The sequence below is a fragment of the Rhopilema esculentum genome, chromosome 16 (assembly GCF_057945365.1).
Source record: "Rhopilema esculentum isolate cy_ngs chromosome 16, ASM5794536v1, whole genome shotgun sequence".
NCBI classification, from domain to species: domain Eukaryota; kingdom Metazoa; phylum Cnidaria; class Scyphozoa; order Rhizostomeae; family Rhizostomatidae; genus Rhopilema; species Rhopilema esculentum.
Genome location: NC_142830.1, coordinates 648,681 through 704,592, shown reverse-complemented (window position 1 = coordinate 704,592; position 55,912 = coordinate 648,681). Strand labels below are relative to the sequence as shown.

General features: G+C 36.1%; 2 protein-coding genes across 3 annotated transcripts; both read right to left on the bottom strand.

The window, feature by feature from the left end:
- Positions 1 to 6,299: 6,299 nt before the first annotated feature.
- LOC135682228 (neuropeptide Y receptor type 6) lies at positions 6,300 to 12,461 on the bottom strand. The gene is made up of 2 exons (XM_065197020.2): positions 10,333 to 12,461; positions 6,300 to 8,943 (listed from the first exon to the last, which is right to left on the bottom strand). Exon 2 carries the CDS (start codon positions 8,791 to 8,793, stop codon positions 7,807 to 7,809), a length of 987 nt encoding a protein of 328 aa, XP_065053092.2. The 5' UTR covers positions 8,794 to 8,943; positions 10,333 to 12,461; the 3' UTR covers positions 6,300 to 7,806.
- A 691-nt stretch (positions 12,462 to 13,152) lies between these two features.
- On the bottom strand, positions 13,153 to 51,252 carry LOC135682135 (D-ribitol-5-phosphate cytidylyltransferase). Of its 2 annotated transcripts, none has more exons than XM_065196876.2 (16): positions 51,058 to 51,251; positions 48,692 to 48,747; positions 47,844 to 47,907; positions 46,535 to 46,590; positions 43,313 to 43,373; positions 41,530 to 41,610; positions 41,277 to 41,356; positions 40,073 to 40,142; positions 38,871 to 38,975; positions 35,180 to 35,225; positions 34,839 to 34,936; positions 34,226 to 34,291; positions 32,550 to 32,606; positions 29,759 to 29,854; positions 14,064 to 14,102; positions 13,153 to 13,662 (listed from the first exon to the last, which is right to left on the bottom strand). In XM_065196876.2, the coding sequence occupies exons 1-16, from the start codon at positions 51,145 to 51,147 to the stop codon at positions 13,558 to 13,560; spliced, it is 1,170 nt and encodes a 389-aa protein (XP_065052948.2). In that variant the 5' UTR covers positions 51,148 to 51,251; the 3' UTR covers positions 13,153 to 13,557. The 2 variants fall into 2 exon arrangements, 1 of the variants encoding a protein (XP_065052948.2); XR_010515667.2 differs by having other exon boundaries at positions 13,564 to 13,662; positions 29,759 to 29,867; positions 51,058 to 51,252.
- Between the last annotated feature and the right edge of the window lie 4,660 nt (positions 51,253 to 55,912).

Here is a 55,912-nt window from a genome sequence, read left to right as displayed (position 1 = left end):
AGGTGTTCAAAAAGAAAGAAGTTGTTGTGTTGGGTTTTGTTGATGTAGTTTTAAAAATACACTAAATTTGATTAAATTTTATATCTTCAACAGTTTCATTTTGATATGTCATATTCAACAGAGGTGTACCAAGAGGTTATAGGGAGGAGTAGCTTTTATTCACTTTGGGCAAATTTTATCTATCAACCCATCCACTCTATTGAATACCAACCTATGTATCAATAAATTAATAACAGGTTCATATTTTATTTGCACAAAAAAAATGAAATTTTTTAAATTGATATGTTCTGAATTAACAGTTTGTTGTCTGTTGTTTATTGTTATTAATCACTAGCTACACTATGATTTACTATGTGAATGCAAAAAATCACTTTTCACTGTTTTCATAGTCTATGCCACTGAATGTCAAAAGATGTATTTTGGACCAGATAAGTGTCTTATTAAAAGAGGAGGGTGTCTGACATACAGTTCATGTATCAATGAATGGGGGGGGGGGGAGGGCAAACCTTGATCTTATGCAGTATATAAAAAATTACATATTTGGCAACAGGCAATATGCTATTAGTGTCTCACTACTTAAATATTCCACTTATAACTGGTGACTGCAGATTAACAAGGGCTGCACAAACTTGAACAATTTTATTAGCAAGTTGTCTTTGATTGGTCTCCAAAGCCTGCAATATTTTAAAATTTCGAAGACGCTCAATTGCCCTCTCCACATGGATTCTTGATCTTGAAATTTTTCTTGAAAGTATGGCTTCAGCCTTGGTGAATCTTTCTTTGCCACTTAAAAAAGCAGGCAAATTGAGAGATACTCCTTGTGGCAGTATATCATGGAGAAGAAAACCCTTGTCTGCCAGTATAAGATCTCCAGCCTGCAAAATTTAAAAAACACAAAAAGCTCAAAAGTAAATTTCAAGACTGCTTTCAGAACATTACAACTTTATTTATTTTTGAGTGATTAGAAACAAAATATTACATTTGGGGATTAACAATTTGGCATTATTCGCTAAATACATTTGGAAAAATATATTTTGTTGTGCATCATTTACTTAAATTCAAATACAGGAAACTATTCTAACTGGACTTCAGTTGATTTTGTGCAGAAACTGCAATTTGGTTAAAAAATTTAAATTTGATATTATATGCATGTTTAGGTGTTACAAGTAGAGACTTCTTCCCCTTACCTTTAAATGGCTTAAAATATTAGATTCTTGGGTGACAACTTTATCACTGGTGCTTCCGGGATATCCCTCACTCACAAAGGTTATTGCCCCGTTAGGAGCAACACCAATGAGATATTTTGCTGTCAAGTTATGCTTGTAGTTACTGTATACAAGATTTGCTGCTTCCAGGTCCTTCCTTGGGGCTGACAAACGGAACTCTGTACAGTCTAAAATGATGCGGCAGTTTGAAAAGTCACCAAAAGAATCAGGCATACTTGACTGATTCTTGGCAAGGGATGGAACATTTTGCATCAATTTTACAAAGATAATCTCGTGTAGTAAATGAATATATGTATAGAATATATTGGTTATGGTTGTTCTGCTAACTCCAAATCTTTTAGCCAAATCAAAGAGTGGGACATCAAGCTTGAGCTTCATCAGGCAAACCAGAAGTTGATCAGAGTGACTTAAAGATTTGACTTCAAATCCATACCAATAGTTCAAAGGTTTGAAATGAGCCAAAAGTTGACTCAATTCTTCAAAAGCAACCTTAGTTAATGTTGTGTAATTCTGTATATCTTTATTATTCAAATTTTTATAACAAAAAACTTTGCCCTGGAGTTCCTTAATTTCTGCCATGGCTTCTTTTAAATCACCCTTTACTCCGGCAAGGTTCTGATCCAGATTGCAAACGGATTCTTCAGTGGATGATTGCATCGTTACATCAACACTGCTGCTCATGCTACTATATTCAGCCAAGTCTGTGGATGTTTCTCCCTCACCGGCCATATCTCCTGTAACCACGGTGGCTTCATGTTCACCTCTCGCTTTCTGAGCAGCTCTAGATTGGCGCTTTGGTTCTCGTTCATCACCCTCATTTCCCCTTAAATTCAAGCTTGGGATCGCAGTTCTCTTTAATCTAAGCCTTCGGAATTGGGCTGGTGTATCAGACCTTGGCTGAGAATAATCAGTTCTTTCGAAATGTTTGCCCACACGAATGACGACTTTTTCGGAACGAACCCGGCACGACGAATTCTGATCTCCCAAGCTTTCGAAAGCTTCTTGTCACTTGGAAATTCGTGAAACGACAAGTCGGGATTAATTTCTGAGTCTGAGTTGCAACCAAACACACAGCAGTACTTTGGCATCTCTATAATAATGTAAAACGCAACGCAAATCTACTTGAAATCGAAATAATTAATTGCTGTTTGTTTATGAGCACTTAGGCCAAATCCCGTAACCACCACGTAGCTAGGGACGCGGGCTTTCAGCCAATCAGAGATCGCTTCCGCTTACGTAGCGTATTCCTTGCAACACCTCTTGCCGATAGCGCAATAACCTTACTTGATGTATGCGCAGTTTTGCAGCTGAATTGCAAATTTTTATGCTGTTGATTACCTTGTCCCATTACACTTTCTAGGCTATTACGTGCTTTAAGTTGACATTTCTTCACTGAGAAATGTTCCGATTGCACGTGACCTGCTGCTATACGCATGCAGAAACGGACCCTTGTTGGAACCACCTGCTGTAAATATGGCCTGTCAATACACATTGCTGTTTAAAGGGCTAGTGTTCCGGCAGAGGGGGGAATTTAGGAACATCACACCATATTCTTGGCAAATGGTCGGTGGAAACCATTGGTTGGTAAAATAGCAAAAAATACACTAATTTAGCTAACGAAGATATTGAAAGGTTGTTTCCGTCAAATCTTTTGTAACTTCGAACTGCTGGGCTATTGTCTTTGTGTGCAAAGCAATATTGTAGTTTTCAAGAAAACTTAATTAAATTTTGCTATTTCATTCACATTTTGACAACTTATTGCAGCAATTTGATACTTATGAAATCAATTAATAATGATTTGGCTGGGAAAGGTTGGATCTTTTGCGTTGCTTTCTCTCTTCTGTATCCTGCTTAAACGGATTGGGATGGTCTTTTCTTACCGGGAAATCAAACTCAGACTAATAACAAAGACGGCAATAAAACAGATTTTGCAATAGTAGTTTTCCTCTATTGACTTGAATCCATCGACTGTCCAATATTTGACAAAATCAGTAAAATCAGAACGTTGACAATCCATTAATTTACATTACAGTAAAGAAAGCCACGAATTTACATTCAATATGATAGAAGATAAGCTAGAAATGAGACATGTTCTCTGTCACTGTCAAGTCAGAATAGACAACGCAATCTGAATTTACATTCAAAGATGCTTATTAGGACATTCCTGTTCAATAGTGACAAATCTAGTTAAAGAAATAGATTAACGTTTCGACAAGTGCTTTAAAAACGTCATGAATATGATTTTATTTTAAATGTTATAAGAAAAAAGAAATGTTCTATATGCTTATTATTTTATGCCTTTGAGCATTGACATGTGTGAATCGCTCAGTGAGTTCAGTTTTATCAATTGATTTCGCTTCTGAATTTTCTATGGACAGTATTGCCAAGTTATCGAGTCTTTCTTGAGATATCTTTGACCTTAAGTACATTTTAATCAATTTAAGTTTTGAAAATGATCTCTCAGTTGTGGCAACCGTAACTGGGTTTGTTACAAACAGAGTTTGAAATTTGTACACGTCTGAAAAGGATGAACTCACTCTGCTTTCCAGCATCAAATTTACAATTTCAAGAACTGACTCTTTGTCTGCAATATCTTTCTTGGACTCCTTTGCAAGTAACCGCCATTCGGTTTCCAAATTTCCTGTAAAATCACCTGGATATGCTGCAATTACAGCTTTTGTGATGAAAATCTGATCAGACAACTCATACATACAACCTGAGTTTCTTTACCCCAAATCAACCATGACCAAACCTTGCCCATTAAATCGCAATCGAAGCTGCATAAGAGCTGTATCGACTGTTTTGTAGAAAACCTTGACCTTAAACCATTTTTCTGGATCACTTAACGCATTATTTCAAGATAGTTCATCAAAGAAATACTTGACTTTGCTCTCTCTCTTCTGGGTAAATTCAAGAGATGAGCACCAAGAACTGGCAAGAGCAGAAACTGTCATCCTCACTGTCTGAAATTGAGCAGTTTAGAAGCCTAGACGCAACTGAAAGATCAACTTAGGCAACTGAAATTCGTTTGATGTATAATTTATAACACGCAGTATTCTTTCCCACATGACTATAAACAGAACAAATTCGAAACTATCCATCTTTTCTTGAAGGCCTTTTGCAACATCTCCTTCCTTTTTCTTTTCTGACGTGAGAATTAAGCGAGTTAAAACTTTCATTTTGTGGGGGTATTATGTGGGGAAGCCTAATTGACATGCATATGCATTACCTTATATCATTATTGTGTTTGCTCACAAATCATATCCTATCATGCGCCCACTTTAATGTTGCTGCGAATGCTATCAAGAAACATTTGTTTTTCTCCAAAAACCCGCCTTCCGAACAATCTTTCGGGGGCCCCTTCAGGACCTAAATGTTTGGGGGCCCTTAGTTTTGTGTTTAAAGGTGCAAACCGTGCGTTACGCCACTGGTTCTGACAGAAGTAAAGCATCTACCTACAGACTAGATGCAGAAGGCACAGTTTGAATGCTTGAGGCACATTTCATTAATTTTCTGTTGCAACTTTTTATCTTTGGAGAAGACAGTATGGTAAACGCACTAAAGGAAGACCCAGATAAAGGTGGACAGATAACGTCAAGAATTTTGTGATTGTTCCTTTGGTGGACTGCGTGAACCAAGCTCAAGAAGGATGTTAGTGGGATGTCATCATTCGACAAAGTCAACCGAATCCCTGAATTAACGACTACGGCAACTCACTTAAATTTTCGAATCTCAATTTTTTTAAAACTCGTTATTTTTGCATGTACCCAAAATGATCATACTGACATTTGTCATCATTCATTGAGTTTTATCCTGATGTTCTGAGATAAGTCTTAGAAAGACGGAATTTCGTTTGCCTCTCTTTTGATCAACTGTATTGATTCATGGATTGATGAACAGTATAGTCGGCAACAACACTGCATATTAATTTTTCCACAAACTTGAATCAGATAAAATTCTTGAGGTAGACTTCAGTCTTAAATGTACCATGAATCTCTGTTTTCTTTTGTCCACATTGATTTTGACAACAGGTAGAGCTGATCTGCTATTGTCAAAGATTCGACATTTTGGAATAAATAAACCACGAATCAAGCCCTTAATGCTTCACTAGAATTTAAAAAGCATATCCCAAAGTATACAGTGAATTGAGAATGAAGGGAAAACACATTTGCTTCAGTATCAAATTCCCATAGTTTTTAGCATCGATTATATAATTGAGCTGCAGCTGGAATATCTCATTCGGGTAATTATAATATTTTTCAATTAAAGTTTTGTCACCTGCCCTCATCTTGCCTTAACAGTAATTTTTCGAGAAAAGGTTTAAGACATTTGCGCAATAATACTGAACTTTGCTTTATTATCATAGCAGGCATGCCTTCAAACAAGAGCGCTCCCAACAATTAATACACTTTCCGAAACTAATAATCTTTTCATTAGAAACATAACTAGCTTCAAACTTCTGTTTTAGCCTGACGTGGCACATATTAAAAAGATGAGCCTCATCAACAAGATTTTGTATGATAAATTTATTAGTAGGAATAAGACATTATAGACAATGAATACAAAACGAAATAGCATATTGCATTTATGAAGAAACGAAAAATTATTTACATTTCAACTACAATCAACTCTAGTAAATTGTGGTAACTATTAGTAACAGTTAAAACCTCTTTAGGTAAACTACAACAGGTAACAGGTTGAACAGTGTAAAGCGTTGAACAATGTAAAGTGTTGAATAGTAACCGAAGATATGAGAGTTTGTAACGCGTTTGAATAGACACAAACATCAAAGCCTTTATACCTAAAAATCTGACCTGAAGAATTACATTTTCGAGACCAATGCTAAAGCAAGTTATGTTTATCATTTCATGCTAGTAAAGTTACAACGAGATCATTGCCCAGTCTACTTGACTTTATACTAAGACTCAATAAATCTTGAGATCTTATAGTCAAAATTTCTCGTTGTACATATAGTATTATATGTTATATGTATTATATGAACATATTTTTCATTCTTGTTTAAAAAGAATTGATATTTAATTTCTTTTATCCTTTTCACTTATGAAATGAATAATTCCCAGTTATGTAGAAAAAGGAGTTACTCAGGGAAACAATGTTTCATTCCTTTTTTTAGTGTCCAAAGAACACAGAAGAATAAGTTTACCATAACTGTCAAAAGCCTCAATGTAGAGCTCTACAGTGCTGTATTTCAACCCTTTAGACGAGACGCCTTCATAACATGACCTAGCAAAAGATATGCAGGCTTTGAGCATAGATTATATTAAAACATTAAAACAGTTTCTACTGGGCATAGAGGCATCGCTTTTAGGTTTTTTTTTCTCGACTTTCGGCTAATAAGCTTCAAAATGAAGCCAGACGTTGTATTTATCAGTGCCAAACGCCATAGCACTGTTCCATCCGTGTGGAAGGATTCTTTAAACCCTTCCATTATTAAAGGATAAAACGATAGACTACTGAGTAAGCATCGTAGAAATTAGTAATGTTGTTTTGACTTTCTAACGCATAGTTCGATGTTTTCTGTGCGTGATATGAATTGAACGTAATGCAAATTGTTATTAGTGCTGTTCTGCTTCTAAATAATGGGTAGGGAAGGAATTTTGCAATTTTACTGAAGTTTATTGGGGAGTACTACCAATATTTTTGGCGAGGCTCGTAAGTTTCAATGGTTGTGCAAGAAACCCCTCAGTGTGTAGACATATTGGAGGGGCGTCATTGTTAGAAAACTAATGTATCAAAGGGGATTCTTTATAAGAAATGAAAGATATTTTACAATTTAAGAGGAGCTTTGACCATCAAAAGTTTTTTATGAGGATTCTAGACACTATAAATAGTGGCCATATGAAAAAAAGAATTGGAGTGCAAAACATTTGGACATTTTCGAAGCCTTTGGGGTTCTTGGTCTACATTATGCTATGTTTCCGATATTTCGTGCCATCTACAAGGGTATTTGTACTTAGTTTTGCTTGAAAATAGTTAAAATCTTATTGAAAAGTGAAGGAGAATTTGCCCTGAAAGTCCCCCGCTAGAAAACGCTTAGAGCAAACATGCTGTTTCTAACTTGATCCCATCATCCAGCAAGATGTAAAGCGTCACAACAAGCAATTCGCTTGAGCCTTTGTTTCGAGACAGAGACCTCAGGAATACATTGGTGGCGCTGTCCAATACCTCTTATGTCAAATCAAGAAAAACTATTTTGACAAAGGCAACGTTTTTTTATCATAATTATTGTAAAATGAGCGTATTTCCTCATTATGTCCTGTTCATCATTTATTATTTATATAATTTGTTGTTTGCGGTAAATCTGTTTAATTTACAATGTCGAATTGTACCATGTGTTGGTTGATGCAAATTAGAATTTTAATATATTCAGAAATTTTGATTGTTCATTCTGATGAAATTTCTGAGACCCGAAACAAGCAACGCCATCACTATCATTTCCTTGACCTTCGTGATATCTCGACAGCGTTTAGATATTTATGAGATTTTGTAACGATACCATTAGAAGCTGACATGTTTGGAATAAGGGTAGTGATCTTCCTCTGTTTTTTCTGCCAGTATGTCAAACCATACATCGTTGATCCGGGTTTTGTAGTTTCATTCTCTTTTCAAGAAATCTGATGAAAGTTTTGTAGATATAGCATTTGCTTATCTCCTTCTTGTAGTCACGGTCGTTCCAGGTGTAGATAAGTGGATTTATCAATGATGTTGCACATCTCATAGCAAAAATTGCTTCAAGGCTTTCTGCTGTTAGCTTCATCGAAATGGTGTTAAAGAAGTAATCCAATATTCTGATGGTCATCAAAGGAACCCAACAGAACATAAAAGTGATGAAAGCAATCGTGAATTTGATAACAACAGCTAATTGGGTTCGGTTTGTTCTTTGCTGCGGCGTGTTGCATGCTTCATCCGCGAAAAAGTTTCTCACTTCAAAAAGCATCAAAATCAGTGCAATCAATACAAAGCAAGACGGAAGGAAGAAAAAAAATGTCGTTATTGATACGACATAAATTCTTTCCGCTGTCAGTTGATATTCCTTTGTATGTTCCCGTGGATCAAGCAGCAAATCGTAGCTCCACGAAAAGGGCAAAGCGGCAATTAGAAATATGCTTACCCACAACAGAACAATTTGGCAGCCAGTTGGGGATCTTGTGCGCTGACGTTTGCGTTCAAACGGCTTGCAAACCAAAAAGTATCGGTCATAAATAACTAGACATAAACTGGATACGGTATAAATTGTACCAAAATCACTCAGTACATTAGAAATGAAGTAAAGAATGTGAATATTTGGGGACTCATTCAATGTAGCAGAGGCCACTGTCATTGGAATGGTGACAAGGCCAGTTAGTAAGTCACTGACAGCCAGGTTCGCCAGAAGTCTGTTTGTAATGCCAACTTGCAGTGCGTGTGTCTTCAGGAATAAGTATAAGACTGTGATGTTAGCAATGATTATCAAAATAGCTAAAACAAGCAGAAGAAGATGGTAAGATGACCCAAATGTTTTATTCATTCTGAAAATGTCAATGGATGTATTAGTGAAGTTATCCATGTCATCGACAAGACGTTTTGAACGAGAAACCCTGTGTTGCCTCCTATCAGTTAGTCAAAATGTTGATTCTGTCAATCCTTTTCGTGATCTTCTCAAAAACACAGCGCTTTTTGTGCAAAAGACAATTCAGCTAACAGCTTTACTTCCAGCCTGAAAGAAAATACATTCAGATAAGCGTTCAGCTGTGTAAAAAGGAACATATGAAAGTTAAAAGTCGGAGAGGTTCATCTACAATCAACCGACTTCTGGTCGAAGGAAGCAAGCAAGCGATGAATCAACGTCGCAGCTAACTGGTTGCTGTTAATGCTATGCTAAGTCGATGCCAACGCTATTCTGGGTCGCTATCAATGTCATACCAGGCCACTATTAGCACCGTACCGTATTGCTGCCAGCAAAATGTTGAAAACAGACATTTAACCTGCAGTTTTCACTTATCGTTGTTATTAGAGAAGCTTGTGACTTAAAACTGTGAAACAAAACTAGCAGCTGATCGTGACGCACAACAATCAGTCCAATTTCAGCGAGCGTTAGAACTTTCTTAGCAAACAATAGAGCAGCAACGTTCTACTTTCATTATGCTTCCTCGACTGCACTACTAATTACTAAAGTCATTAGCTTACCTACATCATCAGTAATTTGCTCAACTGTTGAGTGCATGTTCCCAACACAAATAGGGTTTATATTTCACCGACGACTTTCAACAATTTTCGGCGCAGCTGGAAACCATGTTTATGCCCTAATCAATGGGTGCTGGGTACGCTTTCATAGAATAAGAAGCCGTTCTAGCATGTTTATACATGGCAATGTTCACGCTTGTTTGTGTACCAACAATCTTTGGAATGATATCTTTATTTTTCGAACGAACATCAAAATTGATACTTTCAAGCAACCTTTCAATTGGGTTATCAACGCAGCAAAAAAATACTCGTTTTGATACCGCTGAAAGTTCTTGGTAGAAATTCTAGATTATATAGCTTTTTAATAAATATCAAACTTGAAAACCATCCCTGAGAGTACTACGACAAATTATCAAACATTTAGAAGAGAATATCTTGCCATTATTTAAATTCATTTTCTTTTTACAATCCTAATTTGTTCAAAAACAGAATGACTGTCTTAAGACTTCTGTTTATCGGTCTGTTGTATAGTGCGCAGTGTCGTATGGATAGATGCATGATGATCGCTTTTAGAGCGAAACTTGAAGACGCATCTTCGAACCATTCTGTCCACACACCAAATCTCAATCATTCTCTTTTGATAACTGATGCACAGACAAACGCTTTCAACACTTTGCATCTGACGGTTTTTGAGGCATTATCATGCTAGGTGTAACTATCATTTCCAATTTTCTAAGCAGCTTGACTCTTGAAATACACGTTTTTCTTGCATTGCACTTTTTAATGTTTAGAAATAGGAATCAACAGTTATGAATGATTGAAAAAGCTTCTTGTGATAAAGCAATTTCGGTAAAGCAAGAGCAAAGATATTCATTCCGTTGACTTCAATGAAAACGTAAATGATCAAAAAACATTCACTCACCTTAATTCACTTCTTCCTAGTTCGTTCCAATTTTCAGCGTTGATCTTGAAAAGACAGCTGAAATGCAAACTTTTCAGGCAAAATGACAAACTGTGAAAATAAGACTCTGCTATATGCGGTGTACTACTTAAATTCAACGTTTTTGAGCTCAAAGTTAGCAATGGCTTGTTTGTAGACAGTCATTAACAGCTATCTATGAAACCGAAGTAAGATTCCCAGTCTTAATAACTGGCTACTCGCGGACCTGCTAGAAGATCCATAGGGGAATCCTCACCTGCTGACGACTGCAACTACAGCCAATCAAAACACATGTCAGCGACCCACTGTTCTCAAAATTTTAATCTAAAAGTACAAATTTCAGTGCAAGGTATGTATTGAACTAGAATTTGAGGAACCTAAACGCAAAATTGCTACAACCTTCGTTTTTAGTAGACATGATATTGATCCTGTGATTCCGTTGGGCATATCACTCCACGAAAATCTCGCACGCCTTTAGCAAAAAGCCTTTTACTTTCGAAAAAAAAACCATTAAAATCCCGAAAAATCCTATTGTTCTTAAAAATCTCGTACGCTGCTTGGAAAGAGTGATACACCCCACGAGTGATTCGCTGAAAGGGAATAACTAGTAACTGCTGTACATAGCAGTGAATTCAATCTTCAGAATTCAGAACTAAAGAATAATTTCTGTTAAGATTAAAAGCAAAGGGAAATCATCCACCCCAGACTAAAACGTCTAAATCAGAATGGGCCTGTCACATAGGGGATAGAGTTAGAGAAGGGGATTAAACTTTATAAGTCTTATGAAATGATGCCAACAATAACATTATATCTTTAAAGACAAAATTGAGAATTTGCTAATGAGAACATCCGAACCAATATTCGTAAACTTTCCAATTATTTCAGCACTTTAACACAAATGGATCTCGCCTTTAGTGGGATAATCTAAACATTTGACGCCCCGTTCTCATAAAAAATGATGAACATGTGATGGAGGCAAATATGCGCTTCCAGGCGTACAAAAATTGGGTAATGGAAAGGTGCTAATAATGACTTTGATGATGGTTTTACAGCGGATACTACATGTATGTTGCAAAACAACTGAAAACTTGTTTATCGCAGAACGAGATTTGTCAAAAATTTCGCAGTGAACGCGCCAACATATAACGAGTTTCCAAGGTGATTCCCGCTATTTTTGAGCAGAGTAAATGCACAGTGCTCGAAACTTTTGCTCGAACCATACTCGAACTCGTAGTGGCACTGGCTCTAAAGTTCTCTATTTCTCCATGCCAAGCAGTCATCCAAGGGGTTTGCTAGGGCCAAATAAAGCTCTGGGCCCGTTTTTTTAATTAATGTGAATCATGTCTCAGCTACATGTTTAAAATTATATCAAAATCTCACTTATAGTGTAGAGACGCCACCCCCGGTTTTGCGGTCACTAGGGTCGAGTCCCTTTATGTCTAGGACGGCGATCTTCAATCAATAATACCAAGTTTCAAACCTACTCGAGGCATTATAATTGGCGACGAGGATTTGCAAAGACCCGAAATAAACGAAAAGAGGTTTTTGGCGATTATGTTTTTCAAGCGATTGATCTACGAGCGAACTGCATTTAAATATTCTGATTTTTGAAGACACAGCTAATTTTGGATGTAATTCAGTAGGATTTTATTGGTGTATTTCAGTGAGCTGTTACCTGTTCATTTGCCCTATCCTTGTAAATAGTTAGCAAACTATGGACTCTCTTTGGAGCAGAGTCGTTATTAATAAAGCCTATCATTTATACGTATCAATTCATTTATGCTGGTTATGTTTTTTGCAAAGTAGTAGTGTTTTTTTGCGTTAACCTCAAAGTGCAGGTTATGACATCACTCTCTAACCAAGCTGCTTAAAATTCCATTTCAATACAATCAAGATTATTTTTTGAAGAAGAAAAGACCAACTACCTTTGCAAAAGACCAACTGCCTTTGCAAAAGACCAACTACCTTTGCAAAAGACCAACTACCTTTGCAAAAGACCAACTACCTTTGCAAAAGACCAGCTATCTTTGCAAAGGACCGGCTACCTTTGCAAAAGACCAACTACCTTTGCAAAAGACCAGCTATCTTTGCAAAGGACCGGCTACCTTTGCAAAAGACCAACTACCTTTGCAAAAGACCAACTACCTTTGCAAAAGACCAGCTACCTTTGTAAAAGACGAGCTACCTTTGCAAAAGACCAACTACCTTTGCAAAAGACCAGCTACCTTTGTAAAAGACGAGCTACCTTTGCAAAAGACCAACTACATTTGCAAAAGACCAACTACCTTTGCAAAAGACCAGCTATCTTTGCAAAAAAGCAGCTACCTTTGCAAAAGACCAACTACCTTTGCAAAAGACCAACTACCTTTGCAAAAGACCAGCTACCTTTATAAAAGACGAGCTACCTTTGCAAAAGACCAACTACCTTTGCAAAAGACCAACTACCTTTGCAAAAGACGAGCTACCTTTGCAAAAGACCAACTACCTTTGCAAAAGACCAACTACCTTTGCAAAAGACCAACTACCTTTGTAAAAGACGAGCTACCTTTGCAAAAGACCAACTATCTTTGCAAAAGACCAACTACCTTTGCAAAAGACCAGCTACTTTTGCAAAAGACCAGCTACCTTTGCAAAAGACCAACTACCTTTGCAAAAGACCAGCTACCTTTGCAAAAGACCAACTACCTTTGCAAAAGACCAACTACCTTTGTAAAAGACGAGCTACCTTTGCAAAAGACCAACTACCTTTGCAAAAGACCAACTACCTTTGCAAAAGACCAACTACCTTTGCAAAAGACCAGCTACTTTTGCAAAAGACCAGCTACCTTTGCAAAAGACCAGCTACCTTTGCAAAAGACCAACTACCTTTGCAAAAGACCAGCTATCTTTGCAAAAGACCAGCTACCTTTGCAAAAGACCAGCTATCTTTGCAAAAGTCTAACTACCTTTGCAAAAGACCAGCTATCTTTGCAAAAAAGCAGCTACAAGCGCTTGTTTTATACTGAGAATAAGGCCTTCTTCCAAGGTTCCTTAAATTTCACAGTCCAGGTTTAGTTAGAAACATAGACTAAACACACACTTTAAAGAATATGAATTTCTACATATCTATGGTAAACGGCGTTACATTTAAGTTCTAGAAATAATATAAGCAAATTCCTATATATCAAAATATTACACTCTAATTAAACATTAAAGAACTTTGGAAACCTAAATTTTAAATAATCGATCATTGAAAAATCTGCAATCTGACTGTATAATAGTATGGATCAGCTCCGAGATTAATGTACCCATCTCTGTGCTGCTTCTTCCCGGCTGCAATTGAAAGCAAGGAACTTTATCCATATGTTAACTGACAAAACATCTATGGAGTCTAGATATTTCACTAAAAATTGCAATATATTCGACTTCAAAAGAACTCAATCAATCACATATACGTACGTCTCTCCAAGAGTACAACATCAAAGTAAAAACACGTACATTGAGAGTTGACAAAAAGCTTGACATATTTTCGCTGTAACCAACCTAATACTCGTAATTTTCTCTCTAAACAATAAAACGTTTTTTTCTAGAAGCAGTGAAGGCTGACAATAGCTATTAGTTTAATTTTTTGTTCTGGTAGTCGGCTCATTTAAAAAATCGCAGCAGCGAATCAATATCACGGAAATATCAAGTTAGGGTCTGAATGCAATTGACAAAATAGATGGGATTCTTACTATAATTGAATTGTACGAGATTCGGCAAAAATTCTCTCCCTAAAAAGAGAATTGAAGATCAATAGAAGATTAGCTGAATAAAAAACATTTTTGACGATTTTTAGATGTTTTAACAAGTTGTATGGAAAGTCTTACATCTAACATTAAAGAAAACAAAGAGCAACAAAAACCAATACTGTATGAAATGTGGAACTTGACACAAGGCACAAACAGGCCAAGGTATATTTAGCCAGGAAACAGATATTCCCGGAACGCGTTTCAATGCAATAAATATTGAAATATGCAACTGATGTGGTACAGCAGACTTTGACTAAGGTACTAAAAATAATTAGATCGCTGCCAGTTATAAAAATGTGATAGGTGAAATGACATCCAGTTTTTATTAGCGGTCAGATTTTAACAAAAAAGCTTTGATATTGAAGTTAAAATATAACAGAAAAGAGATCAAGATAGGAAGGAAACAAAAACATCAATAGAACAGGAATAGATTCTTCTCTATTTCTTGCCAAAAGAAGATAGCACCTCTCCCATGAGCCAAAAACAGACTTAAAACAGTTTTTGAAATTTGGAGCTTAAATGCTTATGAGAAAGGATAGAACTTTTTTGATACACATAACTTTGTGAAAAATAGCAATTGGCCTTGCGCATTCAGGGTCGTATTGAATTCTCGACCATGACATTACCATGACATTCAACAACGGATTTTACTTTTCAGTTTCAAGTAATATTGGCTTTATTGAGATATCCACCAGCCAAGGAAAAACCTGATAAAAATTAGTCTAACAAAGCAAACAAAGAATTTTTGAATCTCTTGCTCTTGCTCTTGGAGAAGAGCTCAGTCCATCAATGGCAAGGACTATATATCATTAAGGGACGGATCCAGCTTTGCGAAAATTTGTCAACTGTTTCTCAAGAAAGAAAAAATTAAATCTCATTATTAACTACTAAATTGTGAAAAACATAGTTTTTTTTCAAACACTACCACAAACTTTCTTTCTGCTTCTGGCAGACGGTTTATCACGTTGGGTTTTTAGTTTTTTCCAACCTACCTAAACAATATCCCTCTGTTTAATCTTTGATTAAGTTTGCAAGGTTTAAATAAGCCTTGGTGGCAAAATTTAAGCAGTTTAGTAGTATGACGTCATAACAATCTTCTGTTAGATGATTGAATTTTGAAAAAACTGTCTAAAAGAACACAATGGATTACCTCTAACTGTGCAAATTTGGATAAATATGCTCAAAATTGGCTGCGATAAAATGATTGAGCTGACAAAAGATCTTCAGGATTCCGGTTGATTTGACTTGATCCATAGAGATAAACGGTACCGCAACCAGTGCTATTCTGTTCAAACTCTTCATTAAAGTAAATTTATACAACCGTAGAAACAGCCATTTTAGAAAGTATAGCCCACGGAATCTTGTCACGGCTTGTTGAAAAAATGTCACTTACTGAAATTAATTGATAGAATCTTTCTTTGATTAATAAGACTAAGATTTATCAGGTTTTTAATCTTGGTTGGCTGATACCCGAATAAAGCTAATGCTACTTGAAGCTGAAAAGTAAAATCCTTAAAGCCTATTGATAACTGAATCTTAATCCGTAGAGATTCTTTACAAATTCTTCACAAGTTGATAAAACCAATTGAATATTGGAAACTGAAATTATCAACGATCAAATCGTAGGTCCTGTCCTGGTGGATTCATCAAAGGCCTTTGATCATATACCGCACGACTTACTGATAGCGAAGTTATCCGCTTACAGATTTGATCCTTAGTTTGATCCTTAGTTTTGAAGAAATCCTTAGTTTCTATATATTTATATTTAGACCCCGTTTACACGGAATCGATCCAGGCCGGGATCGATCCCAATCTGGTAGGGTTCGGCCTTCCGTTTACACGGGAACGCTTGGGATCGATCCACAATCCGTGCTAATTTGGGTTCGCTTCGGAAAGCGTTCCAGTTTGGGATCGATCCAGTTTGGGATCGATCCCGTCTCGTGTAAAGCTCGAAAAGGTGGGATCGATCCCAAATTAGCACGGATAGGAAACGAGGCTAATAAATTATCCAATTGGAGGTGCTTTGAACATGGTGCTTCGAGCTTTTTTCTATCAGATTTTGCGCGCCTATTCGTTTCTCGCCCACCAGAAGAGAAAAACAAAACAATATTGTATTGTATTGTATTGTATTGTATTGTATTGTATTGTATTGTATTGTATTGTATTGTATTGTATTGCAGATTATTTAATGTTATTTTTTACAATAGTGAATATACATTAATTAAGACTAACATGAAGCAATTTCAAGGATTGCATAAGACAGTTCATTTACTGCAAAATGAGCATGCGCACTTGTTTTCAAGGAACCAAGTTTTGATCAAGTTCTTAAATTGTCTAGTACTTTGTGCTGTCTTTATTGATTCCGGGAGAGAATTTAAGATTTTAGGCCCTTGAAAACTTAATGATCTGATACCATTATTGGTAATTCTGGCTTTTTGGATGTCAAAAGGGTTTTTGAATCTCCGGATACTTTTGGATCCGATCCCTGAAATGGCAATGCTTTTACACGGGATCCGATCCAGAACCATTTGCGTTTACATGTGAACGGGTCCAGATGAAAACAGGTTACGCACATGCGCTTTCCGAAAATTGGCGTGCAAATGACATTTTCAGAACTTCGTGCGTGATCAAAACAAAGTTCAACCTGAACATGGAGGGAGGTAACGCTAAAAAGGGTAAATTTTCGTGGACTGAAGAAGAAACTGTGCTACTTTTACAAGTATCGTTGGACTACCAAACTGCAAAGCTTGCAGGTGGACAGGATTGGGAAAATATGAGGACCAAGTATGATGAAATATCGTCAAAGTTTCGTAATAATTCTTCAACACAGCAGTCTATCAACTTGATGTTCAGTTTTCTGGCGCCAAAAAGCCACGGACTACATACTCAAACTACCTTTCGACAAATAGTGTAGACAGTTCCGATCTGGACCAGATCCACTTTTACACGGGATCCGGTCCAGATCGGATCCATATGGGATTAGCTCTGAAAGCGATCCTAAAAGTGTTCGGATAGCGGATCCAAAAGTATACGGATCCACCAGTTCCCGTGTAAACGCATGGCCTATCCGTACTCTTTTAAAAATCAAAGCGCGTGAAGGTGAAAACATTAAGCAATTGAGGTCTGTTTATGATCAAATAAACATTCACATCCGAGGCCTAGAGGCATTAGGCGTTACTGCGGATCAGTATGGTAGTTGTTGGTTCCAAACGTTATGTCCAGGCTACCCAATCAAATATATCTTCCATTAGTTCGACACACGTCACAAGATGTTTGGGTGAATTGCTGGATCTCTTGCGTAAAGAAGTAGAGGCAAGAGAATTAAATGGTGAAGTCTGCATCAAAGAAAAACCAAGGACAGCAAAGTATACGCCAACAAATGCCAACAGCTTCAACATCATCTTTGAAAGAGAAAGAGCGTGTCTCTAGATCAAATTAAAATGCCTCTTTCGGGAAACAACAGTTCAAAGGATACCATAGGATCAAGAATTACAAGGAGAATTTCGAGCGCGGTATTTAGAGCTCGTATCACAACAAAATTCGTTATCATCAGTGTCTTTCCCAAGGTATTATTTTCGACAGTGGCCAACGTTCAATTACATGGTTTTTCTGATGCCAGTGAACTGGCAATTGCATCGGCTATTTTCATTCGAGTTGAATATCAGGATGGTGAAATAGAATCTAGATTTATATCGTCTAAGACTCATGTTGCTCCAATTAAACAACCTAGTATTCCGCGATTAGAACTAATGGGAGCAACGTTGCTCGCCAAACATATGAACTCATTTGTTTCTGTCATTAACATCCCTTTTTATAGGGCAAAGATCGAGATCCATTACTGGGTAGATTCATTAACCACGCTATGTTGAATCAGAAATGTGAAACCCTGGGAACAGTTTGTCCAAAACAGCGTAGATAATATTCTGAAGCTTACGGAAAGAAACCAGTGGAAATTCTGTCCGGGTAATTTGAATCCTGCTGATATCCCTTCTAGGGGTATCCGGGGGAGCAGTTTACCAGGGAATCAGGTCTGGTGGTATGGACCTAATTTTTTACCTGAGCCCTTTTCAGCTTGGCCTAATTCAATAACAACTGTGGGTCAAGATAATGAAAAATTCCCCCAATAAATTGTCAAGAACCCCCTAGATGTAACTTTTGCACTTACTTTAGGAGTTAGTCACGAAATGAAGCTTGCAGATCTCATTCATATCAATAGATTTAGCTCAATAGACAGAGTTTTAAGGGTTTTTAGTTGGGCTCCAAGATTTATCGAGAACTGCAAAAAAGGAAACAATGATCATCAATATGAAAGCGAGGCTACAGAAATATTGGAGTCAGAGAAAGTACTAACTTGTGTGCTACAAGCAGGAAATTTTGCAAGGGAAATTTCTTATTTATCCAACATTAGCAAAAATAAGGACAGAAAGCCACCTTTACTTGTCTCACAGTTCAATCTATTCATTGACAAAGAGGGTCTTCTCAGAACTAGAACACGCATTAATAATGCCTCAGTGTCTATTGAAAGCCGAGAACCTATACTATTGCCATCCAAGTCGTTATTCTCAGAACTAATAATAAAAAAATATCACGATCTTGTCTTTCACAACGGGTTTCGTGATACCCTTAACGCAATTAGTCAAAAATGTTGGATTCTAAGAGGCCGTGAAACAGGTAAGAAACTTGTACAAAGATGTGTAACATGTAAGGAAATTGTAGAGTTATTCTTTAAGACCGTTCCAGCTCACACATTTCCAAAAATTCGCGTAGACAATGGACCTCCATTCATAAATACAGGGGTAGACTTTGCTGGACCATTGCATGTTACCAATCCTAAGACGAAGGAGACATCTAAAACTTACATATGTCTTTTTACATGTATGTCGACCCGCGCCATACATTTAGAACTGGTTAAAGATTTAGCTGTCTCTTCCTTTCTATGTGCATTTAGACGTTTTGCAAGTCGTAGAGGATTGCCGAGGAATATTTTTTCCGATAATGCAAAGACTTTCAAATCTGCAGCAAAGGAGGTAAAAACTATTAAATCATTTTTTCTATCGAAACAGGGAACTTCGTGGTATTTTAACATCCCACTGGCAGCTTGGTAAGGAGGTGCATCAGAACGTATGGTGGGATCGATAAAGCGTTGTTTGAAGAAGGTTGTTGGTAGGTCTACTTTACATTTTGAAGAATTGTTAGCACTTGTTGTCGAGGTAGAAAGTGTTATTAATTACATACATTTTCGATGATTTAGAAGGTGTTTTTTACCCATAATAATAATGAAAACATTTTTATTTTATATTCTTCTACTTACAACAGTAACCTCACTTTACAGGTAGTTACTATCGGCTAGCCTGGTAACAAGTTTACTAATTTTACAAAAGTTATAACATTCAAATAAAATCATATGAGTGCAAAGAATCGTTAGAGGGAGAGCAGTTCAGGGTTTGTCCAAGTCTTATTGCGCATACAGAATATATATAATAGGATGTGCGTATAATTATTGCTGACAGTTTTTTAATTATAAAATTACGGTGTTGGTAGTGAAGTTTTAGTTCGTCACACATATCGATGAAAGAGTCACAGGAGTTACCAAAGATACCGAGACAGCTGATGGAAAGATTAACAAAGTTTACTTTTTTGAACTTAGGGCGTAGTTCCATTAGAAGGGAAAGGTACTTCTCAGCTTTACGCGAAGCGTTATTATCCAGGTTAGTCTCGAACCCAACAGTTAATTCGATGACATACAGACAGTTGGAAGCAGTTTTGATTAGCATGTCGGGACGGAACGAATCGCCAGTAATAAATAAAAATAATAATAATAATAATAATAATGGAAACATTTCATTTTCAATTCAACTTAAACTACAACTACAAATCTCACTATTACAAGGTAATTTGCAATTGGCTAGCCTGGTTTTACAAGAAAAAACTATAACAATCGTAAGGTAAAAGGAAAAACTGAGAAAAATAAAATAAAACAACTAAAGTTAAAAAGGATGTAATTCCGGATTTCATAATAATAATAATAATAATAATGGAAACATTTCATTTTCAATTCAACTTAAACTACAATTACAAATCTCACTATTACAAGGTAATTTGCAATTGGCTAGCCTGGTTTTACAAGAAAAAAACTATAACAATCGTAAGGTAAAAGGAAAAACTGAGAAAAATAAAACAACAATAATGATAATAATAATAATAATAATAATTATGTCAAAAGGATCCAAAAAATGGCAATGCAGTGGATAACTATAGACCCATATCCTGCTTGCCATTAATGTGGAAGCTGTTGACAGGAATCATCTCTGGAAATGTCTACACGTTCTTGGATGAGAATGAGATGTTACCTGAAGAACAAAAAGGCTGTAAAAGAAATAGCAGGGGTACAAAGGATCAGCTTCTGGAGGATAAGACGATTCTTGCTGATTGTAAAAGGAGGCATAAAAACTTAGCCATGGCGTGGGTTGACTATAAGAAAGCCTACGACATGGTTCCCCACAGCTGGATAATAGAATGTCTAAGGCTCTATAGAGTATCAGACAATGTTGTTAACTTTATAGAAAGATCGATGACCAACTGGAAAGTACAACTGACATCGTGTGGGGAAACTCTAGGGCTTGTAAATATTCGCAGAGGAATATTCCAAGGAGACAGCCTATCACCACTTTTGTTCGTCATTTGCATGATACCCCTTACCGAAGTCCTCAGAAAAGTCAAAATGGGATATACATTGGATGGTGTTAAGATCAATCACCTGTTGTTCATGGACGACTTGAAGTTGTTCGCGAAAAACGAGAATGAAATTGACAGTCTAACATCTACTGTCAACCTTATTAGTCAAGATATAGGAATGGAATTTGGGATAAAAAAGTGTGGTGTTGTGACCTTAAGAAGGGGAAAATTAACAGAAAGTGCAGGGATTGAACTTGTCAATGGGGAAAAGATCAAGGAGGTTGGTGAAGAAGGATATAAGTATCTGGGAATAACAGAGTTGGATAGAATAAAAGAAGAGGAGATGAAGAAAATATTTCAAAGAGAATATTTCAGAAGGGTTAGACTTGTCATGCAGTCAAAACTCAATGGAAGGAATAAGATTAAAGCAACAAATACCTGGGCAATCTCCCTGATGCGCTATGGAGCAGGAATAATTAAATGGAGAAAAGACGAGCTAGAAAGTATGGACAGAAGAACCAGGAAATTAATGACAATGAATAAAGAACTTCATCCTAGAAGCGATGTAGAAATGAAGAATTTATGTTAGCAGGAAAAAGGGTGGTAGGGGGCTGATAAGTTGTGAGTATTGTATTGAAAATGAGACAAACAACCTGGCTTGGTATGTGAAGCATGCTAGAGGCGATATTATGTCAAAAGTGAGAGACCTTGGGGCAATGAATACTGAGGAGGCAGTAGCACCGAATGAACATAAGAATGAGACAAAAAGGCGCTTGGAGAAACGATGGAAAGATAAGCCGATGTATGGGCAATTTACTAAGAATACTGACGGAATTTATTGGGAAAAAAGCTGGTCATGGTTAAGGAACGGAGATCTGAAAGGGTGCACTGAAGCATTAGTGTGTAGTGCACAGGAGCAGGCGCTGCGCACTAATTATACCAAGCACTACATTGATAAAACAAGTGATACGCCTTTATGTAGAATGTGCGGTGACAAGGGAGAAACAGTTAGTCATCTGGTGAGCGAATGTGCTAAACTGGCACAGACAGAATATAAAAGACGACACGACAATGTGGCAAGGTATATTCATTGGTTGTTAGCGGAAAAGTGCGGATTTGAAAGAGCCACAAAATGGTATGAACAGAAACCTGAAGGAGTTTTAGAGAATCACAAGTTTATGCTACTGTGGGATTTTATGATTCAATGTGATAGGGTTGTTGAAGCTAGAAGGCCAGACATTGTTGTCGTTGACAAGGAAAAAAAGGATGTGAAGATAATCGATATTGCCATTCCTGGTGATAATAGGGTAAAAGGTAAAGAACAAGAAAAATTGAGAAATATCAACCATTAAAGGAGCAAATCGGAAATCTGTGGAATATGAAGAAGGTGACAGTCATCCCTGTTGTGATTGGGGCATTAGGGTGTATATCATATTGTTTTGAAGAGCACATGGAAAAGATCGGAATTGATGTAAAGTTACAGGTGATACAAAAGACAGCACTGCTAGGAACAGCCAGGATTTTGAGACAGACATTGTCTATGTAAACTTGAGATGACAGAATGGGACCTTTGTCAGCTTGTTGCTGACTGCTCCCTCCTATATTATCCGGACCAATTCTGTGAATCACTTAATTAGCCATAATAATAATAATAATAATAATAATAATAATAATAATAATAATAAAAATAATAATAATAATAATAATAATAATGGAAACTTTTCATTTTCAATTCAATTAAAACTACAATTACAAATTTCACTATTACAAAGGTAATTTGCAATTGGCTAGCCTGGGTTTACAAAGAAAAAGACTATTACAAGCATAATAATAATAATAATAATAATAATAATAATAATAATAATAATAGAAAAGAATACAACACCAGATGCCGATGAAAGCAGAAAATTTTGGTCGAACATATGGGACAACGAAACACAGCACAATAAAAAGGCTAAGTGGTTAGAGGAGTTAAAAAACAACAAACCTAATCTATCACAAAATGACATTGAAATAACAACTAGAATGGTAAATCAGCAAGCCAAGAAGATACCTAACTGGAAAGCTCCTGGCCCTGATGGAGTCCAGGGGTTTTGGATAAAGAAACTTACATCTCTACACGAAAGAATTGCTGCCCAACTCAATGATTTGATAAATGATGAAATAGAAATACCCTCGTGGATGACCACCGGCAGAACTGTGCTATGTCAAAAGGATCCAAAAAATGGCAATGCAGTGGATAACTATAGACCCATATCCTGCTTGCCATTAATGTGGAAGCTGTTGACAGGAATCATCTCTGGAAATGTCTACACGTTCTTGGATGAGAATGAGATGTTACCTGAAGAACAAAAAGGCTGTAAAAGAAATAGCAGGGGTACAAAGGATCAGCTTCTGGTGGATAAGACGATTCTTGCTGATTGTAAAAGGAGGCATAAAAACTTAGCCATGGCGTGGGTTGACTATAAGAAAGCCTACGACATGGTTCCCCACAGCTGGATAATAGAATGTCTAAGGCTCTATAGAGTATCAGACAATGTTGTTAACTTTATAGAAAGATCGATGACCAACTGGAAAGTACAACTGACATCGTGTGGGGAAACTCTAGGGCTTGTAAATATTCGCAGAGGAATATTCCAAGGAGACAGCCTATCACCACTTTTGTTCGTCATTTGCATGATACCCCTTACCGAAGTCCTCAGAAAAGTCAAAATGGGATATACATTGGATGGTGTTAAGATCAATCACCTGTTGTTCATGGACGACTTGAAGTTGTTCGCGAAAAACGAGAATGAAATTGACAGTCTAACATCTACTGTCAACCTTATTAGTCAAGATATAGGAATGGAATTTGGGATAAAAAAGTGTGGTGTTGTGACCTTAAGAAGGGGAAAATTAACAGGAAGTGCAGGGATTGAACTTGTCAATGGGGAAAAGATCAAGGAGGTTGGTGAAGAAGGATATAAGTATCTGGGAATAACAGAGTTGGATAGAATAAAAGAAGAGGAGATGAAGAAAATATTTCAAAGAGAATATTTCAGAAGGGTTAGACTTGTCATGCAGTCAAAACTCAATGGAAGGAATAAGATTAAAGCAACAAATACCTGGGCAATCTCCCTGATGCGCTATGGAGCAGGAATAATTAAATGGAGAAAAGACGAGCTAGAAAGTATGGACAGAAGAACCAGGAAATTAATGACAATGAGTAAAGAACTTCATCCTAGAAGCGATGTAGCAAGAATTTATGTTAGCAGGAAAAAGGGTGGTAGGGGGCTGATAAGTTGTGAGTATTGTATTGAAAATGAGACAAACAACCTAGCTTGGTATGTGAAGCATGCTAGAGGCAATATTATGTCAAAAGTGAGAGACCTTGGGGCAATGAATACTGAGGAGGCAGTAGCACCGAATGAACATAAGAATGAGACAAAAAGGCGCTTGGAGAAACGATGGAAAGATAAGCCGATGTATGGGCAATTTACTAAGAATACTGACGGAATTGATTGGGAAAAAAGCTGGACATGGTTAAGGAACGGAGATCTGAAAGGGTGCACTGAAGCATTAGTGTGTAGTGCACAGGAGCAGGCGCTGCGCACTAATTATACCAAGCACTACATTGATAAAACAAGTGATACGCCTTTATGTAGAATGTGCGGTGACAAGGGAGAAACAGTTAGTCATCTGGTGAGCGAATGTGCTAAACTGGCACAGACAGAATATAAAAGACGACACGACAATGTGGCAAGGTATATTCATTGGTTGTTAGCGGAAAAGTGCGGATTTGAAAGAGCCACAAAATGGTATGAACAGAAACCTGAAGGAGTTTTAGAGAATCACAAGTTTAAGCTACTGTGGGATTTTATGATTCAATGTGATAGGGTTGTTGAAGCTAGAAGGCCAGGCATTGTTGTCGTTGACAAGGAAAAAAAGGATGTGAAGATAATCGATATTGCCATTCCTGGTGATAATAGGGTAAAAGGTAAAGAACAAGAAAAAATTGAGAAATATCAACCATTAAAGGAGCAAATCGGAAATCTGTGGAATATGAAGAAGGTGACAGTCATCCCTGTTGTGATTGGGGCATTAGGGTGCATATCATATTGTTTTGAAGAGCACATGGAAAAGATCGGAATTGATGTAAAGTTACAGGTGATACAAAAGACAGCACTGCTAGGAACAGCCAGGATTTTGAGACAGACATTGTCTATGTAAACTTGAGATGACAGAATGGGACCTTTGTCAGCTTGTTGCTGACTGCTCCCTCCTATATTATCCGGACCAATTAACACCTAGGTGTCTGTGAATCACTTAATTAGCCATAATAATAATAATAGAATATGTCCTGGGTATGACAAAAAACTACATCCGGTAGTGGAGTTTTGACGTGGAAGAATGAGGTTACCCTTTGCCACTATTACCTCCAGGTCACCCTTGAGCAAGGTATACTACCTGTTAGCTCTCCCCGAGGCCGTGAAATACCGGGTTGGCGTCCGGCGGGGGCTAGTCTGTCTCATGGGTAGGGGGGACTCTTCAGCCCTGGTCGGCGACCCCCCTAGTGATGGTGTCACGATGAAAATACTGCTTTGTTGGTGATGCGAAACCACAACCTCATCTTCAAAAGAAAATGATGATTAATTCTGAAAATAACATAGAGAACGACGTCAACGGGAGTGGATCCAATGGTGAAGCTGTCGCGTCCGGCAGGGGTGATGGTGCTACGCAGGCCAGCCTCGGTCGATAACATGCTACTGCGGAATCAACTGTGAGGAGTAGAACTAGAAATCATTGGACAAGAGAAGATAACAGAACAGTGATGGAGTGCTATGTGGCGAGCGAGCCAAACAAGAGGGGTTACCGGAAACGTATGGTAAATATCTGAAGAAGTAGAAATCTTGCTCAGGTATCAGAGCAAAGACTGCTAGACCAAGTTAGGCAAATAAGACTGAAGGGTTGGATAACAGAGTTAGAGATGGAGGAGATCAAGAGACAGATAACAATTGAAAGCAACAGAGGTGACGATGAAAGCCAGGGTGAAAGTGTGGAAAGCGATGCTAACAACAGACGCGAAGATATACAAATAGAATATGATGATACTGTACAGCAGAATAATAAGACATGAACAGCTGAAAATGATGCTAGAAATTTTGACGATGAGGAATTTTCAGACGAGGAAGTAGCGATTGCTGAGAGGCTTTTTGAAGTACTACACCAACCTGAAAGGACAAAGCTACCTGCTCTGAGAGGTCTAAATAAAAGTTCTGTCAAAATAGAAGTTGAAAAGATGAATAACTTGCTGGGTAAAAAAAGAAGCGAAAATATCACTGCGACCAATGATTTGTTATATGCAGCATCAGTTGTTACAACTGAGAGATTAGGTGTAAAGATCACTAGAAAGAAGAGTCAAGGAGAATCTATGTGGAAAAGAAGGTTGCAGAAGCAAGTAAAATACTTGAGGAAAGATCTAAGCCGAGTTGAAGAGTTAAGAAAAGGGAAGACAATTATAACAAGATTTCAAGAACAGCTACAGGGAAAGTATTGGTTAAAAGAAAAGGGTCTCATAACAGTAAGTGAAGAACTAAAACAAAGGATTACAGCTAAATCAGGAAAAAATTACAAGATATTAAGCTAGAATAGATAATTTAGAAAGAATCGACTGTTTCGGGAAAACCAAAGTCGGTTCTATGATGAATTGAATGGCGGAGAGAGAAATGAAGTACGACCTGAAAAGGAAGAAACTATGGAATTTTGGAAGGATATATGGAGCAAACCAACACGGCACAATGAAAACGCAGAATGGCTGCAGGACTTGAAGGAGGAAATTAAAATTGACAGGCAAAATGATGTTGTGATAACCAGGGAAGAGGTAGAAAAGGTTGTTAATAAAATACCAAATTGGAAATCATCAGGACCTGACTTAATTCAGGGCTTCTGGTTGAAAAGATTTACTAATCTGCATGGGAGAATTACATTGCAGCTCAACGAGTGCTTGAGGAAAGGAAATGTACCAAAATGGATGACAAAAGGAAGAACAGTTTTGATAGTCAAAGATCCAGAAAAAGGAAGGGTGCCTAGTAATTATCGTCCAATAACGTGTCTCGCTATGTGCTGGAAATTGTTGACAGGAATATTGGCAGGTGAGATTTATTCTTTTATGGAGGCTAAGAATGTATTACCAGAAGAACAAAAGGGATCGAGGAAAGGATGTAGGGGGTGCTTAGACCAATTGTATATTGACAAGAAAATCATGAAGGAAGTGAAGCAAAGAAAGAAGAATATTGCAATGGGCTGGCTGGATTATAGAAAAGCTTATGATCTAATCCCACATTCATGGTTGAAGGAATGTTTGAACATGTTTGGAGCTGCAGAGAAAGTAAAAAATTTGCTGACCAACAGTATGAAGGAATGGAGCACCATGTTGACATCTTGTGGGGAAGCGATTGGTGAGGTAAAATTTGCCAGAGGAATTTTCCAAGGAGACAGTTTATCACCATTAATGTTTGTGATTGCTATGATACCACTAACGTTAGTACTACGTAAAATGAAAGCGTCCTATAAGTTCAGTTCAAATGGAGAGCAGATAAATCATTTAATGTTCATGGATGACATCAAACTTTATGCGAAGAATGAAAGTGGACTAGATGCATTGATACAGTCTGTCAGAGTTGTTAGTAATGATATAGGTATGGAATTTGGAGTAGAAAAATGTGCAGTGTTGGTTATGAAGCGAGGGAAAGTAGTCGAGTCTAATGGCATTGACTTACCAAATAAGGAAATCATTAGGTCTATACACGAGGAAAATGGTTATAAATACCTTGGAGTTATGGAAGCTGATCAAGTATTAGGTGAAAAGATGAAAGAAAGTCTAAAGAAAGAATATAAGAGAAGAGTGAAAAAGTTTCTGAAATCTAAGCTTGATGGAGGCAATATGATAACTGCCATAAACACTTGGGCTGTTTCAATGATGAGATACACAGCACCTTTCGTTGACGAAGAGCTGAAAGGATGAGCTGAAAGAAATAGATCGGGGTACTCGTAAAATGATGAATATGTACAGATCACTGCATCCCAGAGATAGTGTAGCAAGACTCTACCTACCCCGTAAAGAAGGAGGACGAGGACTTGTAGAAATTGAGGATTGTGTCCAGCTCGCAATTTTGGGGCTTGAAAACCATGTTCAGGATAGCAAAGAAAGGATATTGTCATCAGTGAGATGCGAGGCAGGAGAAAGAGTTGTTGATTCAGTTAATTCTGATTAACGATACTCTTCCTGTAGCTAGAAGTAAACGTAATGCAGCAATCATAGGGGAATTGAATATAAGAGTAAATAAACCTATTTAGCAAGCATTATCACTATGTCATGTATTGGTTTGATTTCACATTGTAAATCAACCGGGGGAGTATGCTGGATGGGCTAGACCCAGACTCTCTGTATCGAAATCGACAAAGCTATGAAGCAGCTAAATCCTGAATCAATGCAAAGCATATTTTCAGTTAAATCATCTGCTAATCGCATGATTTGTTGCATCCACGAATCAAACCATTGCCCTAATCAAACGAACATTGGTACAAATAGACTAACAGCCTTAGGGCCTCAGATATGCACTGGACTTCCAAATGAAATTAAATCTGCTAGAAATAAACAAATGTTTAAGAGATTGATAAAACAATGGGATAGAGTGGAATGTAGCTGTAATTCATGGCAATTTGAAAACACAACGTCGATCAAAATGAATAAAAAAATCTATGAATGTGTACTGTTAAAGTAGGGTCGCACTTTAGTTAATAGAAAATTAGTTATATTCTATATTGTGAATACTTTCAAAATTTATTAGCATTTCTTATTTTGTATAATAAGAAGCTATTTCTAGTATTTTTATTCGAGCTAAAATAACATGACACTATGTTACAAAGTTTAACGTGGTACAACATTCAAAAATGGCTTTGAGAAAAGCAAAAATGTGAATATACTGAAGCTTTTTGTTAGACACTCGTCTGAGTATGAAACGTCAGAACATGGGTCGACAACTCTTCACTAGGAATTATATATATATAGCCAATGTTGTGGATCAAAATAGGCCAATCAGAAACGCGAGCACATGACTGTTTAGGTTGCCTAATCAGTGCCGCTTGCCTATTGAAAATATTACCTATGGAGTCCTAAGGTGAAAATGAACTCCTTCTGTCTACACGGCAGCGGTCTTCTCACGTTGACGTGGATGAATTCCAAAACTGCTAGATGGAACGACGATCAGGTTCTACCAACAATCCGAAACATATCGCCATTAAAGTTTTTCGATCTTGAGGAACTTTGAAACGACTTAACTACGTTTAGATGATCCAGTTGTTTTTTCATAGTGTCATTTATCAGAGAGTAATTAATAGCGCTACATAGTTCCTTCGGATGACAATTAAAGAATTAGTCTCAACAAAAAATGTATTAAGCTTTTTAGATGTCTATTTAGGGATACAAATTTTAAGATTATGCAATTTTCTCGTGAAAACGAGGCTTTTGGCGCCCCTTAACAGACCATAATTCAATTTTAAGCATTTATGCGCAAGAAATGTGCTTAATTAACTTCAAGACTTTAACTTTTTCCCATTAAAACTGTTTTTTCATTGATTACTTTCATATACACAAAAACGAGACTTCAAACATGAAAAAGAGGCTGATGGCCCCCAAAAAACCCCATAAAACATCGATTTTCGAAATCAGCACCCTTGAATCGACCAAAAGCACTTGGCCCCATAAATTTCGCCCTCGAGTGACCATCCCCCTATTCTCCGCCTGGTCTATTAGAGTCAAAGATATCACGAAGTCATTAAAATCCCCAAAAAGGGGTCATCTTTATGCGTAAAGCCACAGTGTAAAATTCCAGAATAAAAGGTGAAAGCATGCGAAACCGAAGTAAAATACTTGGCTTAAATAAATGCGAATTTAAATAAGATATAATAAAAAGATTTCCTACCCCTGCATAAATTTCAGCCAGCGACTCGCAGTGGTACAATATAAACACTTTGAAGTAATTATGCTGGAGATGCTCTATTTCTTTGCCGCAACGGTACTACAAAGAGAAACTGCGTAATTTTAAAAGATGCTATTTTTTACTTTATGGTATCAAGACAAGTAATCAGTAAAAGAATTTGCATTAAAAAATAAGGAATATAATCAAGCAAACTTAGATTTCAGAAGATATTTTAAAAATTATAGTATCCTTGGAGTGAAGGCTTTCCGTGAAGGAGCGAAGCAGGTCACTTTATATTTCTCAGCCACTTTTCACCCTCATTTTTTTTAATATAAAATTTCTGGAATAGGTATTTCAAAGTTCTCTCTCTCCTTCTGGTTTCTCGGGGTAAATGTCATCAAGACACTTTGGTGACGTTTTACCTTTACATTGTAGCACTGCTTACATTGGTCTTTATCGACTATCCGGTTATTTGTTAATCGTTAAGACAATCCTTTCGAGTTATTTCCCGTTGGTCCACTGTGCTAAGCCTGGGAGTGGCTATGGCCTTGGACTACGACAAATGCACAACCTTATCACGTGTATATATTGTTTCCTGTATGAGAATGACTCGTTGTACATAGTACATATCACGTGCTCCTCTACTCTTTTCTAATTACACGCGATATCTACAATGGTGAGTAGAACCTAACTTTGACAACAATAGGAATTCCCATCAAAAAGTGTACCATGTCATTACCCCATAAAGTCCGGATATGGTAGAGTAAACAAAGCAAAATCAACATGCTTTGAATGCAAGTCTAATTTTCTAAATCTTCCAAATGGGAAATATTGAATTGGTTCATCTTCATGCCACCGAAACCCTTGGTCTCATCTTTCCCCAACTGCAGCCTCCTTCCCTGACTTGTTTATGTACATGCCGCATTGCGCTTCTGCGACCTTAGACGACTGACCATAATGCAATTTCATAGTCTTCAAAAATTTTTTGGCACTTTAACTTCCAATAATAAAGGGGTGCATTTTCTCATATGCGTTTATCAGATGTTTTAGTTGATTTTTGCTGAATTTAGCAATCTAGAACAAAAAACCAACTTCGCAGCGCCACCAAGAATGACAAAAACACAACAACGTTTAGTCCTTCTTACTCGAATGCTATTAATGTTGTACTGTTAAAGTATCCTGTTATGTGTTTTCAACAGTTTTGAATTGAATACATCAAATTAATGAAACAGAGAAAGATACTAAATGCCAGTAACCAAATGTCAGAAAATTCTTAGAAAGCTAAGACTTGCACAACGCTTTGAACAACATTTAAAAAATTTCAAGCAATTTTAAAAGAAGGCAAATTTTCAAACGTCTTTGAACGTCTGCATTTTCTTTCTTCGGAAATAGATTCAATAAAACTTGGTAGCTGTCTTCCCTATACCCCCTTTCTTGTAATACGGCTCAATGCCCGCGAACGCCGTTGCAAGAATTGCTCTGATTCATTTTATTTTCTAATGTTATTCCAAGCTGTTTATCTAAAATTCTTCATAAGATTGTCTTAGCTGACATAATGCATTTGCATTTTGCATTTACATTTTGGATGTGAAACTCTAGGGCAACTAGACACACCAAAAACGCCATTTCCGTTTCTACCCTTCTGTTGAAAAAGTCTCATGAATTATATCGATATTATGTGCATTGAGGTATCAGATTAAATCCTGTTCATTAGGAAATCAACAATTTCCATTAATATCCGCTATTGCAACAACGTGATGTATGTACGTCAGAGTCAGACGTGGGAGAGAGGTGCAATGAAAGATGATGCTGATGCGAATGTGGGTTATTACGACGTCAGGAACCTTATCCCTCAGCTCACGCGACTTGAGAAAAATCTTCTAGTTCATTTATCAATTATACAGGACTGGCAGTGATTGAAAAGACTTTGCTTGCCTTAGCGGCACGCTTAGGACACATCGAGGATTGTTTTAACGTACGTCTTGCCTGACATGAATTGTATTAATGATGGCAGTATATTATGTATTCAGGAAAGTTTCTTGCAATTATCTTTTAAACTAATCTATTTTAAACTTTAATAAAAATTCAGAGAGGTTTTCCCTTCTATAACAGAGCAATTGAAGACGTCAAATGTTCTCCTACAAAAAAAGGCTTCCAGCCAAAATGTTTTATTAACAACCAGAGATAATCCAGATTGTTATTGAAGATAGAAAACGAAGCAAAATTCACACTTCAAACGGCTCATTTCTGGCCAAAATAACATTTAATTTACGAAGACTCTTTCGCATTTGCCTTTGAATTTGTTAATAAAAAATTTGCAGTGACCGCTTCTAGGTCACCTCAGTATGTTTCTTGCTACTTCAGATCGCAAAATTCTGTGTGCAAAGAAGTAGAATATTGAGATATAAAATTGAGGTTATGGTTCAAAAGTTCTTCTACGACTTTGCAGCTGAATTGCTCTTATTATGCATTAGGGAATCGCTGACTACAGTGCTGAAGGGTAGTGTTCAGGAGGCATCGGCCAAAAAAGTAAGTAAAAAGTAAAAAGTAACTCCACAAGTACATGGACATATGGTATAACATCCGTGATTGTAACATCCATTAATTGACACTTCACTATTCAAACAAAGCAGCCTCAATGATTCTAAAACTTGACAAAGAGATTTTCCAAAACGATCACCCTTAAAAAACAACATCAAAGAGATATCAGGAACGCAAGCAGTGCAACTCTTTGAAACGAACCAAAACCCGTTATCGAGTGGTTTTCAAACTAAAATCTGTATCTAGAACTTACAAAATAGTCCGCAAAGCATACCAACGACGGTTTTTGATGACTTCCAAATTTTGAAGTCTGTAAAAGAGGTAAAAGTTTGCTTCATTTAAACAGAAATAACAAATTAAAAGCGTGTCAGTAAATCTCTTCTCTAGTTTCTTCGATTGGTAGATACGGTGTGTGCCAGGGAGATAGAGGCATCTGAAACAGATGGCAAACTTTCACTATTTAGAGAGCAAGGCTATTCCCTTATTCTATTCCAGACTATTCTATATTAAAAAATGCCAAGATCTTTGAAAAAACAAACGTGTTTTTCTTTACTCGTGTTCACTGCATTCATGAAAAAATTAATTGATGATTTGCTAAAAACTGAAATTGGGTTCTGAAACATAAAAACAGTACATAAGGGCTTTTGTTGTAGTCAAAAACTGCGTACACATAATGTAAATAATCCGACAAGAGAATATTAACAAAAAACGATTACCAATAACATAATGTACCCGAATGGTTAGGAAAAGGTCTCGTAGCAGAGGTAACATTTACGCCCAAGAAAATCAGCCAATAAAAATTGCTGCTACACGGAAAAATTGTTGCTATGGCAAAAAATTTATTTGATACGATTCAAAACTCAGATTATAAAACAATTGTTTAAGCGTCTTCGCCTCTACACGTTTTTTAACAGGGTTGTAGCTCATTCATATATAATGAAAGTTGAATTCTAACGGTAGCTTACAGATCTGATCAATTTTGACATGAGTTACTCCTGAAGAAAAGAAGCTCTGTCATCGCTACACAAAGGAAAAGACAATTTGCGCAAAGCCAGTCATACAGAGATACTAATTCTTCTTACAGTGCCTCTTTAAGAGCTTTCAGGTATCCATTGGACAGGATAAGAAAATTGTCATCGGTAAAGTGATGTACAAGCGACTTATTCTAATAATAATTAATGAACCTAGAATGGATCCCTGTGATACACAACACGATACCGTCATTAAACCAGAATGAAAAAATCCGATGTGAGCTGTTCCTCTTGCTCCATGGTGGTAGAGATTGTCTAGTGATATCCTGTGACTGACAGTGTCAAAAGCATCTTGTAGATTAAAAACTTCATTCTATATAACGTTTTTTTATGTTTTCAACCAAGTTCATGAGTTGGTCAGTCTTGAAGGCTCTATTTTCCAAACCAAACTGGAGGTCATGAAGAATTTTGATTTTTGATATGAAATTGGACTTTATAGTACATTTGTCTTTAAAAAAGTTTACTTCTATTTCATGCTAGTGAAATGCATCTGTACTTATTAAATCTTTCATGACGCAGTTACGAAATATGCCAAAGTCTTGCTTTTTCAAAGATTGATAGGATATGGCTGTCTTGAAAACAATTCTGAAATTGGAATTTGCAGAAACTAGCAAAGAAATCACACTTGTCTTTCAAAACGTTTTCTGGGGAGCTAAAAGGTCCCGGAATATATCTGGTAAAGTGGCCAAGGAACGCTGATAATAAGGCTTTTTAATCTTGTGACACGTGACAATCAATCAGGTTATTTTAAAAATGGCCAGGAAAAAGGCTATAGATTATGAAATAACTTATTACAGGTAAGTTGCTTATTAGAAGTAATAACATATTAAATTATTAGAAGTAACTTACTTGAAATCATGAAAAACATTTCAGAATTAAATAGTAACATGAATCTTACACAGTTTGATGAAGACTCTTCACTTGAAGGAATGATTTCGCAATCTGTTTTCAATATTTTTGATGTCTAAGAAGCCAAAGAATGAAAATTAAAATGTATCAATACCAAAATTACTAATGGAAGCTTAACACAATAAAAAGGTTGGAAACTGGATTTTCTACTTTGTTTGAGTGTCTTTAAATGCTGCAATATAAACTATAATTTATATCCTGCAATATAAACTATTCAATTCTTTAACTTCTTTCAATCTATCTGCAATTGAAATTTCGTATTAGGGAAAAGGGTGATTGAAGAACTATCGGACAGAAACCAAAATGCACTGTATTCTTCTTGAAAGAACACTTCAGGATGTACAGTGTACTAATTCTTTGAAGCAGATACAGCAATTATCATAAAACAAGATAGGTCTTACTGCAGTACTTCAGCAAACCTCTGCATGCTACACAATCAGCTAGAGTCATATCGATATGTAACGTCTGCTTACTAAGCTAAACTTTAATGAGATTTTATAAGCAAAACAATAGTTTCCTCCTCATTTAACTTCTGCTACCTCAATTCAAGATAACAGACTCTCTACCATGTTAGTTTCTAGAAACTGAATAAAGTGGCTTACTTTATATCCTTTATGATGAAAAAATTCTATAATTTGGTTCCAAAAAGGCGGGGCTTCATTTTCAATATTCCAAAATGAAATATTCTTCCTTGTTCTTTCTGCCAAAAAAATACTTAATTAAAAATTGGTTTATAGCTACAGATATCAACAGAACAATCCCGCACAAGGTGATAACAATGATAATAATTTAGCTAAAATACACAAATATGAGCTTTCTGCAAAGCGTAAAAGGCAGAAATAGCAGCGTATACCACGTGAATAATATCGAGAACCATATCTATTGTACATTGGAGTACGGCAGATTAATAAGCTACGATCGCCAGCAGATAGATTTAACAAACCCTTTATCGTTTTCTCAAAAGTTTCCAAGTCGTTCTGGTATGTGACCTGATGAAAGATAAACAAATGTTACTAAAGAGCCTAAATTGAGGAATCTAATACAGTTAAAAGATCATGGAATTTGTGACAAAAATTAGGAATTCATTTGCAAAAAGAAATACTTCAAAATCTGAAATCTTCAAAAATTATGAAACATTAATAAGGAGTTTCAGTTGCTTGATAAAGTGTTTCGTTTAAAATGTTACAAGAACTAACATATTTTGAGAATTTAAAAAAAAATAGAGAAATCTTCCTCAAAATTCACCAAATAACGTCGGATATACGTCAATGGTCAAGCAGTTTCTTTTCAGTTAAACGTTCGCCATTGCAAATTGCCGTAAGAACACTCTGCAATTTATTCCATACTTGCAAGGCACTCGGTTCTTTCTCTTGATTAAGTGAAGAATGATTTGTAACCATGTCTACCGGTCTCGCTAAAGTAAATCGGCTGACGAACGATTGAAGACAGTACTGTTTTGCATTTGACATAAACTTCAATTATTTAACACCAAGTCCGTTATCAATTTTTCCGTGGTTCAAAAAATACTAATGGCTTTGAAAAAGATGATCATTTTGAAACATTTTGAAACATACTAAAGCATTTTATCCTACCCTCTTTACAGGAGAGTTATGCAATGTTTTCAGGCGCGATTTTTTCAATGACAAAATGTGTCATGTATTAAAAAAGGTTGATAAACATCACAATATAAATAAAACTCTAAGCTAGGTCAATCAGAAATGGAAACACATGACTCTAAAGGTTTTCCAATCAGTGCCTATTGAAAATATAACCAATCATAACGGTATTTTTATTTTTATGTATATATATTGGATACTCATATTATACACTGTGGATACACCGTGGTAAAAATATCAGACAATTTTTTGAAAATATTTTCTAGTTTTTCAGGTTTTTCTAGTTTTTCTATATTCTATTTTTTATATTTCTAGTTTTTTCTATAATTTCTAGTTTTTCTAGATTTAGGCGTCAGTGAATGTAACTCTCCATTTACCAGTTAATCAGTTTGTCTCAATGCAAATGGGATGTAGCTGTAACGTTTTATGGATCATCTTTCTTGTAGAAATGCTGTGAAATTCAAGTATTTTGCAACATATGCCATATCATTCTATTAAGTTATTCAAACACTGTTCACCGAAATTTTTTGTTCTTCTATACTAGACTTACAAGCTACAACTGCGAGTGGTGACGTCACAGCACCCAAAGCGCCAACCATAATGAAAACACACGTATAAACGACGATTTCATCCCCTTTGATCGGGCTCAGTATTTGAATCTAAATCTCATGGCAATTTCTTCTAGTTCATTGAGACACCATCGCCTTGCATTTAAGGGCCAGCCCATTTCTCGTATGAACATATTCTCGGTTTCAATGAAATATTCTGTTCCTTTGCTATAATTAGGAAAATAGGTTTTCCCATTGGCATTAGTCCGGGATTAGTTTGCTTCGAAGGAACGAAATACGAGGTCTAATTTAAACATAAAACCGCACTGTATTTAACCATCTCTGTCTGGGCTGTATGTGTTTCCTTGGAAAACGTGGGAAAAGGTGCAAATCTTTTAACAAAGTTGTTTTACATATTTAGGTTTTAAAATCATTTTCTTGATTTTGAATAATTGTAACGTAAAAAGTTCAATTTATTATTCACAATTTTCTTCAAAATGTGCAAAAACCGAAAAGCAGATGGGCTGTTGCACGTGAGCAAGGCAGTTGAATAAGTATGCGAAATATCAAGAAGCTTAAGCTTGAATAAAAAATCCCGCTTTTAGACCAGTTAAATGGTCGCTACGGATTTGTCTCTCTGCGTCAAAATGTTTTAATTGAAATTTTACGTATTTATAATAATTCTTGTAATCGTCTCATCGTGATAGCAGACTCCTTCGAACTCTTTACAAGAGGCATTGCTTATTTCTTAGACAAGTGATAAGTTTTTCTTTGTATCAAAAGATGTATCAAAAAATTGAACGGCAAGACTGTTTTCAAAGAGCTTTAAGAAAACAAGATAAATATTAGCATGTCAGCTTTAGGTAATGCACTAAAACCACTCGCTTGTGGAACTTTGCATTTACCTTGGTTCTCAAAAGTCATTACAGCTAAGTATACCGAAGCTGTAAAACAATTGAGAAATCGATTATTTGGTAGCCAGTTTTTCTCATTCAGAAAATTCCTGACAAGCCCGTCCTTACTGGCATTTAAGTTCCTTCTGCTTGTGTTTCTGCTTTTATCTCTAGAGAGAAACAAGTTTGAGGGAGATGCTTTGAGGACGAAGCTTGAGGGAGACGTTTTGAGGACCAAGCTTGGGGGAGATGCTTTGAGGACCACGCTTGAGGGAGATGCTTTGAGGACCAAGCTTGAGGGAGACGTTTCGAGGACCACGCTTGAGGAAGACGTTTTGAGGACCAAGCTTGAAGGAGATGCTTTGAGGACCAAGCTTGAAGGAGATGCTTTGAGGACCAAGCTTGAGGGAGACATTTTGAGGACCAAGCTTGAGGGAGACGTTTTGAGGACCAAGTTTGAGGAGAATAGTTAATCACGCGAGAGTCAATTCGCCTCATGCAATCTTTTTACACATTTCAATGCTTTATCAAACTTTGAGCTCTTTAAGCTCTTCAAATCTCTTAAGATTCGTAAATATTTGTGTCACAAGCAAAAAGATAGAATTTTGGCTTTATCGAAACACTAGGTAAGTCATTTATGGATCAAAGAAAGGGATGTGTCTGGGGACAGATCCCTAAAACACGCCACAGTTGATTTCGAACAGAAAAAAGCGTAGATTAATTGACAAAAGATTATTCTACGCAGTGATTATAATAGTGGTAGAGATTTAAGTGTGGGTTTAGTGTAGTCAAAAGATTTATCGAAACATACTAATTTCTACCTGCTACGTAAGCCTGAAACCAATAGATTGTAGTAGCTCTTACCCAATGATACCCAAGTTTTAACAGTAGAATACATGACTCGTAGGATCATGAATATGACAGTATCGAATGCTTTTTGTAAGCGAATAAATACGCAACCCAGATTTTTTATTGTCAAGGGTGCTTCTAATAGCCTCAGGCATACTAATCGATGCACGATCAATTGGATTTCTTGAAAGCTAAATTAATGTCTACTGAAAATCGGTAACATTTACTAAATCAATGATCGCAAATCGGAAAATTATCTGGGAATAATCCTTCAAAAAAATGATTAGCTGACCAGTTTAGTTGGAGGAGAAGAAATTTGAAAATTGCAATACATATCTAAGAATTGTTTGATTGGAGCACTAAGAGGTATCAAGAGGTATTGATTCATGCTGCTAATTTCAATTCAAGGGAAATGATGCTAATATTAGTATGTAAAAAAGAGAGGCGAATTACCAATAATCAAGCAGGAAAAAGGAAATTTGGCATCCTCGATTCTTTTCAGCTCCAAGTCTATTATGTTGTGAGACAATGTTGCTGGAAAAACTGTCTCATGCCGCTAAACAAAGCATCCTTAAAAACGTAGGCAATGAGCAAAGGGATATACTTCCTAAAGACATCGATTCACACTTTCTAAAGACGTCGATTCACTCCGTGGATAATGGTGGTAATGTTGACTGTGTAGTGTTGATAAAGTCGTATGATAGAATGCATTTGAAAGGAAGACAAACCTTCCATAAATCTGTTGTTCCTTCAACCAATTTTGGTTTTGCCCATGTGTATTCAAGAGCAAGGTGCAAACATTCGGTACCATTATCAAAGTCATCTTCAGAGCTCTGAATTGCAATAAATATACACAATCGTCACAAATATTGAAAATCAGTAAGAAATCAAAAACAGACGCAAAATATTATTCATGAAAAACAATAATAAAAATCGAAACCTGAAGCACGACATTAATGATTATGAAATCAAATTTTATTTCCAGCACCCTTTATTTGGCTCTTATTGCTTTGTAGAACAACAGTGGGGAAATGTATCCCTCAATCCTCAAATGAGCATCCTGGAACCTTGGTCATTTCAAGGGGTCGCTTATTAGAGGGGAGACTCGCTTGAGGGAGGGCGATCAATGAATCTTTACAATTTGCAAGGATGGCTCAGTGGTTAGGGTCACGGACTACAGATCCTGTGGTTTTAGTCCTTGACATGACCAATATTTCACCCAGAGTGAGGGGAGTCGCCAGTTTTTTGCTATTCCTTTACTTTATTTATTAACTATACTTACTGGTTTTAATTAGGTTTACTTTATCGTTGATTGTAATCCTTTGTTATTCCTTGTTGTTGGTTGAAATCAAAATTCTATGTCTTATGTCTTATGTCTTATGTCTTATGTCTTATGTCTTATGTCGTATGTCTTATGTCTTATGTCTTATGTCTTATGTCTTATGTCTTATGTCTTATGTCTTATGTCTTATGTCTTATGTCCTATGTCTTATGTCTTATGTTGTATGTCTATTCCAGGTGTAGGAATCATGACGCGGTGAGGTCACATCGAGAGAAAGGACCAGGACACTGCTCGATAAGCAAAGCTTCTCAATGTCTTGCCTCTAAAATTCATTCACCCTCTATTCTTTCAGGCTCCTACACCTTCCTACATCTTCACCTTCAACTCATTACATCTTTGACACATATGTCTGATTTATTACCCGATTTGAAACACTAAGAATCATATTGCATCTGCTTTCAACTTGGGTTCTTATCGTTTTTTATTTAACCTGACTAGCTAAATGAAAACTACTTAAATTAGTTTTAATTTCAAACCATTTACAAACCAAATGGAGATGCAAATTGCTAAATAATGCTACCACAAAAAAATACAATGAGAAGGTTTGAGTAAAAGATTTATGTGCTGATGAAAGTAAATTGACACAACCTTTAAGTAGGCCTCACTTATCACATTATATTGGAAGGCTTGTGGCATCTCACTCGCTCTACATTTTGATCTACAAGAAAAAATAGTTTTTAGAGTTAAAAGGAAAGAGATAATGGATTTTAGGAAATTTACTCAGATTGTGTTTTATAGGTTTATCGTAAGCAGATATAAAAAATTAAAGAATTTGATTTTGAAAAAGACTGAAAATGACATGGTTCCAGTTTATGCCTTACTAATCTTGTTTGATATATATAGTATGTGCAAATAAGGGATTCTGACTTGCCTTATTCTATCATACAATTGTATCAAACTATCAAACTAAAAAAAGGGTCTATAAGTCAAGAAAAGGATATGAAACTGTCTGATTTGCTGAGTCATCGCACTGTCATACAAGTTTGTAAAATAGGCGATCAGACAACCAGTGGTACTAGGTTGGTGCCTAAATGCAAATGATAGATTGAGACTCTACTGTTTCCGAGGCCTGGGGAGACCTTACAAATCGCCAGCCAATCAGCATTAGTTATGATATATTACACGTGATTCTGATGACATGTCGTTCTGCCGCTGCAAAACACGTCCACGAAAAAGAAGGGACAATACAATTATCGTGGGTACTCAACTGAACTGTGGGTACTCAAAAGACGAGGGATTTCTTCGACTTTCAAAGCTGTTTTTTTTAAAAAATCATCTTGTGTTTTTATACTACAAAGGTATTTTCAAGAATAAACAAATATTCGTAGTCAGACAACGTTTTCTTCAATTTCGATGCGTAATCGCGAACATTTCTTTAATTTAGCCATGCGCTGATAAAATGTATTGAGTAAAGGAATTCAGCATAGCAAATACACATTACTTAATCAAATTACTTTTTATATTTCAACGCCTTAAAGTTCTACCGATGTGAAGGATTAGGCTAAGTAAAGACTCCTACAGGGCTTCGAATTTTTGAATGTTATCTTGATACTGAGAAATTACTACACCGATGATTTTGGCTTCATAACGGCATTCAGTGGACAAGGCCAGACTATACTAGGCCCCTTCCATTAAGGCGTTTGAAAACCTTGCTTTACATTTTTTCTAGATCCTTGATTGCTTCAGATAACAGCTAAACAATGCTTGCTTCAGGTGTTAAGGTCAACGCTCAAAAATAGAAAAAGAGAATGGGCGATTGTAAAGGCAGGAAGCAAAATAAACAAATGTTTACCGAACAAGGGAGTGGTCCAGCATTTCGTTTTTGTCGGTAACTAAAATGGTTGAAACAAGTTTGCGAACAGCACCACTTGCCTACGATGAAATGAAAAACTGGTGAAATTTAAGAATTCGCCAGAGGACGAAAGAATCAAAAAACCAAAACCTAGTTAACAAATGACTCTTAACAAATAACAAATAACAGATAAAAACTCTTAAAAATATGTCTCAACTCTAGCACCAAACAATAAGAAACAGATGAAACCTACGCCATGTTCATTGGCTGCTTTTGCGACTGCGACAAGTATATCCTCGTCAATCAAAGGTCGCACGGCATCATGGATAATTACCTGAGAAGAGAAACATACGTTAATGAAAAAGATGAAAGACAGCTAGAAGAAAGATTGGAATTGTGAGACGAAAAAAACAGGGTATACCTTTTATATGCGAAATGAAGTTATGCCTTACAAGAATCTTTGAAAAACTATCGGTTTTGTGGCAATGAATACGATATGAAATCTATCCAAAAAATCAATACATACATCCGAGTAACAGAATTTAAGGTAAGACTTCAATTTTGGCTGAAACAACGTAGAATAAAAAAGACGAGGCTTGAACAATTAACTAGAATAAAGTGAATTCATTAAGAAAGAAGGAATGAGCGTGTATTTGCATACTAAATGACGACTGATAATTGACTTATTTATAATGAACTACAGAATTTATTATATATCCAGTTAGTCGTGTGACATAAATCTACACTTGAGTTAAAATCAATCATTTAAAAGCTAATTTCGGAGATCTTCTCATACAGCAAAATCTTAGTTATTGCATTTGTTGAGAGAGTCTTAGATTCAAAGTTTCTGTAACTTCCAACAACGCTATGATAACTAAACTACATTGGAATATAAATTTCAACGCCGTCTTCTCAGTATCATAATGTTATACTATTGGTAATCACTTAAAAAGCTGTTACAAAAATAACTCTGCCATAGCGAAGCAATTTATCGAAAATCCAAAATGCACTATCGCTAATCCCCTTATAACAAAACCTTAGCATTGAGGAGACTAAAGGCTGTCTATTTTTTATCAATCTTGCTATGGTCGTAAGCACAAGGCACCTATCTTGCACCTTGTTCTTACGAGTCTATTTTGGTCTAACAAGCCATGAGGTTTGATAAAAACCTAACTGATAGCTCCTTTGAACAAAGACAAAGGCTAATCCATAGAACGGGAACGAATTTCTAATGCATTGATTCTGATACACTGCGGAAAATGTCGAATATGGTTAGTTGAACAAAGAGCAAAATTTAAAGGCAATCTGTCTCGTTGTGGAATGGTTAACGAGAACAATAGCTGGAACAATAGCCTAAACACGACTCCAGCGCTCCACCTTTTTTTTACAATGCGATAAATTAAAAGGGGACTGGAAACAATAAAAAATCCCTTTGTTCTTATAATCAATCAACGTCGTGACAGATTGCCTTTAATGCAAAGTGGATGGAACAGCAGCAGCATCTTTCCGATTGTTGGATTTGAAAATACTTCCAATAAATAGGCAAATTTAAGTTGGAAATGGGAAATCTATATTAAAGTTTTAAAAATGACAGAAACAAAATATAAACATAGCAAAGATACATAGATGACAAAAAAGTTAATGGGAAGAGAGTTGATACAAGATTTTTAATTCTCAAAGAATCATATATCGATTTATTACAGCCAATAATAATGTACTAATTAAGAGCTGTGGCAATAAATGTTTTTATTGTGAATATAATATTAAATGTTAGCTGCATGCAAAATTAAAATTGTGTTTTCGATCACTGGCTTTTTGGGCCTAGGGTTTTATGAGATCCCGTGTGTTGTTTGACAAATTGTATATAGGTAACTTGGTACCTTTAATGTGGTAACTTGGTACCTTTAATTATATCAAAATTCTAAAAAAAAATTTGATCGTGAATGTGCGTTTTTAATTATGATTTAAAAAACATTAAAGGTACCGAGTTACCAAAATATAAATTTAAATTGTAAAAGCAATGTCACCAAGCTCACCACATGAGGACTGCCATCTTCCGCTTCTAGCGATTTTACCCCTTCATAAATACTTCTATGTCTAAAGGTGAAGACAAATAAGAGGCATCAAAATGATTAGGTTTGAAAATACACGATAAAAATGAAACTTTCTACGAAAATTATTAGCAAAAATGTCTTCAGCTGTTGAAGTGCGTCATTGAGTTCCAGCCATAATACATTTTTAACCCATTTGATAAAATTAATTGAATATACACTTTCACGGTTACCACAAAATAGCCTCGGTCTCAAGCTAGTCTTGTCAACATTACCAAAAAGGAGATCTTAAATTTGAAGCGCCATCCGATATCGTCCTTTGGAGTTTTCTCGATCTCATCCCTTCGTTCCTATTTTTTGTACAAGATAACTTAAAAAAAAGTAGATGAAGGCTAAAGAAATCGAATTTCGATTCCGTTAAAAGCAAAACTGTATAGACGGCATTCAAAAATGACAGACTGCGATTTAGTGCTAGTGCTAGCTGTTGCGGCTGGCAAGAAGCCAAATAACTAAAAAATCTAAACAGACGATTATCAGAAACCACCAACGCTGGTATTCGATAACAGTTAAATGTTAAATTACACGTTATATTGAATAAAGGCATTAAACAGCAACAGTTAAAAAAATTAAAATAAAAACAAGAATTAAGTTTCTAGAAGCCACACCTAAATAAAAGTAAATGAAAAATTATGAAAAACAGTGTTAAATATTTTATAAAAAATGAATGTTTTACATTTTTTAAATCACAATGGATAGCGTCAAGTAGGAACACCTTGCCCACGATGCTATAATGCTCAGAATTGGTTCTGATTGGCAAAACAGCCAAAAATCAACTGTTATACCTCAACTACTTCAAATGGAAAGATTGAATAATTCGTTCCAAAAATCTTTGTTTCTTTGGTCATTTAGCCTGTTATAATCATAGCTATAGTCATTGTTGTTTGCAAGATATAATTTCTATGTTGTGAGATTCTGAAATAAAATGAAATATCTTGAATGGTACTTATCAACTGAGCACAACTAGCTGAACAATGCAACTATCGAGAAATAGATGTAAATTGAATCAAATTAATTTGATTTGGTCAAAATTTTAGTGCCTTGAGCAAGAGTAAATTTTCAACCAATCAGAGAATTGTTTATATTGTGACAGCTCATCCATCTTGGTTAATTAATAGACCTTGCAGAAATATTTTGAAAATAGTGGTAACAAGTTTGTTTCAAACCAAAACTCTTGTTATTATATCTTCTTCTTATTCACAGATATCTATTCAAACAATTAAGTATGCAATTCAATAAAGATTTACTACATGCTAAAAATCACGAAATTACTTTACAGCCAGGAAGGATCAGGCATACATAGTTGACTTAGACGATAAAATATGCAGAATTGCCGAAATATAAAGAAGTCGTTTGATTGGCTGAGCTGAATTTACCCTTGCTTGCTAATAAGTGTTGCTTGATACTTAGCAAGCCGACTTTCGAAGCGAGGCTATGCTGTCGGAACTGTGAAGAATACATTACGGCTAGTAATAAGTGTCTCTACTACAGAACCATATTCATATGGCAAACTTTGGTCACAGCAGAGGCCTGTTTAGACTCAGGGTCTGTGAGCGCGTGACAACCAAAACAAGCCTCCTGTGGTATTTGAAAGGAAGGGGAAACTTTCCCATCCGAGAAAGCAGTGCCATGGGCTTTCATGTGAATGAGCCGTGGTATGACTATTCAATCTCAGACCAGAGATACGATGTTGTATAATAAAAGGATTTGTGAAAATCTCTAAGAAATCTATAATAATCTAAGACACAGCCAGAATAAGACGGGAACCATTCCCGGATCTTCAAGATTGCACAGAAAGACGTTATCCTACCTAGCAGAACTTTATGACAAATTTTTGTTGGTCTTAAGTTAAATACCTTTGTTTATACAAGCTACATTGCCATTTGACGCAAGAATGGATATTGCGATAAAAGATTACACAAATTCTAAAAAACGCGATGATATGACAGGGCCGCCGGAGCCAGGGGGGCCATGGGGGCACAGGCCCCCCTGTTTGCAAAAAGTATAAGAAAGTGCCCGCTTTTTGAAAAATATTTTGCGTACACGTATTTTTTCAATGCCAGATATTCTGTCTTTAGAAACTAAGTAAAATAACATAACTCTGGACGTTGTTGGAGGACCATTCATTGAAAATTCCTTAAATGTTTACTTGGTCTTGAGGCAAAAGCGCAAGCTCCTGTGATGAACAATATCAACTGCGAAGGAGACTGGTAGTTCCGCGAGAAAATTTTCCTTAGTAGGCTTAAACTCTCTAGTATGTCTTCAGCAACAAACGCATTAGTGAAAGGTCCGGTCAAGTCCCCGGCGGGCACAGTCAGTGTATATCATGTGTGTTCTTGAAAGTAGAAACTGGAGCCCTATCTCTGATTCTGGGATGCGTAAAATGTACCCTATTCTGTGACTTTGCCAAAATTGTGAAACTCTTTTAACTGAGATTATTCAAGCTTGCGCAGGAATTTTTGATACCAATTCATGTAAGAAGCATTATTTTTCTTAAACTTATGACTAGGCAAGTTAAAAAACAGAAAGTTATCTGCAACATCATATCAGTAAATTCCTGCCCTTTTTTGTGTTTCCTCTGACTGATTAAGAATGCAGCCCAGTTTTCAAGATTCTATGTCCCAGAATTCTAGCTTTTTTCGAGTTTTACGGAACTCACATGTAATACGTTTTACCAACAGACTGAGCCCCCCGGGATCAAGTTTAAGGAGAGTTAAAAACTTATTTTGTTCATAAGACTGACGAGATAAACCTAATCAATGTTGCAAATTAAATTTGCTGTGACAGTGAAGAATGTTCCCGTACCTTCAGCCGATTGCGTGAAAATGGCTTAACCATGACATTTTTTAGCTTTTAAGAAAAAATTCCATGGAGGCGAACGAATTTCTGTTTAAGTGGGGATGGTGCGAATACGAAGGGGGACGAAATTGTTTAAATATGAAAGTAAGAAAATTAATATCATTATCATGTCCAACGTGTGTCATAATTTTTGTAATTGTCTAAATTACAGTGAAATCTGTACCATTTTTGGCACTTACTAATGTTTCGGAAAAAATATTTGTGCCCCTTTTATTCGTTTTGCCACCCCCCCCCCCCCCCCCCGTTCAAAACTGCGTCCGGCGGCCCTGTATGGTACAGCTAAGTACAAACCTTGTATGCTTTCCTTCACATAACACAATTTTTGAATATCCCTCTTCTTTGATTATCTTGAAAAAATAAACTTACATTTAGGTTTTTTAAGATCAAAACCTTTTTAGATAGAAGCTGCAAAATAAAGGCAATGATTACAGGCAACAGAATTTTTAAAGATAATTAGCAGAGAGTGCGGGAAAATAAGCAGTCCTCTCTCACTCTTCAGGTCCTCTGCACTTTGTGATGGAGCTGCGATGGCTCTCCTGTGTAACTGGTAAAAGAGAGGGGCAGTGCGGGTGAATGACTCGACCTTGGGTGTTGGCTTGAAAGCACGACCCGATAGCTCAGCTGTAGAGCACTTGACGTACAAAGTCAAGGATCGTGAGAAAGATAATGATGTATTAAACATGCCAAAAATAATTTTGAATAACAATGGCTACCAATGCATGAAATAACAATGCTTCTCTTACACAAAAAGATTAAATATCGTTTTCATCAGAAACTTGTAAATACTACAATGGTTATATCCTTGACCAAACACACTGTCTACTGTAAGCTTGAAAGACACAAAAAATCATTCTTGCTACTTATGATTCATTCTTCGAGCCAAATAATAGGCTAGTAGAAGGTAAAATTTCCTTAAAATTATAACATTATGTGTGCTTAACTCTGAAATATTACTATGACTATCTCTATAAAAGAGGAACAGATTGATTCAGTGAGGAATTCATAAATCATATAGGCCAAAGAGCCTGCTTGCTTCATGCTTGATGCAGGTTAGTAAACGAGGAATTTCACAATTCATATCGTACAATGCATTGCAATTATACCACGTCACAGGGTAGAAAATCAGTCGAATATAAAAAACTTTATGAATTGAGATTGACACAAATGGTGCTCATAATTAGACTTGTTATTTTGGGAGTATGTTATGAAACGCTTGATTTTTACTCAAAAGGACCTTAATCAGCAACCAAAATTCAAATTTGTAAAACAAAGCTCTATTACTGCACAAAAATTCATCTTAAAAAACTTTAACACACGGTTGAGTAATTTCATTGGGAGTTTTAAATGGCGAATAGCTTAGAAATGTAAAAGTTATTGACATTACAAGTAATGCACCAATTCTAAATTTCTACAATAAACTGTAATTCGACAAGCTTTGAATGCACTTGCAAAAAAATGTATAAGCTAAACACAAAACTTAATTTGTTAAGAGACACCTATGCTCTGAAGGCGTGAATACTTTCATTGCTAATTTTAGTCTAGATATACTGGAATACTTTCATGACAATAACAAAATAGAACAGAATCCACATCTGTTTACCTGTTCCATGTGCGATGTCCACTCTTTAGAGACAGGAACAGCAATCTTTTTAATCCACGGAACACTGAAAGTTAATCATTTCATTTTCAATTTGGTATCAGTGGAGATTTTACCAAAATACAAAATGATCTCACACACCTCCTAACTATTATTTAATAACTTCCCATATGTTCATACTCCCATGCAAAATCAATGTTTTTCCTTAAATATTTTTTAAGAAATATAATAGACAACACTATTTTTAATGATATGACTATTGCAGGCTTCTGTTCTTTGTATACTTTGTAGGTATAGACCGTTTTCAACTTTTGTTTATAGTCTTTCTTTACCTTCTAGCACAAGCAAAACCTAAAAAGGCAAAATATTAAAGGGAGATTGGTACTAGACTGAGGGAGCTTAAGATTGAGTGGCAAAGTTATGATATCAAACAACTTTATTTTCGGAATTTTCATATATCTAAAACATGAGCAAAAAGTACAAGTTGAATTATTTTGAAGTATGAAAAGTCAGTTTATTTTGCTAAAGATATTGCTGAGACATAGCCAATAAAAGTTCATAATCATTAGAACCAGGGCCAAACAACAATGGTTTGACTTGGGGGAAGCCTATGTACACAAGATCATATTTCAGGCCATCTGTATCAGATCTGACTGATTTCCCATATTTAGAGGTACATTGTGATGTTCTTCAGATAATTTTATCAAATCATGTTGCCACTTTATAAAACAAGATGCAATCACTTTTTCGCTTTATTGCACATTTTTTTAAATATCTAAACTTTCCTTCATGTCATTTAAGAGAAAGTTTTACTTAAAACAGACAGAGCTGATGAAACAAAAATGTGTCACCTTTCAAATGTATCCAGTGCATAGCATATCAGTGATCTCCCACAAACTTTTACAAACTTTAAAGAGGAAAAAACAGGAATATCATTTTTCATGTAGTATCATGTAAAATATATTTGAAGAGATTTTTTTTTAAATTTGATATTTAAAAATCCTTCAAACCACAATTGAATCCAAGAAACTTAGATTATTTCCATTAACTTCCAAAAATTGAGCATACTTATTATGATTACTGCTTAGTTCACAAATATATTTGCTATCATTTCTCAAAAACCAATAAAACACAAGCTAAATAATTTCTTATAACAAATTTCATAAATACATTGTGTTCATGGCATTCATGGGAAGGATTGCTTTAACTTCTTATCCTCACAGATACCCATGCAAATGTTTTTGCATTTTTTGCAAAGTAAACGTTTCAGATTTTTCCTGACAAATCCAGTGTTAATGTCTAGTGTGTAGTGACCATTCTCTAACCAAAATTATGTCTTCCATTGTATCACTGTCAATAACACTTCCATTGTCTACATATCCACAGTAACATAATCAACAACACTTTTGTAGTGTCCCTTTATTTTATGTTTATATGCCCTGTCAGTAAATTTATCAAGGCGCTACAGTCACTCAGCATAGCCTCTTGCTGGCTCCTTGTTTACTGCATGTTAAACAAGACCATAAAAATGGCAGCACACTCAACAGGAGCAAAATATAGGAATTTTTATAACATCAACCAGCCCTGGTTATTCTTGAGAACCCTTAAACATTTTAATTTGGAGTTTGGTGCTCACTTTTGCCAATTAACAGTTGAAATATAAACATGCCGAAGAGTAAAGAGAATCAAAATGAAAATGAATACAATCAAGTATACCAACAACTATTATCAATTTTTTAATTACACCACCACCAATTATGCCAAATCTGCCCAATAAAAAACTGATTCATAACTCTGGGGAAGGTCTCACACCCCCACACCCCCATAGCACTGCCCCAGTGCAAGTGATGCAGACAAGAATTCAGATGAGGCTGATGAATTCGATTTAAGCAGTGTTGAAGAAGAGGGTGATGGGTAACTATCTTGGTTACATTTGAAAAGAGTTGAATTTGAATTGAATTAATCAATTTGCTTAGGGGCTAGTCACATGTCAGCCCCATTGCTTTTGATTTGTACTCAATTCCAGTTATATTATTTGGGCTTTACTCTCTAAACACTACAGCTTGCATGCACAAAAGAAAAATCAACCAATTGAACTTATCTAGGATGATGTTCAAGGTACTTTTGCATTACAGATAAATTGAAAATGGCATTATTTTCATGCGGTTATGCAGTTTTAAGAACAGAGCCACGCCCCCTCCCCCCACCTTTCTGCAGAGGAAAAAATTTTTATGAAAAAGTAGAAAGAAATGTAGCATATCATTCTGTAAGTAACGGTGCCTAGTATTCCCTTGAATATATGGTAATTTGATCGAAGAAATTGGTCATTGTATAACAAATAAAAGCTTGAAATAGATCGAGAAACCTGATCCAGAATAAATTGGTGCCAGCACAAATTGACGGAGTTTCGTTTTTTGTAAGATCAAAATTTGGCTCACAAGGTCTATTTGTTATACAATTTGACTCACAAGGAAAAATTTCTCAGAAACATGACAAAAAGAGAGAAATCAGCTGCTGGATAGAACATTTTTTGGGGATATGAGAAATAAAGAATATACAGATTTGTTCTTTAAAAGTTTCATCAAGAAAACTTCAAAGTTTAGATGCAACTATGAATTCTATTAGAACTCGTTTTGTCCAGTGCAGTTTCAAAGTTTTGAAACCCAGAGTCTTTCGTTAAAGGCACCTTATTTCCGAAAAAAATTAAGACCACATGTAGTTATAAAATCATATCCAAGTGTACAAAATTGCTTAATCGTCCATTTTTTGCTGATAGTACTTCTATTGATATTTCAATGTTAATTTTTTTCATTAAACATTGTTTTTTCTCCTCCATCTTTTTTGGGTAATTTTAAAGTCTAAAAGAGAGTTTCATAAAGCGTTATATTATAAGGGTTATTTTAAAATTTTGCAAGACCTTTCCTATTTCAAGTCAACATTACAATAGACGAGACTTCATATACAGACGACTTAAATAAGGAATAGGGTATTGTAAGGAGTACAGTAGAGTAAATTTTCTTGCCGCCAACCATGGTGGCAGCCTTTTCTAATCTCTTTCAAGACTTTGATATTTTGGCCAATCCATTTTCAAATACGTTTCGTCGGCCTTGAAAAAACTGTTGCACTGATTTACGGTTTTTCGAAAATTTCAGGCGGTTCTACGGTTTCCGGACACCACCGCACGCACCCCCTCTGACATTTGCAGATAACTACTTGCCTGTTTAGGTGTCTCTAAGCCCATTCTTTGCCCGATTCCACCAGCAGGAAGAACAGCATCAACTCTAAAATCGATGCCTTCAAGAACCATTTTCAAATATATTTGTAGTTTTTAAGCTGGTAAGTTTATTCTGTGGTAGTAACAAATGTCTCTTCCCAATTTCTTCCCCGTTAATGTTGTTGTCGCTGTTATACTACATTTGTTGTGGTTGCTGCGCAATTCAGAGGCTCTTTTTTGGGCGGGAACATGGGAATAAATGGGAACATGGGAATAAATGGGAAAATGCTAACATGCGAAAAGTATCCAGAAAACAGAGTAATATGCCCAAGTTAACAAAGAAACAAGGCAAAATCGAGGCTCAACCACAAGTCCGTCAAAATTTATTCTGGCGCCATTAATTTCTTTTTCATCTCCATTAACATTTCATTTTCGATATTGTTAGAAAATTTAAGCAAAGTGGACCTTATAACCACTCAGATAATAATGTAGCTCCCATAACTTCATGTCCCTTAGTTTTAGCTGAAATGCTCTAACAATTAGCTGGAATTTTATTGGAGTTGTGGTAGAAGCAATGTCGCCTTTATCTCTAAATTTTCTTGATTTGGCGAATCATCAGATCCTCCTACAGTTATTCAAGAGCATTCGACAGAAATTTGTTTGTGCTTAATAAAAACTGGCGAGATCAGTTAAGATTAAAAAGAAAGCAAGTGAAGAATCTTGTGGAAATGACATCGACGAAAACAAGATGCAAAAGATGAATCTAGAGCCCCATTTACAAGAATTTCGAGTACTTATTCATAAAATTAAAAGTTAAAGCAACGACAAGATAGCTGAAATGCAACATGCTAAAGGAATTTGCAAAATTAGAAGACATTCCTGGCAGCCAAGAAATGACTTTTGATAAATATGATAACCGCTTACACTTGATACTAATTTTGAAAAAGAAGAAAACCTAGAGATTGAGCAACTTCATAAAAACAAGAGCGACAGGAAAAGCAAGAACAAATAAAGAAATTTCAATTGAAGAGAAAGGAGATGGAACAAGAGATGAGTGAATGAAATTGGTTATTGAAGAAAAACTTGAAATGGAAAGATCGCAGCTAGAGAGAATGAAAATTGACGGTTTAAAATGTACGAGGGCGTTAAAATTGACCCAAGAACGAGAGAACGAATCGTGAATACTGTTGGAAAATAAACGGGAGTCAGCTATTAAAAATTAGACTTCTGTTGGATACGGAGGTCAGCGGGTTTATAAATATAAAAAGTTTATTAGAAAAATTCCAATGAAGACCAACGCACAAAAAAATCCTATGAACTGTATTATGGATTGATCTATATGGCAAGTAAGCTCGCTACTTGTGGTAACAGATTCATCTAGCGAAATTGCGTTTTGTCACTCAATTCTTGGATCACAAGAAAGTGTGTGCAATCTCGTGAAAACATTTAAAATGGAAGCTTTTTGAGATTTGGAGACCATTGGAATACAGGAATCACCAAAAATATCTTATACTGAGAAATGAAGCCCTGAAAGAGTTTTAAAAAATTTGATAAATCTGGTACATCGCACATTCGATGGTCTTGGAGAGAAGCAATCCTAAAGGAGCAATTGAGCAGAGAAGAAGAGAAGCAATCCTAAAGAGAGAAGCAATCAGAAAGAAGAGAAGCAATCCTAAAGGAGCAATTGAGCAGAGAAGAAGAGAAGCAATCCTAAAGAAAGAAGCAATCAGAAAGGAGAGAAGCAATCCTAAAGGAGCAATTGAGCAGAGAAGAAGAGAAGCAATCCTAAAGAGAGAAGCAATCAGAAAGGAGAGAAGCAAACCTAAAGGAGCAATTGAGCAGAGAAGAAGAGAAGCAATACTAAAGAGAGAAGCAATCAGAAAGGAGAGAAGCAATCCTAAAGGAGCAATTGAGCAGAGAAGAAGAGAAGCAATCCTAAAGAGAGAAGCAATCAGAAAGGAGAGAAGCAATCCTAAAGGAGCAATTGAGCAGAGAAGAAGAGAAGCAATCCTAAAGGAGCAATTGAGCAGAGAAGAAGAGAAGCAATCCTAAAGAGAGAAGCAATCAGAAAGGAGAGAAGCAAACCTAAAGGAGCAATTGAGCAGAGAAGAAGAGAAGCAATCCTAAAGAGAGAAGCAATCAGAAAGGAGAGAAGCAATCCTAAAGGAGCAATTGAGCAGAGAAGAAGAGAAGCAATCCTAAAGAGAGAAGCAATCAGAAAGGAGAGAAGCGAACCTAAAGGAGCAAAAGTTATCATTTAAAGAGCGGATGAATAGAGATGAACTAGATTCATTTATCATCATACTTTTTCACATCGAATAAGAAAGAATACGACAAATTTTGAAAAATTTCTACAATGCATATGCCAACGTGAAGAACAAAAATTTAAATTCGAGTCAATAATTCTACCGTCTACAGATCTAACTGCTTTGCTATTGAGATTTTTGATCTTCAAAGTAGCAACAGAGTAAGCATTTTTGCAAGCTAAAATGCAGGAGCAAGACAGAAATGAAAAAAGACTTGCTTTGGTCAAAGTTGAAAGCAATTCAGTAAGTTTAGATAGCATTGACAAAAGCAAATAACAAGGACGCCGGAACCAAATGTTGGCCAAACGCTTCACGCCAGGGGGTCTTGCAAAGAGAATATTGGAGACTATGAAAGCTAATTGAAAGCAAAGATGCTGCAAAATTTCTCTTTTCTATTGGAATTGATACCTCCAGGCCGATCATTCTATTAAATTCTGATGATGGCTGTGAATAACACATTTAAAGATCGTGGAGATGTTGCAGAAAATAATGATTTTACAAAAAGCCGCTGGAGATGCTAGAGATGGAAACTTTAAAGTAAACTATGAGAAATTTGTTGTACTGTACTACGCAATATAGAGCTTTCTAGGAAAAAGCTAGCCTACACAATAATAAAAATGTGAAGAAACTTTAAATATTACGTATGTTTGTGTACCTTCCAAACACAAAAATAGTGTGACGTAATCTTCTACATGATTGGTGAATAAATACAAACTTTTTCCAGATTCCTTTCTAAACCTTTTTGTATAAACTCGTTCTATACTGATAACAATACTTGGATAAAGTATAGCTATAAACTCTACGTCAACAAACCACGACTATTTTACTCCACTCCCACACTTTATTTACTTGCTCTAAAGAATTTCATATGCATTTCTAGACGATCAAAATTTTTAGCATAAAATTCTCACAACCACAACTACTCGAATGAAAGAGAGAACTTTCTACCCCACATCAACATGAACCCAACGACTTGAAAGTCCTTTCATCGCGCACCTTGAGACTGTTGAGTATTAAACTTTAATTTATTGTTATGGACAATATTTGTTATTATTATGAGGACTGGGTCATATAACTTTGTAACCCTGTGTTATTGACACCTTATCTCGTGCACCTTAATTCGTTCGTGTAATGTTTTAAAATGGCGTAAAGTATCGCGTATTTACTCCTCATTTATCCACTATCATGGCTAGTTCAACAAAGACAACCATACTGTCAGTTTCCCAGTAAATCTTACAACTCATTAATGCATCATTTGAAAAAAACTGAAGCATATGTAAAAAGAACACCCAACTTAATTAAGGAAATATGTCCCGGCGCATTTTGCTGGCCATTTAAATTTCCCATCAGCTAATTCTCTATATTGTCTCGATGATAAACGCACTGGAAAGCCTATTGTTGAATCTTAACGGTTGACTGACGGGACATAGTGCCTTTAAGCAAAAAAAGAAACAAAATCTTGGGGATCTGATAACTCTAAGCAAATGCAAATATTAATAGCCTACATCATGATGTGGCGTACCCTGGGTACCAGACTCTTTTATATAGTGAGTCTGGTACCCAGGGTAGATGTGGCGCTTCTTCAAACAGAAGTTCTTTTCAAACCTCGACATTACCCATATCAGGCAAAGGTCGAATGAACTGTACGTTTCACACTGAGGACTTAGTACTGAGGAACTGTACATTCCCAATAGAAGAAAACTTCAATTTAATTTTTATGGGGATGTTGTCCCAGGCAAAACTCTGATTCTTTGATTTACAGGGAAGCGGTGGGAATCTTGAAGAAAAACTGCATGTTGGACATCTGGACGTCTAGAATTAATGCACTCGCATGGGAGACTGGAGTCAGGTGGCACTTTTCCTAAACATTCCGTGTTTCTAGGCTGGATGATAGAACAAACTGTGTCACAATCATAGAGATAGGAAAATAAAAACTACCATATTGACCAACAGCACATTTATAAATATCAATCCCTTGAAGAATTGCTTAATTATTCAAAAGCAAAAAGGTGGAAAATGCTGGTGCAAGTTTTGTTCTACAATCCCGGACAAAAATGTTGAGACAAATGCAATTGTTGTAATCTTCTACTTTACCTTGACCCTGTAAATTCGAGTCCCACCCTTTCCCTTCGAAGCAATGTTGGATTTGTAGTTCTATCATTTCTCCTTCAAAACCATGGATTCAGCATTGAATTGAGGGAGGGGGAAAGTTATATTTTAAAGGAAAGTGAAAATATAAGCTTGTCCGGGATTGTAGGCCGGTACGTTAAAGATAAGGCTCTTGCACAAAGAAAAGCACAAAGCAACTATCGCGTCATCACAATCTCGATGATTTTACTCCCGCGCCAAAAATTAAACAACAACCAATTGAACATGAAAAGTCAGCAAAATTCCTTGGTGTAATCTTAGACCAGCATCTTTTTTGGAGCTCTTGTCATAGTAAAAAAATTCAAAAATATCATGTCACTGAAACTGAAAAAGCAAGTCGCTGAGTTGCTAATATATAAAAAATGGATCAGCCGATGGCGTAATTCATCCTCTTTCATTAAAAC

Excerpts from the sequence above, each read along its gene's own strand:
- LOC135682228 (XM_065197020.2), bottom strand. The coding sequence starts at position 8,793 with ATGGATAACTTCACTAATACATCCATTGACATTTTCAGAATGAATAAA.
- LOC135682135 (XM_065196876.2), bottom strand. The coding sequence starts at position 51,147 with ATGGTTCTTGAAGGCATCGATTTTAGAGTTGATGCTGTTCTTCCTGCT. Across the intron at positions 41,357-41,529 it reads AAGCAGCCAATGAACATGGC|GCAAGTGGTGCTGTTCGCAA; the intron begins GTAGGTTTCATC and ends ATTTCATCGTAG. Across the intron at positions 38,976-40,072 it reads TAAGTGAGGCCTACTTAAAG|AGCTCTGAAGATGACTTTGA; the intron begins GTTGTGTCAATT and ends ATTGCAATTCAG.